General features: G+C 34.9%; 4 protein-coding genes across 4 annotated transcripts; all 4 read right to left on the bottom strand.

Annotated features, from left to right (window-relative positions):
- Positions 1 to 21439: 21439 nt before the first annotated feature.
- LOC141651288 (protein FAR1-RELATED SEQUENCE 6-like) lies at positions 21440 to 24747 on the bottom strand. The gene is made up of 4 exons (XM_074459007.1): positions 24485 to 24747; positions 23973 to 24395; positions 23083 to 23517; positions 21440 to 21995 (listed from the first exon to the last, which is right to left on the bottom strand). The coding sequence occupies exons 1-4, from the start codon at positions 24745 to 24747 to the stop codon at positions 21440 to 21442; spliced, it is 1677 nt and encodes a 558-aa protein (XP_074315108.1).
- A 2309-nt stretch (positions 24748 to 27056) lies between these two features.
- Positions 27057 to 28038, bottom strand: LOC141651287 (uncharacterized). The gene is made up of 3 exons (XM_074459006.1): positions 27802 to 28038; positions 27519 to 27669; positions 27057 to 27472 (listed from the first exon to the last, which is right to left on the bottom strand). The coding sequence occupies exons 1-3, from the start codon at positions 28036 to 28038 to the stop codon at positions 27057 to 27059; spliced, it is 804 nt and encodes a 267-aa protein (XP_074315107.1).
- Positions 28039 to 32621: 4583 nt separating this feature from the next.
- On the bottom strand, positions 32622 to 33567 carry LOC141651286 (uncharacterized). The gene is made up of 3 exons (XM_074459005.1): positions 33320 to 33567; positions 33125 to 33228; positions 32622 to 32962 (listed from the first exon to the last, which is right to left on the bottom strand). The coding sequence occupies exons 1-3, from the start codon at positions 33565 to 33567 to the stop codon at positions 32622 to 32624; spliced, it is 693 nt and encodes a 230-aa protein (XP_074315106.1).
- Positions 33568 to 58500: 24933 nt separating this feature from the next.
- On the bottom strand, positions 58501 to 60813 carry LOC141653337 (bidirectional sugar transporter SWEET12-like). Its single transcript, XM_074461064.1, has 6 exons — positions 60636 to 60813; positions 60197 to 60233; positions 59860 to 60070; positions 59591 to 59755; positions 59232 to 59351; positions 58501 to 59120 (listed from the first exon to the last, which is right to left on the bottom strand). The coding sequence occupies exons 1-6, from the start codon at positions 60691 to 60693 to the stop codon at positions 58800 to 58802; spliced, it is 912 nt and encodes a 303-aa protein (XP_074317165.1). The 5' UTR covers positions 60694 to 60813; the 3' UTR covers positions 58501 to 58799.
- Between the last annotated feature and the right edge of the window lie 11276 nt (positions 60814 to 72089).

Raw genomic sequence — 72089 nt, 5'->3', positions numbered from 1 at the left:
TGATCGTCATCATTAAATTCGTTATAATCCTTCATTTTAAGGGAAGTATACAGATTATTTCCCACAAGATATACCTTGTAGTGAGTTCAAGAGAGCTATGCGCTGAGAGTTGTTACCTGAGCATGTTCGTAGTAAGCTAAGAGAGGAGTTTGATGATTTTAAAATGACTCCGGATATGACAGTGGCTGAGTATTATCACAAGTTCAATGAGAAGTCTAGGTATGCTGAGGATATGGGGTTGAACCAGAAGAACTTAGCGTTGAGGTTCGAGAAAGGCTTGACCTATAAGATTATGGAGAAGTTACCTGTAGGAGTCCTTACCGACGTTAAGGAAGTGTATGAGCCAGCCGGGAGAGCTGAGAGGTTGGTCGAGATGGCCAAGGAGAATAGGGAGAGAGGTCCCGAGAAGAGGAAGGCTGAGAGCGAGGGTGGTGGTCAGTCCGGTTACAAGAGGGGCAACCATAACCAAGCGAGGGCTTACTCATCGGGGTCGGGGTTTAGTGGTGGAGCTTCCTATGGGCGTGGCCGAGGTGGTGGTAGTAGCATTTGGGGAATATATTGCTTTAACTGTGGCGGTATAGGCCACAAGAGACATGAGTGCAACAGTGCGGTGGGCAGGGGTTTTCAGAGGCCATCACAAGGGAGTTTCTCTCAGGGTCCATTTCAGAGTTATGATATTAGCAGGCCGGCTAGGTCATGGAACAATCACGGTGGTCAGAGTAACAACAACGGTGGGGCTAACCGCAATGGCGGTAATTCATATCAGAAACCGTCAACAAACAACAACCAGGGGTCGGCTGCCAAGCCGTCTACTTCTGCTAGTATTGTCCATGGAGGTGGGCAGAAGACCAGTGGCAAGCTATTCATGATGGACAAGAAAGCTGCTGAAGATGATGCTCACGTGATCACAGTTACTTTTCTTGTTAATAGTGTTTTTACCTTTGTTTTGTTTGATTCGGGGGCATCACATTCTTTTGTATCGTCGAGTCATGCCAAGCTTTTGGGTTTGAGAGAGGTTGAGTCTGTAAAAGATGAATTTTTTATACCGTCGGGTGAGTCTGTATCTTGTGGGAGGTTGTATAAGGGTGTGTCTATGATAGTTGGGCGGGTTGACCTTCCAGTGGATTTGTTAGAGTTTTCTATGGATGGTTTTGAGATGATAGTTGGCATGGATTAGTTGGGTAAGTAAAAAGCTAGAATAGACTGTCACCAAAAGAGAGTCTCTTTGAGAGGTCCTAAGGGAGTTAGAGTGTCTTATCGTGGGTTTGTTATCAAACCCAAAGTCAAAGTGATTGCAGCGGTAACATTGAAGTCTTATCTGAGGAAGGGGTGTCCTTTGATTTTATGCCATGTGAAAGACCATAGTAAGGTGAGTTCGTCAATTGATCAGATACCAATGGTGGGAGAGTTTCCAGATGTTTTTTCGGAGGAGATACCAGGTTTACCACCAAAGAGGGAGATAGATTTTAGTGTGGAGCTGAAACCAGGGACGGGACCAATCTATAAGGCCCTGTACCGCATGGGTCATAAGGAGTGAGGAGCTGAAGAAGTAGCTGGATGATTTGATTGATAAGAGATACATTAGACCTAGTGTATCACCGTGGGGAGCACTAGTGATGTTTGTGAAGAAGAAAGATGAAAGTTTGAGGTTGTGCATCGACTACAGAGAGCTGAACAAGTTACAGTGAAGAATAAGTATCCTTTGCCAAGGATAGATGACCTGTTTGACCAGTTGAACGGGGCAACAATCTTTTCCAAGATTGACTTGAGGTCGGGTTACCATCAGGTGAAGATTCGGAATGAGGACATACCAAAGACAACTTTTACATTGAGGTATGGTCACTATGAGTATGTGGTGATGGCGTTTGGGTTATCTAATGCACCTGCAATGTTTATGGATTTGATGAAACGGGTCTTCAGTCAGTTTTTGGATCGGTTTTTGGTGGTGTTCATAGATGATATATTAGTCTATTCCAAGACTAAGGAAGAGCATGAGAAGCACTTGAGGTTAGTGTTACAAACTTTGCGTGACAATCAGCTGTATGGAAAGTTCTCTAAGTGTGAGTTATAGCTCGAGGAAGTTGCCTTTTTGGGGCATGTGATTTCCAAGAAGGGTATAGCTGTGGATCCGGTAAAGATTGAGGCAGTCACTCGGTGGGAAGCACCGAAGAATGTGGCAGAGATCAGGAGTTTCTTGGGTTTGGCAGGGTACTATCGTCGATTTGTGAAAGACTTTTCTAAGATAGCCATACCTATGACAGCGTTGATGAGGAAAGAGAACATGTTTCAATGGGATAAAAGTTGTGAGACAGCGTTCCAAACATTAAAGGAGTGTTTGACCACAACTCCAGTCTTAGCATTACCTAAAGGGTGTGAGAACTTTGAGGTATATACAGATGCTTCAAAGAATGATTTGGGATGTGTGTTGATACAGAATGAGAAAGTAATTGCCTATGCTTCTAGGCAATTGAAGCCTTATGAGGAGAAATATCCGACACATGATCAGGAGTTGGGTGCAGTTGTGTTTACTCTCAAGATTTGGAGGCACTATCTTTATGGGGAGACCTTTAAGATAATTTCAGATCATAAGAGTCTCAAGTACATCTTCACTCAAAAGGAGCTGAATATGAGACATAGGAGATGGATGGAGCTGATAGGGGATTATGACATGGATATTATATACCATGAAGGAAAGGCAAACGTGGTTGCAGATGCGCTGAGTAGGAAGAGTGTATATTCTCTATGCACAGCTATGTCTTTGATGAGATTGAGAGATGATGTGAGGAAGATGGGGATACATGTGATACAAAAAGGAGATGCTAGAAGGGACTTGACAGTGGAGTCAGATCTTTATGATGACATTCACAGGAAATAGGCTTTGGATCCTAAGATTGAGGAGTGGAGAGTTGGAATATAGAAAGGGACGGTGTCTCGGTTCTCTATTCATACATATGGCAGTGTGAGATTTGATGGGAGATGGTGTGTTCCTAATGATGAGGAGTTTAAAAAGATAATCATGACAGAGGCCTATTGCACACCATATTCAGTACATCCAGGTGGTGACAAGTTGTATAAAGATTTGAAAAAGACTTTCTGGTGGCCTGGGATGAAGAAGGAAACAGCTGAGTTTGTGGCTCGATGTTTGACATGTCAGAGGGTTAATGGAGAGCAACGACGACCACAAGGTAAGATTCAGTCTCTTGAGGTACCTGAGTGGAAATGAGAATCTATCTCTATGGATTTTATAGTGGGTTTGCTGAGGAGTCAACAGGGTAACAACATGATATGGGTAATAGTTGACCGTTTGACTAAGTCAGCTCACTTTGTTCCGATGAAAGATACTTGGACCAAGATACAGTTAGCTTTGGCTTATAGGAAGTATGCGGTTCGTTTTCATGGGGTGCCTAAGGATATAGTGTCAGATAGAGATGCGAGATTCATATCACAGTTTTGGAGAGAGTTGCAGGATCTGATGAGAACTACCTTAAAGATGAGTACTTCTTTTCATCCCGCGACAGATGGGCAGATACAGAGAATTATCAAAACCTTGGAGGACATGTTGAGGGCTTGTGTGATGGAGTTTGGTGGTAGCTGGGAGGATAGGTTGGATCTGATTGAGTTTTCTTATAACAACAGCTACCACACGAGTATTGGGATGGCACCGTCCGAGGCTTTGTATAGAAGGAGGTGTAGGAGTCCGATTTGCTGGGATGATAGAGCTGAGGCCGTGGTTTTAGGACCATAGATGGTACAGGAGATGATAGAACAGGTTAAGCTAATCAGGTAAAAGATAAAAGCGGCCCAGGATCGACAAAAGAGTTATGCAGACTTACACCACCGTGACATAGAGTTTCAGGTTGGGGACAAGGTTCTTTTGAAAGTGTCTCCTATGCGTGGGGTTATGAGGTTTGGTAAGAAAGGGAAGCTGAGCCAAACGTTTATCGGACCATATGAGATTTTGGATCGTGTGGGTGAGGTTGCTTACCAGTTAGCGTTACCAGCGGCTTTGGATAGGGTGCATAACGTGTTTCATGTGTCTCAGTTACAGAAGTATGTGAGCGATCCTTCACATGTGCTAGGGATGGAGAACACAGAGTTGGATGAGTCCTTGTCTTATCTTGAGGTCCCAAAACAGATTCTTGATCGCAAGATTCGGAAAACTAGGAACGGGGAAATAGTGTTACTTAAGGTTCTATGGTCTAATTATGAGGTTGAGGAAGCCACTTGGGAGGCGGAGGAGGCCATGAGGGAGCGGTATCCGTCTCTTTTTTATCAGGTATGTGTGGTTACGGGGACGTCACCATGTTTCTTTTAGGGGGGTAGGAGGTGATCGCTTAAGGTTTTGGTATGGTCGTTTATGTTGGTTTTGGTAAAGCTACTAGTTGCTTTGAGTCGGTTTGAGTTTTAGTTGAGAGTTTTGTCTTGAGTTTTTAGTTGCGTTGTTGTGTCATGGTTGAGTTAGTATGTTTTGTTTTTGTGTATGGGTTGAACTTCGGGGACGGAGTTCTTTTTAAGGAGGGAAGACTGTAATACTACGGTTTTCTATGTATATGGGTACTCTATCGAGTGGGGCTTACTCTGTCGAGTAAGTATATTTTTATATGAAACAGTAGTCTGCCTGATGGGTACTCGATCGAGTATGTGTGACACTCGATCGAGTAAGTGGCACTCGATCGAGTAAGTCACTTACTCGATCGAGTAAGTTGGTTTTACGGGTTGTTTTAGCCGGGATTTGTTAATAACGCATGATTAGTATTTAAGGGTTTCGGTCACTTTCTTAATCACTTTTACTTTTCTAAAAACCTTCTAAAGAGTGAAAAGAGTTACGTTGCTTTGTTCTTCGTGTTATTGTCAAATCCCAAAGGCTAAAGGTTGTCGGATCATCGTGTTCTTTACGCCGTTGAGTTCGTCGTGTCAAGGGTAAGATCCTTGTATAGTTTTTATATTGTTTCGTTGAATTTTTTTAAAACCCTAATTGGGTAGATTGGGGGTTTTGGGAGTATAATGTTGATTAAATGGTAATTGTATGGATATGTGTTTATAGGAGGAGGTTTCGTAGAGGAGTATTATTGATTAGCTGTTTATGACGGTCTCATGATTGCTTATTCCAGGTAGGATTTCCTACTCAGTTATTGGTTACATAGATGTTGGTTGATTGATTGATTGTTGGTGGTTGTTGATTAATAACATTTGCCTATATCATATTGGATCTGGTGATTGTTGATTTTGTAGTTGGTTGTGATTGTTTGTCTGTGGTTCTCGAGGTGCGTCCTCGGCTGAGTGGAGTCACTTGCGGTAGTGGCTTCACGCCCTTGATTCGCCTTCTGTGGAACCTGCCGCAGAAGGGATTTGCACATTAAGGAACATGGGTTATCGCTCGGATGAGTTGAGCGGGGTTTAGGTGGGAACGGTTGCGGTCCCTCACTGGCGGCGAGGAATATCTGTTGCGATGGGTATTCTGGTAGGACTACACAATTTAGTGTGTAATCAGGTGTGTGAAGTTGTGATGGAGTTTGGGTTATGTGTATGTGTATCTTGCATATTGTATTTTATGTAATCAGTAACTAACCCCGTTTAAATGTTTTGAAAACTGTGGTGATCCATTCGGGGATGGTGAGCAGTTATTGAGCAGGTATGAGATGGATGCTCATGGGATAGCTAGGTCTGAGTCACCACGAGATGTCTAGAAGTCTTCCGCTATGTCTTAAACATTTATTTACTTTATTTGAGTTAGCATTTTGGAACAATTGTATTTTCATTTAACAGTTTTGGTTTGGACATGTATCGCTTTAAATTTATTTAATAAAGTACGTTTCTTTATTGTCTATTTGATATACATTGTCTCGGATAACCGAGATGGTAGCATTCCCGTGCATTAGGTGGTCCTAGTAAGGCACTTGGTGTATGGTGGTGTTACATCCAAAGACACCCCTATTTAGACTCGTCTAATCATTTTATAAATTACCCATAATTTATATACTAGTGGATCAAGTTGCATGTATAACAAAATAAAAGAGATAAAGAAGAAAACTTGATGTTCTTACATCATATGGATGAATTTAAGGGCACTAGTTTTGGACTCCTTCCAAAACTAGATCTTGAGCTATTATCATTATGGATGATCTTCCAAGAATCTTCACGCATTCATATGTAGAATGCCTCCTTTTAGTTGCACCCAAGACTATCCCAAAACACTAATAACTTATTAACTAGATAATGTATATTAGTAGGCTTGAATTTTAGATCTAATATAAATATTAATACTACAATAGTATTTTTATGATGATATTAGATTATAGAACAAATTCTATACATAAACAATTTTATGGGAGAAAGTGAAAAAAGAGAGTATAAGAGATTCTCTATTAATAGAAAATGAGAACCAATATGCTCAAATGGGGAGGGGGTGCCGGTTTTATAGCATGGGGAAGGCAAGACTACACTTGCTTTTTGTCTTCTCAAAACACTAGGTATGTAAGGGCTACTCCTAGATGCAATTATCATGTTTTTAGCATCTTACTAGGTAGTATCCTGCGCTTCTCGCGACCTGTTTTAAATTTTTATTATTATTATAATTGAAAAATAATATAATTCATATATGACCTTTAATAGTTTTACTTATAAATAAAAATATATTAATTTTTCTCAAATTAATTTTTTTTTGTTTAACTTCAATGTTTTAAAATAGAATACATACAATTTTAATTAAAACTAATAAGTGATAATTAATTATGCGTGGTCACCATTTTATAAATAAATTTGTGACTAATCAAATATTATATTACTTAAGATAAAATTTATGCGAATAATGCAACAATCAACATTAACCGATACGTTTTGTTCCAATTCAGTTAATATTTGTTCAAAATTATGTGAATATAATTTTAAGCAATTTTTAATTTTTTTATGTATAATGTGTGATATTTATGTATCAAACCCATATAAGATCCAAACTTAATTTATTCAATTATTTTGGTTGTGTTTTGCATGTGCTATGTGTCAAAAATAAATCTTTAAGAAATTTGCACCTTTTGGTTTTTTAAACAACTATATATAATGATATTTAAGGGTTTAACTGTAAAAAAAAATAGGTTGAACTTTCTCAAATATTATTTTTTTGAGGTTTAATTAAGTTTAAAGAATTCAAAAGATAACATAAAAAACAATACTAAAAGTAATATCTAATTAGTCATAATCAATGTTTTATACTTGACGTATACGTATTTAATTGAAGATATTAAAGAAAAATTTAATGTGTTTTCTACTTTTTAATGTCGTTTATAATACTATATTACTAAATAATCATTACTTTTGATTTGATTATTCAAATACACTCGTAATCACTGTATATATACATACTCGTTGTCACACTATTTGAACCTCCCAAAATATCATATATATTTAATTTGTCGCAATATAATTTTTTCATTCCCACACTCTAAAAACTTATCTTTTAGTAGTTTTTTTAAAGTGTTGTTTTTAATAAATACAATGACTATTCAAAAATATAATTTTCTTAATTGATTTAATGGTCGGAGTTTTATAACTTTCTCAAAATGTTTTTTTTTACGTAAATGTAAAACATTGTCACTCAATTTAATCATCTTTACATATCAAAATATTTCAATAAATATATTAAATTATACTCAACTGAAAGCATTTTTCGCAATGGACGTAATTATTTACATTTTAGAATTTTTATTAAAATATTTTTTTAATAAGTTTGGAATCAAATCACCATAGTTATTTAATGTAATTTTATAATAAAATTTATTAAAGTTAATTAATATGACACGTCCACATCCACAATGTTTCAATCCGTGCTTCACACGGTCAGTTTTGATATTTTGCTTGTAAAGGGAAATTGTGATAAAAATGTGTTTGTACTCGTGATTAAGACTATTCATAAACGAATTGTGTATTATACCAACATAATTCCACTACTCCCATATTCATAAAAATGTGTTTGTACTCGGCGCTTACTCTCTTGCTCTATCTGATTGTTTGCATTATCTATCTTATGGTTTGTTGGTTGCTCTGCATTATTAAAGGAGGCTAATTTCAATCATTGATTTTCGGATTTGTAAATAAGTTCCTTGCTAAAATTGAGGTAGATGAGTTCGTTTCCTTAATATTTTACTCCGTGACTCCATCTATTTTTTGTACACTATTTCTTTAATATTTTACTCCGTTTATACCTATCACGTTATGCTTATTTCTTGACTTCTTGATAAAGCTAACAAAATTGTTCTCCCTTTTAACCAAGATAAACCTAGTATAAAATGTACAGTAACATGCAAATACCTATGTCACTATGTGATTCTATTCTATCTACATTCATCATGTATCAATCATTCATATGATTCATCCCTTTGATCTTTAGTGATAAAAATAATGGTTTGTTTTGAAAATACTAATAGTTGGTTAATTGGAGAAACAATGGAAGTTGTAGCTGAAACTTTTGTATAATGCATTATTTAACAGATGATAGTATTTTGGCTTCCAATGTTTGGGTAAATAATAGTGAAATTGGCTTGCGCTTAGTTCTTGCTTACATCCCACAATCTGAATACATAAGCTTTCCATCTTTCAGTATTCATAGTTTGTAGAACTTTCTCTTAAAGAGTCACTTTCTTTGTTTGGAAAGGAGACCACACCTGCAAAAGCCATGAAAAGCCATGTTATGAGGACTATAATGCTACCGAAGATGTCTTAGTCTAGTGGTTAAGACGGAGGTATTGTGGGCAATAGGTCCCAGGTTCGAATCTCCCCTCCCCTTTATTGTAATGCGACTATGTGCGCGCTTCGTGAGACCAAAAAAAAAAATGAGGACTGTAATGCTACCATAAATGATAGATATAAAGACAATGCAACAATTGAAAATCTTAATTTTTATCTCATGTTTTAATTGTTTATGAAATAATCTCGAAATTCTTTTCTCATATAGCTTCTTAATGTGTGTCCTTAGGGCACACGTTAGAAAAATCGTATATCTCACAATTTGCAAATGGACTTGTTTAGACAAGAAGCTTGTATTTATATGTAGTGTACATTAAATTTGTACAGATAACATAGTAATGAATTAAGAGAGACTTTGAATATGCACCCAATATGAAGTTTATACATACGTTCAACATAAACTCTTTTACTTTGACTATGTCTCTTGGAAATAGGCAATTATAAACTTCTAGTGCATTCTCATAATCTCATAAAAAGTTCAAAATTAACTTGTAGTTAATGTCTCATATTAAATATTATTAATAATTATTAATAATACACTAATTAGTAATTAGTAATTAATCATGTATTAAATACTCAATATGCCATGTGTCATTCCACAGTTCTCCTAACCCAGTTTTATATATATATATATATATATATATATATATATATATATATATATATATAATGCCAAGATAATGACAAAACCCTTAACCACCCATAATCCGGATCGTCATCCCGCAATTGTGTCCCTTTTCCCTCCCATTTCCTATTGGACCACGTAGCATAAAAGAATCCGGCTCATTGATATTGGCCTTCACAAACTAAAACAATAAAAAGAGGTGAAAGTTACTCGCTACTCTCTTACCCTGTCAAATCACACCTGCACAATTCAATTCACCTCCCTCATTTGATCTTTTCATCAAATTGGTAAGGTACTTCAAGATTAAAGTATATTGTATGTCTATTTTTTTACTCCGTATTCAATCATCAACTTAGAGTACACACAGTACATTGTAATTATTATTTTTCTTTGTATTCACCCATGATATGTATGATGTATCCAAATATTCATACTAATCAGTTGAATTGGCATATGGGAAATTAAAAAAAACAGTGGTATAAATGGAAATATAGAAGCAAAAGTCTAAGAATTATCCCAATTATAAGCAAGTAATTTAAATAAAGTACCATTGTTGATGAGAATGTTTGAGAGTTGTAGATCTTGAACAAAAATTATGTGAACTTTTAAAAGGTCTTGAATTTATGTAGTTGGTATGCAAGGGAGATGAAGAGGAATTAAAAATCTAAATTGTTCCTTGAATTTGGTGTTTAAGAAAAACCCAGCAACTTCGATTCGGTTTTGTTTTTTGTGTGTTGAAGAGCATAGATCCATGGAAAATTGGAGATACATGATTCTTACTCGCATGGTTGACATAAGAGAAATACGAAGTATTGGAGTTGGTGACTGAAGGAAAAGAAAGTTTGGCACATGGAGGCCATGCTACTATTATTTACTTTGCATATTTAGAGTAACGCGTGCACTTTCAATCGCTTTAGGGAGAGTGATATTAATTTAAGAAAGACAAATTTGTTATCAAGATAATTCTCTTTTATGCTACGTGGTCCAATAGGATAAATGGGACAGGAAAAGGGACACAATTGCGGGACAGACGATCCGGACTGCATAATTTCGGCCCCCACTATGCTAATATGGACTTCTATTTTACAATTTGTATTTTGTCAAGAGTAAGTTAATAATTACTCCCTTTTATATACCACTTTTCTAAAAAAACTCCCTTTTGAAAACTTTTTAATAATTTACTCCTCTAAAATGTTCTCTGATAAAAATTGCACCCATTTTGACTTTAGGTGACATATTAAAGTCGGTTTTCAAATTTTTTGTTTTAAGGCTTAAATTTATGACGAAAATGCCCCTCTATACTTTTTTATATCCTCCTGTCTCCTCTCTCTTATTCTCTTCACTTCACTTCTTCATTCATCCCTCTTCTAAGATTTTTTTCCCCAATTTTATTTCTCTTGTTATTTGCAATTTGTATAGTACCACCCTCCTTCCTACAATAAACACACTTGCACACTTGTTGCTGCGTATAGTACCACCCTCCTTCCTAATACAAACTCTAGCACTTGCCCCACAATCAGATTTCGAGTGACTTGGCACAAAGTTGTTGCTAATAGTAGGGCCAACTGCAAAATGCTTCTTCAAATTAAAGGATACAATTTTTCGAGTAATCCAACGTAAGTGCCTTCAAACCCTGCTCCCATTATATAATGTCCCGCTATCAATTTAGAAGCTAAGCATCCATTTCTTAACAATGAAAGCAGGGGTAGGATTATGGGCAAAATAGGGAAAATCACATTCAATGATACTTTGCTTTCTGACCAAAAACAATTGGGAAATGAAAAATTGGGGTTAATTTCCGGGTTAGGAAGAACCCAATTGTTTCAATCAATCTTTTTTTTCTGCTGGGTTCGGAGTTGGGAAATGAAAAATTGATTAAACCCATAAAATTAACTTCCACAATTTTTCTGGGTTAAGATTGAATGTGAAACAATTGATCAAACCCAGAAAATTAGCAAAATTAACCCTCCAAACTTTCTGGGTTAAGAAGAATGTTGATGGTGTGCATAATTGATGATGTCGAGTGGCAAAACAAGAAAGTTGGACATGCATGTGAGCGAAATTAGGTGACGAAAATGGTGGTCCGATGTCGAGGGTGGTGTTGTAGGGGAGAGTAGATGCTCGTGATTTGAGGAGGAAGTAGGTGATGAAAATGGTGGTCCAATGAATAAGAGGAATAGTTGAATGAGAGGATGACAGAACAAAAGAACAAAGAATACACCAGGGGCAAAACGGTCATAAAAAATATTTTTTTACCTGAAAGGATAAATGGGTGCAATTTTTGACCTGAGAACATTTTATGGGAGTTGATTATTAAAAAGTTTTCATAAGGGAGTTATTTTAGAAAAGTGGTTTATAAAAGGGGGTAATTTTTAATTTACTCTTTTGTCAATTGTAATGTGTGACATGTGACAAGTAACATGTCATTAGAAATTTAAATGCAAATTTAACTAATTAAATATCATTTTAAGTAAAATAGTTATAATTAACCAATTAACAAGTAATTCACAATTACATGTATATAAAATGGGTCATATTAAGTCTAGTTAATATAATTTACAACATCTTCTAATTATAACTAACTAATTTCTCTTATCTCAAATGTTTCATAAACATTAATCAATTTTAGTAATATAATAAATTAATTACTAAATTGAATCTTATTTAACCACATTACAATAAGATATATAATTCTCACTTATAAATAAATTTGTTCAATTTAAGGATTTAATTAATCTGTATCAATGTACAATTAATTAACTTTCTTGTTTGAGAATCGTCCTATAGGTGTGACCTTAAGGGATCAACTGATCACCACCGTCAAACGACAGTAATGTTAAACTCAGTTAGCCAATCATTACCGATTAATGTTGATCAGTTGACTATATAATGATCATCCCTTACGTATTCTTATTATGAGATTTAATTATGATGTTTAATCATGTGATCGCACTATTGTTGAGGACACTTACTCCAACAATCTCCCACTTGTCCGAGACAAGTGTGCGTCACCAATTCTCTTGTCCTATTACAATCTCCCACTCAATGCAAGCTGTCTTGCAGGTCGTACTTGCATTTGATCATATCTTGAGTGGCTTCCTCGATCTGGAGAGTAACTGTCTGATCAAATTATCTGACGTAGATACCTTCCGAGCGTGGCCACGCATTTTCAGTTCACTACTCCTCAAGTGGCCCTGAGGTTTTAGATAACCCTGACAAGGGGGTGGACAATTCCTATAGCACTATTCCCTTCGTATAGCCACACTTCATCATGTCCTAAAAGATACCCATTTGAGTTCAGTTACGATAGTCGTAGAGCATAAATCAAAGCCAATCAAAAACTGTGCCAACTTGGGCGAACAGTCTTTAATCAAAGAATCGACTCAAAAGAATACTATAGTAGCTGTCGCCACGACCAGGCTTTATAAAAATTACCAGAACTCTATAAGCGGTCACTGCCCAACAGAGTGTCCCATACAGTCTGCCTATGTGATCGACTAGTCATCTCTTATGACTCTATGACACTTGAACTTGCCATCAATCGCATCACACTCTAGTCATTTCGAGACGTCACCTCATATAAGCAACTAGGGGCCAATACTATGTTAATTCAGTTCACTTTAATAGGGTTCAACGTTGTCCTTACAACCTATTTGGATATAACAAAGTAATAAAAGAGTTTTTAATAAAACTCAAACGATGAATGCATTATCACATATATAAAATTGATACCATATCAATTACTACATAATCTATAATCCATACTTAATATTGTATAGAACTATACATCTCAACTCAATTGAAATGGCATGACTTCTCATGCTCTTAGCCTATGAAAAAGCCTTGGTTAGCAAGTTTTAGCAATACATTGCACTTTCCCTAACCTTACTATATACTATTTCCCATTGTTATGTATAATCTTTATTATAAAAACCTTTTGAGTACATGTCTAGATCCAATCTAGATATAGTCTCTCTTGCCTTTGAATAACTCCCACTGTCCTCACAGTGGGTAGGGATAGGAACTTCGGTTATTGGAACGAACTACCATAGTTCTTCCAATTCATAAAACCGAATCCTAATATCATGCCTTCCTTCTTGCATATGTCATTATTACAAGTGTACTCAATTTCTGTTGTGTATATCTCATTGTTCAACTGCCTAGGATGTTTCTAGCAAATATCCTCCTTAAATAATATAGCCAAGATGGTTCTCTAACCATCCCAATAAATTTAGAATATGGTTTTTGTGTAACTTCTTGCAATAAATCCATCTCAATTCTAAATGCTTACCTTCATATCTTTATTACTTCCTGAGTACTAACTATTGAACTATGTGGCTATATGAAGACTTCTCTCAAAGATTCGATTTGTAACTTTTCGTCATACTCCAAGTATACGAAATTTAAGAATGGTGATACATCTCAGCGTAATGAACTAATCCCGCAGCGGAAGCATGTGGATTCAATTTCTACATGTTCAATACTTTTGAACTTTCTCAAGATTCTTATTAATATAAGAATATTCATTTAGCGCTAATATTCTCTTAGAACTATCTTTATAGGTCTGGATACCTTAGAGATGTATTATTCTTCTCCTAAGTCTCCCATCTCACAATGATCAATATGTCCCTTACATATAAGACTAGTAACACCATATAACTCCCACTAAACTCCATGTATAAACAGAACTACTCGACAATTCGAGAAAAGTTTATCACATGACTCATGGCCAAAACACAAAATTTTACACTTTGACATCTACTTAAGATTTCTTCTTAAGCTTGTATCCTACCTTAGGATAGTTGCGATTTACAAAACTCATGCAAGATGATTTTAAAATCCAACTATATCAAATTATATCCGAATTCAATGAAGCGTTGTTGTTGCGTGCAAAACCCTTTGCCACCAACCAATCAAGCTAAATAAACATTTTCATGTTTATGTTTATTTCGGACTTTTGTGGAGTTAAAACTAGATAAAGCATCTTAATAAGCTACAAGCCAGTTACTTTCAAAAGTAACATGACTCCTGTCCACTTTAGATTTCGAAGAAATAATTACTGATTTTTACCAAGAATGAACATCTTCCTACGTCTTGTTCTCAGTTTGTGGATCTTTAACATTTTCTCCCACTCTGTCTTTAAGAAACACTCCTCATTTATTTAATAGACAATATCACGAGCCACAAACCCTTTGTTCTCGTGATCATGCAGAAAGAGAGAGCACATGTTTACTATCGAAACAAGCTACAATTTAGGTACCATTCCTAACCATATCTAATATGAATTGTACTTGATGACTTTAACTATATTTTGTTGAAATGAATATTAGCATACTTAAATATGCACGTTAATAAATTGCGATAATTTATTGTGTACGATAAAATCGTTTTATACGAGAATTGACGAATCCGGACTTGGGTTTCCTTCTTTGAGCCCATCTTGTATATCAATGCATCAACGCCAAACTCCCGTACAATGGTACAAGAACAGTAGGACACTCCCAGAGTCCAAGTCTACCACAAATTTCAGTTTACCTCATATTCATTTGTTGTACGAGTATTATTCATTTGCTTAGAAAGTAATTCGTATTTGTTTCATACAAAAGTTGTAGTTAAACTACAAATCCACAGTTATACAAATTTAATGTTGTATAAAAAAAATTACAATTACAATACAACATGAGTTACTTTCACCCTAACCACGTTTTACCACAATCCTACGTCAAAAATTTGCAAACCACCATGCAAACCACCAACAAAGATGAACAACTTCGTCTGCTTCGTTTACTCAATGCCCATATTGCTTATTATTCGACTATGGAGGCCATGACGCTAACATGTTTCTTTTTTTTTTGTACAAAATCTTATTCTTTACGTGAAATAATTTCATGAACTAAATGCATGGTATTACTACTCTTTTAAAGTTCTATTATTAGTGTTTAATTTCAGTTAAGTATTTATTGTATTTGTTTGCAAATTACTAAAATTAAATAAATATTTTCTTTTCCATATATTTTATATTTTTCTAAGAAAATATTTTATATGATCTTTAATACTCATTTGTCGATTAATTAGTTTTGTAAAACATCTTCTATATACAACAAAGTTATAGCGAAAAGGCTACGGATACACGTTGTGTATGGGATTTCCATACACAACCAATTATATGATGTCGCGTGTCTAACCTAAGTGTAGTTAGATGAGTTAGTTTAGGGTTAATTCAGTAATTTAACTTATTTGGTTAACTAGTTAACTACATGTAGTTAACTTTAATTTTGGAAGTTTTTTAATTTTGCATTGATTTTCATTAATTTCTATAATTATTTTCATTAATATAATTAAATGAATTAAATTTTTTAAGTTAAACAAAACCCGGTTTTTTGACCCTAATTGAATCAATCAAAATTGATGACTAATGAACCCTAATTAATTCGTGTATTTTTTCCCCCCAAATTTAAATCTACTTTCCTAATCCTTATTCAATTGCATGAATCGAATTAAGTAAAATTGATAATGTATTGGTAATCATGGTTGAACCCTAATTCAAAATCGAAAAATCATCATAAACCCTAATTCGTGCAATTGTCTGAACCCTAATCCAATTAATCAAAATTGTTCAATCATGATAAACCCCAAGTCAAAATCGATCAATCATGGATGAACCCTAATTTGTAATCGTAAATATTACAAAGTAATCAAATTTATAAATCCTAATGAAATTAATAAAAATGAATCAATTAATATGCTTAACCCTAATTCTTCTCGTCAAAATTCAATAACCCCAAATTAAATAGATTGTTTAAAACTTAATTCAATTATATGATTGAAAATGACGATCACTGTGGTTTATTTTGTTGTAATCTGCATATTTTAGTGTAGAATTAGGGGAAAAAGGAAAAAAAGGCAAAAAGAAAAGCAAAAAATGTTGTTAGTAAGGGTCGAACCCGCGAAGCATTAGAGGGGGGGGGGGGGGGGGGGGTTAGTTTTTGAAGCTAATCTAGTAACCAATTGAGCAAGGGGTATCAGCACAAACATTATTCATATTCATTTCATTATATAGCTCACACAAATATAAGTCATTCTTATTAATCAGTCAAAGGTTATTTACGGCCATTATTATTTCTTTAATGGATGAAGATTTTATTTTCATATTTATGTAATTGTGTTTAATTCAAGGAAATATAAAACAACGTTGTTTGTAGAATATTTTGTCATATCTTTAATTTATTTAATTATTCCTAATTTAAAGATTTTTCATATATTGTTGCCGATTTTTTAGGGGTGTAGAGTGGTTGAAAGTCTTATGCGTTTTTGTTTTTGGAGGAAAAAAATGGTGGGAAATTTGTAAAGGGATTGTGTATATAAGTATCCCCTCATTGATCATTTTAGAAAATAACTCACACAATACACAATACATTCATAAGAAAATCAATTTCGAAAAAAAAAAATGGCTAGTTACGATGCAAAAATGGCTGCTCTAAAACTACAATTGGGTGTGATGAAGAGTCGCTTAGAACGTGAGATGAAAGCACGCGAACGGGACCTTCTGGAGACACGAAGGTTCGTGCAAGCGATGATCGAAATCGTTCCAAAGAAGGATTTCGAAAAAGCTCTATATGGTGTACCTTGCCAAAATATAGAGTACATTTATGAAGAGGAGTACAATGCTAAGAATATAGCAATTCTACCTGATGACCATCTTAAATGGCGTCAAGTTGGTGGTTTGGAGTATCTACCAATGCCAAAGGCAGACGATTGCATTGTTCGGGATGAATTTGGAAATAACTTTGATCATCCTACACCTCCTCCTCCTACGCATCCAGAATGGAGGACTAGGGATCGATATCGCTATCGTTTGCCTGCAAGACACCTCCAATTTTAGTTTGATTCTAGTATTTTGTTTTAGCATGTTTAGTCCTTTAGTCCTTTTCCCACGTTTTTTTTTATTTTGGTCACAATTTAAGTTGTAATCGTTTGATTTAATTAAAATAAAGTTCTTATTATTTTCGTCTTAATTGGTTAATTTGTTTCGTTGGATTTTAAAAAGTTAACCTAAGTTTAAGAGTATGAACCCTAATTCAATTTGTGAAAATTGATGAACCTTAACTGAATTGTAGAATCCTAATGATGAACCCTAATTCAAGAATTACGAACCCTAATTCAAGAAGATAAAAAATTGTTGATTAATGATTGAATAATTAGATACCCTAATTCAATTATTGAATCCTGATGACGAAAGGGTACTTAGCAAAAGTAGGGAAAGCATAAAAAAAATGTTGTAAAAGCTGTTGTTAGTGGGGTTCGAACACAGGGTAACTAGAATAGACGAATTATACAAGTAACCAATTAAGCAGGGGTATTAGCACGTTTATGTTTTGATTTCATTTCATTTTATCAGTGGTTCTAATTAGGTTTTAAAATATGACGTAAAATTGAAAATTAGTAGTGTTTTAAAAAAAGGCAAATTGTAATTTGCCTAAATTATTATCAATTTGAAATCGTAATAATGGTAAATACTTATGTGATTATTATTTTGTTTCCTAAAATATTGTATAAAATATTCGGCCTAATTGTTTCCGTAATTGATTGTGAATTTTAAAAAATAACATAATAAGAAAATTGTAACATAAATTTTAAAGAGCATAAACTGAATTGACGCTAATTGGAAGTGCAAGTACCCTAAATTCTAAAGTATATTAACCCTATATCTAATCGATTGTCAATTATGTATATAATTGGGATTTTAAGTGTTAATATTTTTAGGTAAAAATGTATTTAAATAAGAAATAATTATAATTGAATATTTCTATATAAGAAATATATGTAACTAATTCAATAAACTTAAATTGGCTTTGATTTTTTTTTTACCTAATTTGACACCATTGGCGCAAAATTGAATAATTCGAATTTAAACTAAGTTAGAAATTTTGAATTGGCGCAAAACTGAATTTTCTTGTTTGGGTTTAGAATATAGGGTTTAGGGTTTAGGGTTTAGAATATAGGGTTTAGGGTTTAGAATATAGGGTTTGGGGTTTAGAATATAGGGTTTAGGGTTTAGTTTTTGTAAGTTTGATTGTATGTAATTAGGTACTAATTAGTTCCGATTATAGCTTACTATCGACATTTTATGTAATTAGCCACTAACTAGTTACGATTATAGCTTACTATCGACATTTTATGTAATTAGCCACTAACTAGTTACGATTATAGCTTACTATCGACATTTCATGTAATTTGCCACTAACTAGTTACGATCATAGCTTATTTTAACTATTTCATGTTAAAACGTAATTACGTAGCTATAGTGATCATATCTTTGTTTAGGGTTCAGTTTTAGGAGTTAGGGTTTCAAGGAATTTGTTTTAGGGGTTAGGGTTTCTAGGTTTCTGGTTTAGGGGTTAGGGTTTAGGGTTTGGAGTTCCGATCATTATAACTACGTAATGTTAATATTCATACCTTAGTTTAACTATTTCACGTAAAAATGTACTAAGCGATACCGATCATATCTTAGTAATCACATATTTCATAGCTTATTTTAAGTATTTCATGTAAAAACCTACTTAGCGATACCGATCATAGGTAATTATCAATACAATGAAGGTCATATTTCATAGCTAATTTTAACTATTTCATGTAAAAATAAGATTACCTATACCGTATATGCTTTAATATCTTTATTTCATGTAAAAGTGTTTTAGCTTATTTTTTTTATTATTATTTTATTGGTACAATGTATATTATTATTTCTAATTAACCAAAAAGAAAAACAAAAGGTAAAGAATGTAAACGAAAAAGAAAAAAAATGGTTAAAAAGTTTAACGTAAAAGAAAATAAAAAAGATAAAAATGGGTAGAAATCTTCTTATAAATAAATCCACACCCCCCTTCAACTTCCTCCTTTCCCACTCTTCATCTTCATCTCCTCCTTCAACAGTTTCATCTCTAAAAACCCTCTCCTTAACCCTAATTTTTTTTTTCTCAAAAATATCCTTATCTTCATCCATGGCTAACCAAGGGGAACTTAATTGGGCAATTTACTGTCCTGCCCCTTATCGACCTCCTCTACCAAAAGTAATTAAAGATATCCCGTCTTCTGTCTCTATTGGTTCTACCAACGGGAATACGCCTCAATTTCAAGTTGCTGCATGCAAGGATTTGGTTGTGTACGAAATCATGCCCCGTTGTTATTCGTGGGATCGTGGTTCATTAGTAGCGGTTTGCAAGGCATGGGGCCGTGGATGGGCAGACTACCAAGATCTGAAGTTCCGAAAGAAACATGAACTTGCATGAGGCCGTGGATGGGCATACTACAAACGGGTTATGTAAAATAGGTTTTTAATCATATAATGGTATATTAGGTTATGCTTTAGTTACGTTTTAATTATTAGTCCGAAAACTGTAATCGGATTGCATGCAATCGGATTTCATTTTGGTAGCAAATTCGGCCCAATCTGATTGCATGCAATAGGATTTGATTTTGATTGTAATTTCGGCCTATTTTTGTTTGTAAATTCGGCCGATGATTACCCTTGCATGCAAGGGTCGATGTGATGGGGATTTCATTTTGCTTGCAAAATTGGTATTGCATGCAAGGGTAATCATGATTTAGTTGGAGTAGAAAGTTGTACAAACTGCTCTTTTTTTTTTGCATGGCGGGCTAAATGATGTGATAGGGTTGTATAATCTGCCGTCTAGTCTCGTATTAGTTATTGTGTAATCGGATAATCAGATGTATGGTTGTAAATTACTTGTAATTGGCTTAATCTGATGGTTTTCTGTCTTGTAATCAGATTAATCAGATGGTATCATATTTCGCTAATTTGGCTCAATTTCGATTTTACGTTCAATTTCGATTTAATCTGATGGTTGTAAATTGCTTGTAATCGTTCATTTTCGCTTGTAATCGTTCATTTTCGCTAATTTACGTTCAATCTTCCATGGTTGAGTATGGAGATGAACATAATCATTACATGCACAATATTTGATTTAGGTTGAGTATGGAGATGCACATAATCATTGTCTTTTAAAGATAATGATCCATCTTAGTAATTGAGCAGCAAAATCTCACATAATCATTAATCGTCTTTTCAAGTCATTAAAAATCGTCTATCAAAGAAAGATAAAGCGTATAATTTTTATTGAACCATCTCAATTATTTCGTGTATAATTTTTATTGAACCATCCGTGTATAATTTTTATTGAACCAACTCAATTTTTATTTAAGAGGAAAAATGAAAACATAAAGGTTAACAATAGCAGCTAAATCGTAGAAATTGATTATAGTGTAAAATTAGGGGAAAAGGGAATAAAAAGGAAAAAGGGCAAAAAAAAAAGCAAAAACCTATTGTTAGTAAGGGTCGAACCCGCGCAGCATTAGAAGGGGGGTATGTTTTTGCAGCTAGTCTAGTAACCAATTGAGCAAGGGGTATCAGCACGAACATTACACACATTCATTTCATTATATACCTCACACAAATTTAAGAGGAAAAACGAATTAAGACCATAGTTTTATAAATCGAATGACCTGTTTATTGGCTGATGTTTTTACATTATAAATCGAATGACCTTCTAAACGAAAATACTTGAACTAAACAAAATCGACTAAATAATTCAACTAAAAATTAAACAAAGTCTAACTAAAAATTGAAACGAAAATAATTCAATCCCGCATGTAATTGAAACAAAGAATAATTCAACTAAAAATTAAACAAAGTCTAACTAAAAATTGAAACGAAAATAATTCAATCCCGCATGTAATTGAAACAAAGAATAATTCAACTAAAAATTAAACAAAGTCTACTGCGTGTTACGAGTTGTGTTTCTAGTAACTCTCCTCCGTTGCGGCGTAGGCTGTGAAGGACCTGCCTCGTCAACGTTAAGAGCCCTCCTAACCGTCTTCTGTCTTGGCCTAGGAGCTCTCCCCGTGCCCCTTTTATCAACGGGGTCTTCTAGTCTGCCTTCTCTACGTGGAGTCGCATGTCTTACCATGTACCGTTGATTGTTTTCCTTCCGTTGTAGTCTCCTATGACCCCACAGCTGATTAACGTTCGTACCTGCTCCTATGGCATTGAGGGTCTCAAATCTCAATACCAACAGTTGCCTCCAACTCCTTCACTAGCTTCTGTGATTCCCTATTATATAGGACGAAAGCCTCATCGGAGTGTAATGCTAGCCTATACAAGTAACCGTTCCTTAACGTCACCGCAATGGACCGCTTAAGATGTTTCGACTCCGCGGGTGTGTGATACCCAACCTGAATATGCTCATAGCCCCGTACCAAATCCTTTCGAAATCGACTCAAAATATACTTGTCAGGAATCAACTGCACTTTCTTTAGCAACAATGCACGTATAATATGCCTACATAGTATTCCTTTAAATTCAAAACGCTGACAAGTACAAGTAAACTCACCCGAAGCCGTGTCAATGCTCACATCGTACATCTTATCCCGTGGTTTCCAAATTGGATGTTTGACCTTCTCGGTTACAACGAAAAGAGAGAACGTCCCAATATTCATCTTAATCTCCGCGTTGGTGTTTATTAGGCCATACACCTCTTTTTTCACCTTCGCAAACATTGAGTTGCTGTACGCTCTTTGAAAGACTTCCTCAACAATGACATTCTTATCGTATCTACATGGTTTATTGGTGCAAGCAAAGTTCAATTTTTCTTCTTCCTCGACCTTCGCTCGTAGGGCATTTTCGTAATTTGCAAAGAAGGCAAACAAAGTTGTTTGTGGATTCAGGGGCGGCTATGGGCCGGTTCAGGCTGAGCCCAGGAACCGGGCCTCCAAATTTTAGGCCCAAAAATGTGTAACTCGGGAAGTTAAACGTAAAAAAAAAAAAAAAAATATAACGACTTTGTTTCAAACGTTTGAGATAGTCAGGCGTAATCTTCTCCTTCCCAAGATGTGAAGATATCCTATGAGATTACCCAATAATATCATACCCAAATTAAACAAAAGATCTTTTCTTATTATAAATCTCTCTCTCCAATTCACAATAATCATTTATACTGTCTCAATTTTTCTTTCAATCAGATTTCCCCATCTAACAAAAGTTCTAACTATTATTTTTATTTTTTTTGAAACAAATCAATAGAAAGTCATCAATTTCTGGTCAAAAGGGTTACCAAGGAGAAATCTCAGGTAGAATTTCTTTCAATTTTATGAGTTTTTACTTTTTAGCTTTAAATAATTTATTTAACAATCATATTATAATTAGTGGCATCTTAATCATCTAAAGACTATAATTTATGATATGAATATTGATGAAATGTTTGGCAATCAGTGAACTGCGTTCTTAATTTTGACAATTTGACCAAGGACCAAATTAAAGAATCTTGTCAATTTGTTTATACATGATTAATTTTTTTTCAATTATTCTAAATTATGTGTGTTGTATTTTGTTAAGGTTCTGTTGATCAAATTTGGAAGGATGAGAGATACAATTGAAGTGTTTTAATTTGAATGAATGGGTGATGTTGTCAAATTTTATTTTCATGTTTTCATTTCTGAGCAAATGAAAAATCAATTGTATGTAATTTGGCTACATAAAATTTCAAATGTAATTTTTTGGGCCTCATTTTGTTACGGGGCACAGGGCCTCTATTAGTGTTAAGACGCCCCTGTGTGGATTAAAGTAAATCTTGAAGAATCGGTTCGTCTGCTCACTTCTTTGCGTGTATGACATACCTGCACAAAATATGTTCTTCCAATACAAAGGAACCCATGCTTCCCTTTTTGCATATACCTCTTTGACCCAACTATGTTCACGTAAGCCATATTTAACTACAAAAAGTTCCCAAGCATCCTCAAAATCATGGATATCTTTACTTTCATAAACGACATCAGTAAGGTCAGCCTTAATTTCATTGTACCTCGGATTCGCTACCAAATTTTTTGCGCCATTACGCATCATGTGCCAAAGACACAAGCGGTGGGGCGTATTAGGAAATACGTCCTTCACAGCCTTTCCAATCCCCCTGCATTGATCCGTGATTATAACTGACGGAGCTCTTCCCATACAATCTAACCATCTCTTAAACACCCAAGTAAAGCTAATGGCATCCTCGTGCGAAATCAAAGCGGATGCTAGTACAACAGTGCTACCGTGATGATTTACACCAACAAATGGAGTAAACGACATTTTGTACCTGTAAAATTAATCGTAAACTACAATTAATCGTAAACTAAATCAATTATCGGTTTTCTTTACTGGCAATTGAATAAAAACTTACAAAATACAAAGTTGACTAAAATTGAGAATAACATACTAATTGAATTTCCGTAAAACATATGACCATGACCGAGACCGATGAAACAATAAGACTAATCAAATTGAGCATAAGGCCGTGACAAATTAAGTACAACAGAATAGAATGAGCATAAAATTGAGCATAACATAGTAAGCGTTCCAATAAAACGTAAACAAATGACCGTTCAAATTCAAAACATATTTCGAATGATCAGGTTACCTTCTTTCAATGACGAGAACATTTTCTGAAAAAACGCATGGCAGATTAATTTAACCAACAATTAATTTAAAAACCGATTGAAATGTTGAATGAAAATACAAGATTAAAATACGAGTTTAAAATTTAATTGTTACCTGTTACAGAGGAAGGTGGCGTCATAAGAAACCGCATCAGCAAATACCTTGGCCATACCTCTGCAACGTCCATCAGCCCAAAACACATTAAGGAGCTTGCCTTCTTTATCCGTTTGGATGGAACAATAAAAGTCAGGATCGATTTCTCTAAGCTTGATAAATTTTTCTTCCAGAGCATTTGCATCACCGTTAATTCTACTACGACGTCGTTCTTGATTGATCATGTTCCTCAAATCCCGCTCCTTTATGGGTAAATTAGCATGGCCACCAACTTCTCTGACCAAAGTGTTGAAATTTTTAGCAATTGAGATACCGGCTTCATCATTCATTATAGCCCGTCTTCTAAAATATTCATGCCATAACCTGTATCCCACCATATGACGACTATTAGCGGGATCGACATCATCATGATTGTGCTCCAGACTAGTTTTTTTTTTATAACAATAAAATCGTCTTTTAACGATGCGTCTACGAAACACTCGCATTTCTTATATGTGGGATCATTTATATACCCATTCTTTTTGCTCGGATCCGCCCCCCTTGTGCAACATAGTCTGATTCGGTTCATCTTGTAGAAACGAGGTTCGCTATTCCCACTACCATGGCGCTTTACCCCTTTTTCCGTATAGCAATCCAAAATTTTATTAATCCTAATAAAAAATTGAAAGCCACGTTGATAGGCATATAAGTAACAATATGCACCAAACTCATCACCATTAGCAAATGTCATTCCTTCTGTCGGAGGATCAACTTCCTCAACGTCAGTGTTCGCCATGTTTAGCATATTAGCTACTTTTTGCACAAACCCCCCTTCAATAATAGGAGGTTCATGGAGATCATTGTTAACATCCTCATTGACAACAGCCTAATTGTGAACAGTCTCATCGTCACCGATAGCTCCATTACGAACAACATCGTCATTGCAACCATCGTCATATAAGTAATCGTCTAAACTAAAGTTATTAAAGCTAACAATTTCATCTTCCCCTTGTATAATATTACCATCAACATCATCTACCATAATATCTTCAAGACCATCTTCCCTAACGTGCTCCTCGTCTTCCCAAGGTAAATTAAGATCGAAATCCATCTTTTTGGTTTGTTTTTTTTTTTGGTAACCGTTCTTCTGAAAACAAAAAATCTTTTTTTTTTATCCCAACTAAACTCTCAACAAAAAGATAAGATTTTCGAAAATCATATTTCCTAAAACCATGCTTAAAATATTTTAAAATATTATATTTGAAACCTAATTTACAATTTAAAAATTAAATATTATTATCCTACCTTAATTGAAGCTACCAATCTTTTCAACTAAGGAAATGGAATTTCTCAAAAAAGGAAGGATCAAAACTTTATAAAATAGTTTCTCAAAATATCTTATATCCATAAATAATAATAATAATAATAATAATAATAATAATAATAATAATAATAATAATAATAATAATAATAATAATAATAATAATAATACGTAAAATAATTAAAACTCATAATGAAATTAAATTTGACCATATAGGTATGCAATGGGTAATCATTCACGCAATTAGGGTTCATCACTTAACTGAATTAGGGATCATCGATTTTAACTTAGGGTTTATCATGATTGAACATTTTTGATTAATTGGATTATGGTTCATACAATAGCACCAATTAATAATTTAACTACGGATTAATTTTGACTTAGGGCTTAGCATCATTGAAAAAATTCGATTAATTGGATTAGGGGTCAAATAATTGCACGAATTAATAATTCAATTAGGGATTGATTTTGCCTTACGGTTTATCATAATTGAACAATTTCGATTAATTGGATTAGGATTCACACAATTGCATCAATTAGGATTTATGACGATTTAATTAGGGGAAAAAAATTACACGAAATAATTAGGGTTCATTCATCATCGATTTTGATTGATTCATTTAGGCTCAAAAAACCAGGTTAATAGATTTAATTATATTAATGAAAATAATTAATGAAATTAACGAAAATCAGAACAAATTAAAAGAATTCCAAAAATAAACTTAACTACATGTAGTTAACTAGTTAACCTAACATGTTAAATTACATAATTAACCCTAAACTAACTCACCTAGTTTTACTTGGGTTGACACGTGTAACCGTCCTATTGGTTGGTGTATGGAAATTGTCTTTTAATTATACTGTATAGATAATTTATTAAAAGATCTCTTACACAAAATTTTTGTATAAAATTGTCTTACACAATAATTTATAGTATCCTAAATGCTCTAATATATACGCATAGACCTGGCAAAATTGACCCAATCCGACACCCGAACACAAGACCTGAACATGACCCGAATTTTTATTATTCCAAACTGATTATTATCCATAAATAATTTGATACTAGTTGAACTGAAATGACCCGAACCCAATCTAACCCGCCTCAAATTTTTAAAAACTATTCACTTAGTTCAGAGTTATTAGAGACGTTTATTTACTAAAAAGGGGGTACCACGGTTTTTCTACTACCCTACTATTTTTTTAAACTTCACGTGGTACCTCTCAATGTCTAAAACCGTTATTGTACCCTTAAACTTTATAAAATAATCTAAATTTTTTTAAGTTGTCGTCCTTTTGAGTAAACATTTATGCACTTCCGAATTATTTTTTGGCAATAATTTTATGAACCATTAGTACTATAGATATCATTTATTTATCTTAAACATATTTTATTTCTTTACAAAATTTCACTATTTTAGAACTCGACTATTGCAAATTTGTGACCTGGGATTCAGTGATGTTTTTATTTATTTATTTAAAATAAAGGATATCATGTAGAATTCAAAAGAACATGAAGATATTATGAAGAAAAACCCTAATAATGAGGAGTATATCATAAATCATAAACGGTCAATTAATTTTGAAATGAAATCTCGTCAAGTTTATAAAATAAACTATTTTTTTTTCTTGTTGAGGATACTATGTTGATCATAGAGTTGCTGGTGAAGCCGTATTCCAGAAGCATACCTGCAAAGCTCAGTCCATTAGATGAATTAGTGGATTGCATCTTGAAAAGTTCTTTAGCCACAACATACACAAATGCAGGATCAGGTGCAACAACATTAGATATTGTGGTAACATGTGCTGTAGAGGTAGGTGCGGTCATCATCAACATAATCACCAGGAGCTTCCTTAATATTAGCTGCCATCCTTCTGTTTCCCCCACCAGCAGAATTAGGAGCATATTTTCCTCGAGGGGCAGCATGCTTTGGCTTCAAATGCTTGTTTGCTGACCAACAGAATTTATGAGAATGGCCTCCCTTATTGCAATGAGTGCAGTAGTAAGCATCATGATGCTCATTGTTGGGCCTCTTAGAGTCACGTTGCCATACATTTGATCCTCCTGAAAAATTATGAGACCGAGGGTGAACTGTTGTAGCATTGAGAGCAATTTCTGGCTGCACTGAAGAAGATGCCTCCTCTGTAATGCTTTGTTGAACCTTTGCTTGATGCACTTTAGCAAATGCTTGATTAACTTCTTGTTTAGGCCCATAAAAAAATCAATTAGGTTGTGGGCATCTAACCTGTCAACAACTTTCTTAAGAATTGAGCTGGTGCATTAGATTGAGGCAGTGGATCTAAGGCACGCATATCCTCCCAAATTGAGCGAAATTTAGCATAATACTCAGCAACACAAGCATCACCTTGAGCAATATTTATGACATCTTTGCGAAGCTGGTATAAAAATGGAGCATTAGACTAATTGTACCTTTCATTAAGATCATCCCACAGGTGTTTGCTGGAAGTGATATAAGAAAGACCAGCAACAATTGGATCAGAGAGAGAATGTTGAATCCATCGTATTACTGTATAATCAGTGCGGATCCAGTCACTGTAATTAGCATGATTTTTAGCAGGTTTAGGGAAACTTCCATTGATGAACCCTAGTTTGTTCTTTGTGATCAGCGCAATACAAATGTTATGAGAACAGTGTAAGAACGACTTTCCAGCGAAAATCTGCGGAGTAATCTGAAGTAAAGCTTGATCGGCATTAGTTAAGTGCAAAGGATCTTTATACACAAACGTGTATACAGAATCAGACATGATTATCAAATTGTGTAGAAATTGATGAAGAGATTGTAAAATGTTGATCAATTAGCTCGAAAAAGAACGATTAATAAAAAAAATGACAGATTATGAGATTTATTTTATGATTTTGTGAATTCTATGATTTTGATCGGAAAAATGAAAGGAAACAATTAATTTTGACTAAATTTTATTTGCAGCGGAATTGTGCAGATTTCAACGAATCAACTGAGGATTGAAAACTGGCTATCGATAGGCATGATGAATTCTGTGAATTCAATCAAACTCCATTAATGGAAGACTTATGGGTCTCAAGCTTTGTGAACAAATGGAGATAATATCTCTCAACACAACAGGTAAATAAGAAGAATTTTATTGAGTATAAAGTTGTATTACAATCTATGTATTGTGAATAAAAGATAATGTGTGTGTATATATATATATATATATATATATATATATATATATATATATATATATATATATATATATATATATATATATATATATATATATATATATATATATATATATAGAGAGAGAGAGAGAGAGAGAGAGAGAGAACGATCACCAACCATAGGATTATACCAATATAAAAGGCCCAGATTTCTTTAAAACAAACCCAAAACAATCGATTTCCCCTTTTGTTTTCACTCAGCACACCTACCCCATTTGTTATTCCCATCCACCATCACTTATTGCCTGCTGCCGCCGTCGGAGAACCGTCGGAATAAATCCCGTAATTCACCGCGACACCATTCAAAGATCACCAATCTCGACATTTCTGTTTCATGAACCTCGAATCTCGATTCTCCTTCCTTCGATTTCGAGTACCACCTCCTTGACCACCCTATATCCACCATCCTACCCGTCGCCGCCTATTTCGCAGACCACGGAGATGACGACAATGGATGGCTCAGAATAAGGTGGGCTTTGAGCCATTGGTATCTCAATTCGATATATGGGTTGACTTTGTGAGCCTTGTTTGATTAAGAATGGTTGCTCACCGGAGTTGCGCCGTCATCTGGCCTAGTCGTCGACCAATGAGGTTCCACCGGCGCCGTCGTTGGTGATATATTTGCGCTGTATATTTAATCGATATGTGAGTCTCTTTCTTCTCTTCTCTTTATCTTTTTCATCTTCACTTGTCCGACCACCGTGCCCGACATTGACGACGGCTGTACATGTGCTAGCTTCTAGTTAGGGCATTCTCGAATTATTGTTGGTGGTGTGCCCCACGTCGGGTAAGGCAGGGTGATAGAGTTGCCAGAATTGATTCTAATTAATTCCAAAATTAATGCGAAACAAAAATGATGATGGGTCTATGTGAGCTTTGTTAGTGTGTTTATTTAAAACATTAAAAATACTATAGATACATTAATTTTTTTTTGGTGCAAATGAGGGGCAAGCCCCGACAACTAATTAGCTATTACACGGGGAATAGGTACCCCAAGAATGTCCTCGCGCATAATGGTATGAAGAGCAACATTTGGAAACTGAACAAAAGATTTAGTAGTACCCGACTCTACTCCTTGATTAGCAAGCCAATATGCCGCTCTATTTGCTTCTCTATAGCAATGCTCTAGCTCCACTTTCCAGCTATTATCGAAGATTAGGTCCTTGCACTTTTTAACTAGAGAGCGCAAATTATTACTCACTAGTTGCTCTTCATGAATGAGTTTAATGCAGGGGGAATTATCCATATGAATAAGAAGCTTGTCAATATGTAAAATCTGAGCTCTTTCCAATCCCGATTCTAGTGCCAATAACTCAGCTTGCATCGATGTACAATACCCGCTGGAAAAATAGAAAGCATCGATAAAATTACCTGTTTCATCCCGAAATAAGCGCCCACTTCCTGCCGGACCTGGGTTGCCTTTGGAAGCGCCGTCGGTGTTTAGAAGAGTCCATCCATGAGGTGTAGGATGCCACTTAATAAGCACTTCTTGTCTACTTAATCCGGGTTGAGGGATGAATAGAGAATACCGATCGAAGGCTGATTTGGAGGAGTCAAATTGTTGAAATAGAAAAGCTTGAGGATCGATGGGGTTGTCTTCGTCATGGCCAAAAACAACATTATTTCGCCATCTTCAAATCCACCAACAAGTAATAGCGAACTGCATCGACCAATCATTTGACGCATTTGGTATACTAGTACTCGCATTATTAAGCAGCCAATTTATGTAAGACGAGGTATAAAAATAATTGTGGGAGGCCAAATTACTAACTTGGCTCCAAATGTTGCGTGATACTGGGCACAAGCGGAGGAGGTGATCGGACGTTTCCTCTTCACTGTGACACCTTGGGCAGATTGAATCATCTCCCATTCCGCGACGAACGCGATTTAAGTTATGCATTAACCGTCCATGAGTTGCTAGCCATAGAAACATTCGAATATGTTGCTGGACCGGATGACGCCATATAACTCTCCACATAGGTGATTCGGGTTCATTAAATAAGTCCGGGGCTTTAATAATTGCAAGAGCAGATTTAATGGAGAAATGACCTGAAGTTGTACCTTTCCAAAAAACTGTATCTTCGAGGTCCGAGTCCGTACTAAGCGAAAAACCCCCTATTTTTTGTAGCTTGATTTGAGGGAGATAATTTGCAAATAAATCCCATTTCCACCCAGTAGCTTCATTCAACATTTCACTAATTGTTGCACCTAGAATGTCAGTCGGGATTGGGACGATGGCCTTATCGGATAGACACTCATCATCTACCCAAGTATGGTCCCAAAATAGCATATGTCTACCATTACCAATAGCCATGGTCGTTCCCTTAGAAATAACACGAACTTGAGATGTAATTCCGGCCCACACATTGGACATATTACTTTTGGGTTGGAACATGTCTACGTCACAACGACCGCTACAATATTTGAATCGAAGGACACGAGCCCAAAGTTTAGTGTGCTCAGAGAGAACTCGAAACCCAGGCTTTGTTAAGAAGGCTGCATTTGATTGTTTGGCTGAAGTAATACCAAGACCGCCTGATGCTTTTGGGCATTGAATGGTCTCCCAAGAAATTAAATGGACCGGTTTCTTAAGATCATTACCACCCCATAGAAATCATCTCGATTTTCTATCAATTGAATCACAGACCGTTCATGGAATTTTAGCTGATTGCATCGTGTAGTTGGCAAGGGTCGAGATGGTAGATTGCAATAAGGTAGCTCTCCAAGCAAGGGAGAGACGTTTGGTAGACCATCCCGAAAGCCGTTTATTAATTATTTTCTTCAAGATGAGCATATGTGCTTCGGGTAACTCGACCATTAACAGTAGGAACACCAAGATAAATACCCAAGTCTGTTGTTTCCTCAAATACAAGGGCATTACTCACGGAATTTCTGGTAATTAGAGGCGTGTTATTTTAGAAAAAAAAACCCGGGATTTTGACATGCTAACTTTTTCACCTGATGCGCGATAAAAATTGTCGAGTACTCTTTTGATAGTTAAGGCTTGTTCAACCGTCGCTTCTCCAAATAAGACCATGTCATCAGCAAAAAATAAATTATTAATAGCAGGACCATTGCGACATATCGATATAGGACGCCAATTACCCGCTAAACTCCACGTCAATGGCTTGTTGAAGCTTCTCTAAACATATTATAAACAAATAAGACGATAATGGGTCTCCTTGTCTAACTCCACGAGAAGGTTGAAATTGCTCAGTCGGCTCTCCATTCCATAATACTTGCATTCTAGGTGATGTAACACACTCCATAATTGTATCACGAAGTAGAATCGGGATATTCATATCAGCTAGGGTATCATGTATAAATGTCCAACGAAGACGGTCGTATGCTTTTTCGAGGTCGATCTTAATAGCCATGAAAGGTGTCTTGCCTTTTTTCTGTCTCAGAGTATGATTTACTTCTTGGAAAATAACAATATTATCCGTAATTTGTCTACCTGGAACGAATCCACTTTGAGTTTCCGAGATAAGAAAGGGGAGCACCTTCTTTATACGATTGGCCAACACTTTACTTACGATCTTATATGCGACGTTGCAAACACTTATGGGACGAAATTGCGACACTAGTTCAGGTCCTATAACCTTGGGAATGAGTACAATGTGTGTATCATTTAACCCCACTGGAAGACCTTTTCCCTCAAGTGCGTTAATAACAATGGAACATAAAGACGATTCAACAATAAGCCAATGTTTCTGATAAAATAGAGCTTGAAAACCGTCTGGACCCAGAGCCTTTAGAGAGCCCATGATATGAATAACATGTTCAATTTCAGCGATAATTAATGGTTTATTCAACCATAATCCTTGTTGGTATATTCTTGAAATAGGTCGTTTGGAATATCCGCTTCGGTGTCGTAAGGCATGTCTTCGGTGTACAAGGTCTTAAAATAATTAATGACCAAGTTCTTTACTTCAGACGAGTCCCTCGTCCACTCCCCAGAATCATTCCGAAGGGCTGAAATTTTATTTTGCCAACGTCTAGCCAAAGTACTAATATGAAAATAAGAAGTATTCCGATCCCCGTGAGTAATAAATTCAACTCGGGATTTTTGATACAATTAAATTTCTTCTCTTTCAAGAATGTCGTCAAGTTCTTTACGAAGAGTAGATTCAAGGGCAATAAGTCATTTCTCTCTAGTGGTAGCAAGTTTCTTTTGGCAACCTTCAATACGAGCTAATAGAGATTTCTTTTGACAAAAAATATTGCCAAAGACATTTTTATTCCACTCTCGAAGGGACTTCGACAATTCGTCAAGACGAGTGGGGAAGGAGCCTTGATCAGGCCATTTTTCTGCAATAAATGTCGAGAAGAGTTCATGAGTCATCCACGCGGCCTGAAAGCGAAATGATTTTTGGACCGAATTAAGAGGAGCAAACCCATTTGGAGCTATCAAGAGTGGACAATGGTCAGATTGGAATGCAGGTAAATGACGAACACTAGCGTCTTCGTGTATCGTACCCCATTCTGCGTTACACAGAGCTCGGTCCAATCTAGCACTTTGGCGAGTTTTTGGTGAATTACCCCGAGCTCAGGTATGAGCAGGACCCGAAAATTCCAATTCTAGCAACTCTCAATTCTCGATCCAATTGTTGAAATTTTCGCACCTTTTGGCCATGCTAGAACTACCCTTATGACGCTCATCAAGTGATCGTGTTTCGTTAAAATCTTCTGCCATTAACCATGGCTTATTGTTGGTTCGTGCAAAGTTTTCAAGTTCAGTCCATAAAGTTCTACGATTAGTTGGGTCGGAACTAGCGTAAACAGCAAAAAAACAACCAAGGAACACCTCTTGTTCGAGATACCTCCAGAGTAATAAATTACGAGTCTTCGTACACTGGCTCAAATTTTATAAGATTCGTCTTCCAATATACCCAAATTCCGCCACTGAAACCAATGGCATCAACCCGTATATGACCATCATAACCAATAATCTGACGGATGTTTTCGGCATGATTTCCACCCATGTGGGTTTCGACTAAGGCTAGAATAGATGGTTTATAAGTCTTAACTACTTCCTTTAAGGCAGAAATTTTATTTCTGTTTCCCGTTCCTTGAATATTCCACACCATACAGGTAATTGGTGGTACGTTAGGCATAAGATTTGGTATTCAATCTGACATAATAACTGGTAAAAAAAGGTAGAGTTGATAGATAGGCTCGACTTACGAGTGATAGCACATCATTAATGTTCCATGGTATCGACATCTCCACTATGAGAGTCGACGGGTCTTTCGGTGTTGGCTCGAATTTGAAGTCCATGCTCGGTGACTCCCCCACCATTAATCCTAATATTGGGGCCACCATCCCCTTTTCTGGGAAAATTTTGAAGCTTCTCGACGGTGGGATCACTACTATCTGGGGGAGCTCCTGAGAAAGACATGTTACTGGGAGGTATGTTTCTAGGATTTCCGTGAACTGAAACGACATCAGTGATTGTTTCAGGTGGGGTGTTTTCGGTGTTTTGATGCTTAGAAGTTAGAGCCTGGTTGCTTGCGGCATTATTATTTGTGGTAACTGTAATAGATTTTAGGTTAGTAATATTATGAAGAACAGGGTTGACTCGGTGATGGATATTTTTGCTAGAGGTGATTTTTTTAGTAGAGGGTTTTTGGGACTTAAATTGAGTAGAAATCTTAGGATTGGTAGTATTTTTGGAAACAAAAGATTGATTGGTTTGGGAAAGGGAAGGAGTAGTATGGAGTATATTTTGTGGAGAAATATTAGGAAGTGAAGATTGATTTCCCTTTGACTGAATATCTAATTGAATTGCTTTATTGCTAGAATCTTGGGAATTGGAATTAAGGATATCGTATCTTGACCCGGAATTCTTTTTTCCGAAATTGAAAATGTTGGATGCACCGTTTCTAAGATTCGTTACTGCTGGTGTATCGACTTTTTTTGGAGTCCTTCTCCTAGGAGGCTTTTTAACTAACATCCAATCTCCAAAAATTTTCGTAAGCTCCGATCCGGGACAGGGATGATGGATGGAGCCTTATTTGATGGAAGATTCTCCTTTGGACCATTCACGATTTGCTCTGTATTACCGTCATTAGCGATGTTGCCTGAGTCTATCGAGCAATGTTCCGATGCATGGCCAATTTTTCCACACTTGAAACAAATTGATTTTAGACCTTCGGACTGGATACGATAGATTTTCCCGTTTAACCAAAACTTCGAGAGCATACGATAGATTTTCCCGTTTAACCAAAACTTCGAGAGCAGGAGTTTATCGATGTTAACTTCGATACTCATTCTAGTAAACTGGCCTCGTTCTGCAAAAGCTGTATTTTTATCTATCCTTATGACTTTTCCAATTTTCGACCCAACTCGCTTAAGAAAACCTTCATTAAAATATTCAATTGGCAGATTAGAAATACGAACCTAGGCCGTGATAAATTTGATCTCATCATCTATCGGAGGGGACAAAATTTGGAATCAATTTACGAATGGTGATATAATGGTCATCAACCGTCCATGGACCCTATGTTAAAACATGCTCGTAATCTTGAAGAGACGAGAATTTGGCTACATAACATGCATCATTAATATCGATAAGTGTCAATTTACCTCTAATTGACCATTTCGCATTAAGATTTCAAATCAGAGAAAGATAACCAATTTTCTTATCAAAAACTTTTATAATTGACGCATGCCTCCAAGGCTTTCGGAGATTGATTTTTTCCTCTTTAGATAGAAGTATTTTTGGATAAGTTGAGTCGTCCTCACCATTCTCACCAATTTCTTCATCTGAATCGATGTCGATATCATTGTCCTCATTAATCTGGTCAACTAGATCTGAACTTACGGATTGGTAACCTTGTAGTTTGTCGAGGAATGACAAAGTTGAAGAATCTTTATCAGCATTCGGTTGACCCGAAAAGAGTTGGCCAGAAGATGCGGAAACATCTATTGCCATATGGTTAGGAGGATCTGAGTTTTGGAACTCACTGATATGGATGGTTTTCCGCTTAGCATTCTTTGTTAACGGAGGAAAATGTTGAACTTCCGTGGTCATAGTCGTATCCTCAACGGGAATATTGGAATTTTGGTGGTTGTCACTATGGCGTGTCCTGGTTTTGCATAATAAGGAAATCAGAGAGAATTTTAGATACATTAATAATTTATGATATCAGATACATGAATTCTATCTTGTAAAAAGTGTACCTACAATAGAAAAAAAAAATGTATCTACATTTTTAAAAAGTGTATACAGAATTCGGAAAAAAAGTGTACCTACTATAGAAAGAAAAAATGTATCTACATTTTTAAAAAGTGTACATAGAATTGGGTAAAAAACGGTACCTACGATAGTTTAAAGTGTAACTGAAATTTGGTAAAAAAAAAGTGTAGCTATGTTAGATACACTCTTTTTTAACCAAAATTCAGATACACTTTAGATCATCGTAGGTACGTTTTTTTTCCGAAAAATCTAGATACATTTTTTACTATGTAGATACATTTTTTTCATACTCTTACCGCCACTAGATACATTAAAATACATCCCAGTTACACTTTTTCCTCACTTACGATTGATGTATCTAGCAATATTTTTAATGTATCTAAAGACAAATTCACCCCTAATTAGATAACTAATCCCTCTCCGTCCACTACTACTTCCCTCAATAGCGACTAAAACCAACACAGACGACAAAAATGCAAGAACACAATTTCAAAAATGAAAAACAAAATTGAAAACAGACACCTCAAGTCACCTTGTTAATGCTTATGTTCCTTCAATTATCCCTCTCAGACTACTTATTTTTTTAATTGTTCTGCATAATACACTCCTAATTATTCTAATCAAGCTTCAAAAATTATCGTCGCCGGAGCGAAATTGAAGCGCGAATTTACTTCAATTGAAGCTTCATCGCCTCAATATATATATTGCAATTAACCAAGAACAACATGATCAAAACTCAAATCAATCGCAAAACATGCTCTGGTTGTCGTGGAGGCGATTTAATAAGGTGGTCGGCGTTTCTGATGTCGTCATCAACGGTAACAATCGGAGGAGGAGAATCCACATATGAGCTTTGTAGATCGGGAAATTTGGGGGTTGGTGATGGTCATTGGACTCGCCGGAGTTGTGACAGTGGTGGTCTCTCTGACAGCCTCTTGAAAACGGCGGTCTGTGCCAGAGCTCGGTGTCGGCGATAGTAGTGGTTGCCGGATTCTGGTTGTGGCGGTAGATGGAGATGAATGAAATTTTGGTTTTGGCTGTGTGTTTGCTTATAGTAGGGTTGGTGGTATGGCGTGTTGTTATTAAAGTGGGTAATAGTGTTGTTAGTTAATAATAGATTGGTAAGTTCGTTCTCACCGAGTGATCGTTCTCACCGGATCTTAAATACACACACACACACACACACACACACATACACTAGTAAGCTGTTAGAGTTTGTTATTTACAGTCAACTATCCTAATAAACTGTCTTTGAGTTGTAACAGAATCCAGCTGTCACAGAAAGCAAGGAGGGAAGCTTCTGGAAGACGGCTTCATCAACAACTCTATGATCAACATATCACCACTGTCAAGCACTTACTAGACAAAGCATTTACCATCAAAGACCTTGGGCAACTAAGGTATTTTCTAGGCATAGAATTTGCCAAATCTAGTTCAGGAATTCTACTGAACCAAAGGAAATATGTGACTGATATCATCAAAGATGCTAAAATGGAAAACTGTAAACCTGCAAAGTTTCTACTATCCACTGGTTTACGTTTATCTACTAATGAAGGAGAAGTTCTGCAGCATCCTGACTTGTCTTATCTGTGTGCAACAGTTAAGTTAATTCTTAACTGAACCAAGGTTGCCACACCTACAAGGTGCCCTGCACCTCATCAGCTACCTAAAGGGTACTGCTAATTTGGGACTGTTCTATCTATCACAGTCACAGTTACTGCTGCATAATTTCCGTGATGCAGACTGGGGCACATGTGCCTTTTCTGGCAAATCATTAACAAGATACTGTGTATTTTTGGGTGACTCTTTGATTTCATGGAAAATAAAGAAGCAAACAATTGTGAGTAAATCTTCAACTGAAGCTGAGTACAGAAGTATGAGTTAAACATCAAGTAAAATAGCGTGGCTCAATGAATTACTAAAAGTGTTACATGTTCAAGTTCCTAAACCCATAAGGTTGCATTATGACAATAAAGCTGATCAACACATTGCAGCAAATTCAGTCTTTCATGAGCGTACAAAACACTTAAAGATGGATTGTCATTACATAAGAGAAAATATTGAAGAAAGCTTAATATGCACAACACATGTTTCTACTAGTCAGCAGGTTGCAGATGTTTTGACAAAAGCTTTGAGTGAACAGCAGCATAAGTACTTTGTTGTCAAGCTAGGACTTCAATATTCTCCAAGTCCTTCTTAAAGAGGGGGTGTTGAGGATTATGTTGACCATAAAGCTGCTGATGAAGCCGTCTTCTAGAAGCTTCTCTCCTTACTTTCTGTAACAGCTGAATTCTCTTACAAGTCAAAGGCAGTTTGTTAGAATAGTTGACTGTACATAACAAACTCTAACAACTTACTTGTATATATATATATATATATATATATATATATATATATATATATATATATATATATATATGTATATAGAGGCAAGATCCGGTGAGTCCACCTATATTTTTGAGTCCCATGAGTCCACTTATGTATCACACGCTGTACACAAGAATATCACTTGTTAATTTTGGTATCATGTATCACAGTAAAATTAAGAGCACGAATGTTGGTAATATGGAGCCTCTTCCTGCAATTCCAGCGAGATTTCCATGCACAGGCGATGCTACTGATCTGGAGTCTTCCAGAATTAAGAGCACGAATGTCAGAAATAGACAGAGATTTGGAAAGAGCAACTGCATATCCATCATTCATTTAGTCTGATCCATCAAGGCAGAGCTACTATATACTCACTCATATGGTAACTATAATAATCAAAGTACGAAATGTCAATGCTACATGACTCATAACTATCTTACTGTAATTGCATGCAGTAAAAAAATCAGGTCTTGACAATAATGTCCTATATTTACAAATGATCGGGAGTAGAATTACCACAAGAGGAACTCAAGGACGAAGTAGCCGAACAAAATGAAGTAGTTGACCTAACATTTTCATTTTTACAATCACTACTATTAATATCACTTGAAGATTCATCACTACTACTAGAATAACTACTATTTTTAGCATCAATATTAATTTGAGCAAGTAAATCAATAAAAGCATTAATTATGTACCCATGATGTTTTTTACCATTTACGTTTAAGTACCACCCTAACAACTCCTCCAATTCTTCCCAATCATCCCACTTTCAAACTTTCCACCATTTCCTCCATTGATCTCTTGAAATCTTCATATGGGTCTTCACTTTCCATACATATTGCCACACTCTCCTTATATAGGTTAACTGTGAGATTTTTGGTTTCAACTTTCAATTAGCCTAAATTTCAAAAGAGACGATGTCTTAATACGAAGTATATTTTTTAATTTGTGGTGATTTAATTCTTGTCTATTATTCATAATGCCATATTATAACCAGTCATTTTGCATAATTCAATCGTGGAGGAGAAGTAAGAATCGAGAATTGCGTGAATAATTGATGAGATGACTTATTTGTCAGATAATCGACACTAATTACCAGTCATTTTGCATTATTCAATGCTATCAATTCCACAAGAACTAACCAAATTTGCAACTATTCAAGAATGGAGAAGTAGTTTGACATATTTTAGGTTCAGTGGTGTGATATTGTATAGTATAACCCGTGATATTGTTTAGTACGACCAGTGATATTGTTTATTGTAAGGTGTGATACTGTTTTGTATAACTCGTGATATTCTTTTACCGGACTCACAGACTCAGATACAATATCACAGGTTATACTAAACAATATCACAGCTTTTTTTTTACAAAAAAAAAAAAAATTAATTTTTTTTTTTTTTTTTTGTAAAAAAAAAACGTGATATTTTTGTGTAGAGCGTGTGATACATAAGTGGACTCACGGGACTCAAAAAGATAGGATGGACTCATGTGATCCTAATTCTATGTGTATATATATATATATATATATATATATATATATGTATATATATATATATATATATATATATATATACATGATCATTTATCCACAGTACATAGATTGTAACACAACAACTTTACACACAATAAAATTCTTCTTATTTACCCGTTGTGTTGAGAGATATTATCTCCATTTGTTCACGCACAAAGCTTGTGACCTAGAAGTCATCCATTAATGGAGTTTGGTTGAATTCACAGAATTCATCATTTCTCGTTAGTATACCTAGGCCCATTAATTTAATTTCTTTGTCTTAATTATGTCATAGATTTACATTTATATTAGGATCACATACACTCGTGTAGTCTGCAGATACAGTATTATTGTATAGTACTAGCTTAAAACCCGTGCAAAGATGCACGGGTATATTTTTAAGCATTTTAAACGTCATTCAAAATTATTTTAAAATAATTTGTGTATGTACATGAAATATCTTAATATGTTTAAAATATTCATAAGCATATGTGAAGAGTTTAACTTCAAATCATTGATCATATCTTAGAAGCATGAATAAATATATATGTTAATAACTTAACAATTATTACTAAAATTCGAATTAGCACATTTAGGTGATAGGAATTCGACATAATTCAACAAAAAAAAACAAATCGAAATATCTCGATCCAGATCTAGCCCAATAAGTAAATTCTTAGTCACTCTCAATGCCCCATTTGCCATCTGTTAGGGAAAGTTTCGAGTTTTATGAATTGAAAAACGTGAGATAACCAACCAACTTAATCTTTACATAATTCACAGGTCATACATTTTTCAAAGAGTAACCGTACATTCACATACATTGAAAATTCCCTAATTAACCATACTACTAATAGAAATAACTAACGTGCAGGTTTAAAACAATTTTTTCACCCGTTTATGTGCTAACGGTGAGTTACTATTTATTAAAAGAAGTATTTAATATTTATTAAATAAAAAAAATACATAAAGTGTTTCTTGTGGTTCGAATTTAAATTGCGTAGTTACTGTCTGTGAGATTCGTATGATGAAATTGATAAAAATGACCTATTTATAAGAAATAGTGAACATTTTATGTAAAAACGATTGTATTTAAAAAGTGGTCACTTTTAGTGACAAAATAGTGGTAACTTTTTAATATAAAACGCTAAATTTTTACCATAAAATTTTTACATTTATATAGTCGCACCATACAACGGTCTCATAGTATAATTTGTGATTGAGAGATCCGAGTTTGTCTCTAAATAAGTTATTGATATATATAATATATATATATATATATATATATATATATATATTATATATATCAATAACTTATTTAGAGACAAACTCGGATCTCTCAATCACAAATTATATTATATAACACTAATCTATACCCGTTTATGCGCTTTCATGACCTTTATTATAGTTTAATTACGACATAAATTGACTCTTTAGCTTTGTATCTATTGTTATAATAAATGTACTCATTTTATTTTTAACCGTGTTTTCACCTGTTTTGTTGCTCGTGGTACTATTTTGTATTATAAATTATAAAATAATCTCGTAATAAATTTACTGGGAGACCGTGTCTAAAGACATTTACCCAATGCTTCTCAAATCCAATTTGTTATTTGTTAGCAGATTAATCAATTTACACGTATAAGAAAAGGGGAGAGACTATAATAACATGATAAGCTAAGATTGGCAACAAAACATCGTTTAGTTCATAGTAAAAAAAAAAAAATACTCAAACATATTAGTATTGAATTTAAATAGTAATTAAACATATTAGTATTTAAGACGAAAGTATCTGTCTTAAACTTATTGTAAATCTCATGTTAGCAACATAAAAGAAATCTCATGTTTCAAGGGATCCTAAAAACTATGTTTAATGTGAAAGTGAGGTGGGAAAAAACATATTGTGGTTATTGTTTTATTATATTATATATAGAATATAGATTATTGTATGAGATGTTCTCATTGTGTAATAAATACAACTCATTTATATATTATCAATAAATGAAAGTTTTTTAAAAAATGGACGATTGCGGTATGAGACTGTCTTATTCTTAATTCTGTCATGCAAATATTTCTACTCGGGTTTGGAGGACCGTGCGCTCATGCGTGAACTCGTAAGAATATTGAAGCTGCCAAGGGCCAAATTTTGCGAAATTTACAGCGCGAGAAAGAGCAACTGTTGGAACTTTAGTCCTTATTAATTGTTTTGATAATGACAGTAATGATTTGTATGTGGACTTAATATATAAACATATGCGTGTAATTGTGTGCTTAAGTTTTAATTTAGAAAGGAACAATTACAATGACGCGAGCTTGAAGTTTGGACCAAGGAGGTACAACTTCAAATACATTTGATCGATGCATTCAAGCAAGATCAAGATTGGAAATCAACCACGAGACTCAAGATGAGAGACTTGTGAAGAGACGATTCGTTTACTGAAGATCTACTGAAGATTAGATAGTATAGGTCGTCATCCGGTAATGGTTTTACTTTGTTTGATTTAAAGGTTAGTGAAGTTATGACCTAATAGCCATAACTTCATTGCTAGACAAAAATGATGCGTTAATTTTTGGAAAATATATTTTTAATGGTTTATAAAAATAAGAGAGTATTTATTTTGATTGGAATTAATTAATTAGAATTTAAGTTAAATAAACTATTGGTTTGTAACACGATATTTATATCGTCATGCAACCTAGGGCTTTAACTAAATTCTATCTCGATTTGTTGTGGGCTATAGAAGCAAGAAGTGGACCGAAGGAGCCCTAGAGGCCGGCCAAACCCTAGTGGCCGAACCCTAGGTGGGCCGAACCCTAGGGAGGCCGAAACCCTAGGGTGGCCGAAAACCCTAGGAGGCCAAACTCCTCCTTCCTTTTGCTTCTTACTTGTTCATCAAGTTGTTAGGATTTATTCTTCCAGAATATTCCTATGCCCTAATTCCAGAACATTCCAAACCCTAATTCACTCTACTATAAATACTCTCATTCATTCAACATTAATTGTTGACACACACATCTACAAATTTCAAGAGAGAAAAATATTTTTAAGCAAAATCATTTGAGCTTTAATTCTTATTTTCCAAATTTGCTTATACAAAAATTACGCATCAAATTTGTCAATCACTCGAAGAAAAATCGTTATAGGATACTAAATACACAAGGGTATTATACTCACTCGCATAACGTGTTTTCTTATTAACGTAAGAGCAACCTAGAGTATTTAGCGATACTCAATCCGAGTTATAATCATATAGTTGATTATACGAGTGGATTGATAATTTTTGTAATCCGGAGAAAGGTACTAAAAATTATTAATCGAGAATAGTGGACGTAGGTTTCGACTTGTGAAACTGAACCACTTCAAAATCCTGCGTGTCTCTCTTTCTCTCTCTCTTTATTATTGTTATTTCGATTTTGCATTTATTGTTAATAATTTAATTAGTTGATTTTAATCAATAAAATCAAGTAATTAATTTATATCATATATTTCAAAAAAGCGGTCATCGTTTTTAATACTCAATTCACCCCCCCCCTTCTTTCGTATTCGATCAATAGACTCCACAATTGGTATCAGAGCTTCGTGCTCTTGATAGCCTAACAGCTAGAGTTGATCGTTTTTTTGTAGTCTATTTATCGTCTTTTCCGCTGCATTTATTTTTTATCAAATGGATTCTAAACACCTAAAGTGTCCTATATTCAATGGGAAGAACTATGGTTTATGGAAAAATATGATGACCCACTTCATTAAGGGAAACGACTGGGAGTGTTGGTTGATTATCAAGAATGGTCCGAATAAGATCTTACTTGCAACCAAAGAATGGCACTACCGTCAAAAAGAAAGAAGAAGACTATATTGAGGCGGATTATAAAAAAGCTGAGAAGAATTCAAAAGCAATAAGCTTATTGCAAAACGGTATGATTGCCACTGAATTCGATCGTTTCTCAACCAGTTCATCTGCCAAGGAAATATGGGATGGTCTAGAATTAGCCTATGAGGGAACCACTGTTGTCAAAAAGCAACGTATGGCATTACTAATGCGAAAATACGAGCTGTTTGCCATGGAGCAAAACGAGTCAGTTGATAGCATGTCCTCTCACTTTTCTAGCATCATCAATGAGCTAAAGAATTTAGGAAAAACTTTTGACTCCGAGGAAATTGCTAGAAAAATACTCAGAAGTATGTCTCGCAGATGGAGACATAAAGTATCTGTCATAGAGGAATGTAAGGACCTAACTTCATTATCCTATCAGGAGCTACTCGGAACCTTAATGGCTCACGAGATTACTCTGAATCAGGATGAGGATGAAGTTAGCACAAGCAAAAAGATGGCCTTACAAGCTGAGTCTAGCAAAGTTGATGATTCTTCAGATATTGAAGATGAAACTGTATTCTTTGTTAAACGTCTCAGGAAAAAGCCTTTCTTTCAAAATCAAAATAAGACAAATAACAAATCAAAGCAAACCCCTAAGAAAACTTTTGAGTCAAAAGGGTCTTTCTCTAATCGTGGATGCTTCAAATGTGGTGATAATGATCACATGATCAAAGATTGCCCTACATGGAAGAAAATTAAAGACAAAAATCAACGTGACAAAACAAAGAGAGAATTCAAGCAAGTTATGATGGCATATTGTTGGGGAGACTTGGACTCTGAAGATGGGGAATCCGAAGAAACTGCCAACGTTTGTCTAAGTAGCGTCAGTCTTGGCCTATTCTCCGAAAGCGACAATGAAAGCAATGCTTCAAATGCTGAGAAGTGTCTTGTTGGAAATTCAGATTCAGATTCAGAGGATGAAGAGGTAAATTATCTTGAACTTAAAAAGCGTGTTAAGAAACTTTCTAAGGATAATTTAATTAAGTGTTGTGAACATTCCCTTGATCATTGTCATGAACAAAGTCTAGAGTTAAAAGACCTTAAGGAACAGATTTTAGATATTGCTGAGGAGAACCAACTTCTGAAAGCCAAAGCCAAAAAGCTCAAATCTAAAGTTATGGCTACTCCAGCTATAACTTCAGACATGACAAATGCTGAGAAGAACGCTCTTGAATCAAAAGTTAAGGCTAGTGATGCCATAACTTCAGAGCTTAAACTCAACATTAAGCATCTTCAAGCTAAAGTTACAGCTAGTGATGCTATAACTTCTGAGTTGAAGAAAGTCAATGAGATTTTAAAAGATGAGCTTAATGGTAAAGATAGTGTGGTTTCCGAACACAAGAGAGAAATTGTATTTCTCTCTAAGCAATTGGATGAAACTAGTAATAGTATGTCCAAACTTAAGGAACAACATGAAATTGAGAAACGTGTCTTGAATGAACGTTTTGAAAAATTTCGTGAAGACTTTGAGAAAGGAAACTCTTCCAAGGATTCAAGTGTAGATCATTCAAAATGTGAAAAAGAAATTGAATCCTTGAAAGAATTACTTTTACATGCACGAAAAGTTCATGATAAGTGGGAAGGAAGCACAAAGGTTTTAAACTTCCTTACTGAACAATCTGATAATAACATGAAGATGGGACTTGGTCATGAATGCTATAGTCGTAGAGACCATGATAAATGCAAATCTAATCCTTCCAAAATGATTTCAGAAAAAGAAAATACGTTAATCTTCCGAATACTTGATTTGCAATTACTCAGGCTCTCTCGGACATATACAAGTCAATTGTGTCAAACTTGCTTGGGATAAGAAAAAGAATGTTGAAACTGTTAAGACTTGTGATTTCATAGTGGAAGATGATGTCTCTACTATAGATGAACCTAACGATAATAGAGAACGCAATAATGAGTTTAGATGGACTTATGATATGGCTTTTGATTACTCATCTGTTCCTTTAAAATCAAACAAAATAAATGAGAATCGAAAGCATACATTCAAGCCTAAAGTTCATAACCCTAAACCTAAAGCGTCTCATGAAGGTACTAGACCTAAAGCTACTTTCGATAGAACAAAACCTAGAGTACCTTATGTTCCGATTGTTAGACAAAAACCAAGACAACCCAGTGTTAAAGCCAAAAGAATAATAAGACAAGTATGGGTTAGAAAGGATCAAATATATAGAATTACTAACCATAAAGGACCCAACTTAGCTTGGGTACCTAAAAGTTGTATTTGATTTATTTGCAGGTAGAAGTGAAAGAAAATGATCTATGGTATCTCGACAAAGGGATGCTCGAGACACATGACAGAGACAAAATCTTTTCTTTCACTAGAGCCCTTCTTTGGTGGCAAGGTTACCTTTGGAGATAACAAGAAGGGTATGATTATTGGAGTAGGAAAAATTGGAATTTCAACCTCTCATTCAATCGATAAAGTATATCTGGTAAGTGGTCTTAAACATAATTTACTTAGTATTTCTCAATTATGTGACAAAGGAAATAGAGTTGTTTTTCATGCCGATGTTTGTCGTATCATAATTGAAGGTACTAGTAATGTTTTACTTGAGGGTCACCGTATGAGGAATGTGTATATGATTGACTTAAATGTTGTCAATACAAATTCCTTTGCGTGTATGAGAGTAACTTCAGATGAGTCTTGCTTGTGGCACAAGAGGTTTGCACACATTAGTCCAACTATTTTAAAGAAACTTAAGTCCATGGATTTAGTTGAAGGCTTGCCCTCAATTAAATTCGAGCAAGAGACAATGTGTGACTCATATGCCCGCTGCAAACATGTTAGATCCTCTTTTAAACCTAAGAGAATAGTTAGCACTAAACGACCACTTGAGATGGTACACATGGATTTATGTGGACCTATGAGAGTTAGAAGCCGTGGTGGATCAAAGTATGTATTTGTTCTAGTCGATGATTACTCAAGGTATGTCTGGCCAATCTTTCTTTCCTCTAAAGATGAAACTTTCAATGAATTTGTGGTATTAATGAAGCTTGCCCAAAACACTGGTAGAAAAAACCCCTATCACGACGCGGTTATCGTGGCGGTTCTAATAGAAACGACGCGAAAAGGGCAAAAAATTGGCGGGAACGAAATTTTTATGTAGTTAGGAGGTCTATAGTGGCGGTTTAAGTAAGAACCGACGTGATAATGGAAGCTTTTTATGGCGGTTCCAAATAGAAAACGCCACCATAAGTCAATTGTGGCGGTTATATTAACAACCGACGTTAAAAATGACGCTAAAAATTAATAATAAGTGACAAATATTTTGGCTAAAAAACCGCCATAATATGTTTTTGTCTCGGTTTTGTCTAATACACAGTTACTCATTGTCTTCTTGATCATTATAACCTCACTTTCTTTACCCGACCTGCTCTTAATCCTCTCGCTGGCGACACCACCTCGTGACGCCGCCACCACTATCATAGGCGACATCTCTTTCTCCCTCCTTCCCCTTTCCTTTCCCTCCTTCGTCTTCCCTTTCTCCCTCCTTCCGACGCCACCGTTGTTCACAACCACCGTCGCTGTCCTGTGTCCGACGCCACCGTCGTCCGCCACCACTTCCTCTTTCCTGGTAAGTTTACAAATCCAATCAAGTTTTCGAATTTTCATTTTTCCCCAATATCCCAAACCCTAATTCTATTGATTATATTTGTTGTGCTTTTTTGATTGATTTTAGTCCATTTGAGTTTCTGTATGGAGTTACACCAAGTTTATTTCTATAAGTTCCAATCGTTTCTTGATTTTGTGAGTTCTAATCGTTTATTTTTACTCAAACCATTATTTATAGTCCATTTCTCGGATCAAATGCTATAATCGTGATCCCCTTACATAATTTTTCCCCAATCCCTGGCTTAAGGAATAATTTTGAATTTTATTGAAATATCGGGTTATTCCTTGTATAGTAGTTATCTGATCCGATAAATGGACTATAAATGTTGTAATTAACACATTAAGGCGTTAATTAAGTAGTTCTATGTCACCGTATTCTTCCAACACTTTCTACTGATTTGGACATTATAATTGTTGGATGAACTATGAATGAAAAAAATATTAAGGATAGAGTTTTGAATATGTTCTATAAACCAAGTTTGAGGATAGTTGTGATAAAAGTGTAAGTTCTACTTGAATTATGTATGAATAGCTTTGTAATCCCATACTCATTGTTAGGAACCTTGTTTTATCCATCCTGTCATTGTTTGTCTGTGTGTTATAAAGTATAGTCATATACCATAAGAAAAAGGTAGTCGTATAGTCTTAAAATCTAGTGTATATTAGATAGATTAACATTCAACCACCTCTTAAATTTGTTTTTTCTAATTTTAGTTGGCGAGGTTGTGATTACTTGATGATTAGTGGCCTTTAGTTTCTTTTTATACTTCCTCCGTTTCAACAATTTGTTTACCTTTAACAAAAATACCCCTCACAAAGAATAAAAAATTTAAATGATTCAGACAAAGAGATTATCTTTCTAAAGCTAGCTACTTCATTCAAACATGTAAAGTAAATAATTATTTTGTTTACTTATGATATTTCATTTGTTTGTCAAGGCATTTGGTTGGTACTAATGTTTCTATGAATTTATATAAATTGTCATCTAAAGGTGTATAAAATGGGTTCAAGAAACGTTTCCAGCCGGTGGAGATTCATTTGGACTGATACGTATTTATGAACAATGTGTCCGTACATTTTGGCATGATGATCGGTATGAGGAAGATCTCCAATTTGATGAAATGCTCAACCACTCCAAAAGCTAGAAGCGGCTTACAGGTATTTCATTGCTTGCCCAATGACAAGGCCTAAAGTCACCATTGATGTATGAATATTTTGCCATCAGTCTGTTCATTTTCATTATGTTCCCAAATGTTTTGTCTCGATCTTTTTTGTCTTTTTCACTTCTTCAGGAAGATGGAACAAAGACTAGCCAATCAGTTCGGAGCTTTGGCACTGTGTTGTCTAAAGGAGAAAATAGTATGTTTTCCATGTTGCTTCAGGGATGCATATATTCATACCCATCGCATTAATCATTCATGTACTAAAAGTTTCTTTTGGTGGTCCAGGAAGAAACCTAATCGAAGCTTCAGATGTTACCAAGAAGAACACCAAGTGAATTAGGTAAGCTAAGATAATTGTTATGAGCTGATCAGAGGTAAGCAGACGTTATGTCTTACGGAAAAAAGAACTAACTTGATCCCATAACTAAGTGCAGGGGCAAGCACACTGCTTTTTCTGTCTATAAGGATAGAAGGATAACTCGTGTAGTGAGTATAATCTGAATATTCTTAAATGCTCATTGATTTTTTATGTTGTAATGTAGGATAGAAGGATAACTCGTGAAGTGCAGTAAACAAACCATGAGTTGCTGTTATAAGGTAATGCGACATGTTTACTTGTTTTTTACAAACACCATTTTCTTGCTTATTTTGCTTGTGTTACTTGGATATGAAAAATTTGAGATGACTTTTAAAGTTGTCCTTGCTAGTCTTAAAAGAGAGGCAACTGGAAAGAATCAGAAATAGTAGCATTGGTCTATTTTGGGAAACCTCGCTTTCCACCATTTAGAAGCTAGGACCTCCACATTTTTTTTTTTGAAATTCATCACCTAAGTAGTATGTGAAATGTACTTATTGACTACAATTAGAATTGTTGTCCTGCTGTAAATCACAGGAATATGGTCAGATCTCCACTTGTAATGGAAGAGCTATGCTTGAAATGTGGCATGATATTCATCCTGATAGAAAACACTACAACAAATAGCTTAATATCTGGACAAAGCAAGGTTTAGTGAAGTGGATGTATATGGATATAATACACCTGTAAGTAGGCTGAGAATTTGATGACATCTTCTATCTATTGCTTGTTTTTGGTGATTAGGTCTCTAGATGTTGTCCTTGTTCTTGGTGATTGGGTCTCTTTTGTCGGTACATTGCTTAGTTCAGTGTATAGTTAGACACTTTTCTCTTTTTAAACGGCTCATTTTTTCACAAGTTGCATAGACGAACTTTTAGTCATCAGGCCATTTTAGAATAGAGAACTGTTAAAATATTCTCTTTTTATTGAAGTGCCTAGTATTGCTTATCGTTGACAGTAATTGCAAGTTGTAATCTTATGTGGTTTAAAGAGTAATGGCTTGATGTAGCTTGACACTTCCTCATTTCCCATCCCCTCACCGTGCCTTCCTCTTGCTACCCTGCAACCTTCAGAAAGCTATTCATTTAGTTCAGTGGTTGAAAGACTACAGTATTTGTTTTTCGAAATTCTCATTGGGCTTGTGTTAGGCGAGATGCCAAAAATCTTCGAACATAGTGGGCATAAGCCATTCTACGCAGATGTGCAATGATTCATTAAGAGTTTGAGACTGATAAACTTACAATTGAGGTCTGTCTTTGAGCCCACTACAATGTCGTATATTTTCCCACCTTAGTGTCTGATTTGGTTTGTTACCATGCAGATCCATTTCAATTGAGTTAATAGGCCTTTTTTTCAACATCTTTATTTCCAAGTTTAAATTGCCATCACTTTTACTAGTCATGCTATCTGTAGAATAATGTCCATCTGAACAAGGGAATTTTCTTTAATGAAAGTAAAAAAGTTTCAGATTGGTAGAAGATTCATATTATTACCTATTGAATGATTTATCTACATAGCCTTCTGACTGTCAATGTTGTGGTCAGTGTTCATAGGCCTGCCAAATTTGGAGAATATTAGAGTTGTAAGGCTTTTCTTGTGGTTTCAGGAAACCTTCCTGACTCACGTTGCATCAGCAACTACACTTCTCTGTCGCATTAATGGAAGCCCTGGACACTGTTTTCAAAACTATATTACTATATACAGGTGATTACTTCCTTCACTTCTTACTTTGCTTCATAAATTTTAAGCCTACAGTTTTGTTCACGTGTGTCGTGTAATAGAGTATTGTGACCATGGGCATTTGGTCGTTGTTGGTTTTCATGTGTTCACACTATCTCTTTGTTATGTGTGTCAACTCTCAACTCTCACCTTATTATTTTGATATTCTATTTTTGCACTATTATCCAGTCTAACATTAGTGTCTGTCTCTAAAAGTTCTTGGTACTTATCAGCATCACTTGAATGTCATTTTCACTGCAGGTAAATTGAACATAAGAATGGCCAATGAGTACAATTATCTTAATCAGAGCAAGTGCTTGGGGATTAATGGTCTTGATGACGCTCTGAACTTCCTAAGCTATCAAAAATGTTAAAGAGGTGTGGGCTATCAAAAGTTTAGAGAACATGTAATGTTGATTAGTTTATTTACTAAGACGTGTATGTGATTATGTATACACTTGGAAGTATATTTTTTATAACATCAACAATAATAATAATTTGTTAGGTCGGATGATATACAAGTTTGTTGGTTGTCATTCTCTTGTATGTATTGTTTGTAAATTTCGGTAATTGGATTGTCAAATCTCTAGGATATTGCTACCAAAATTTTGGTAGCAAATAATTTTTTTTTTCAAATAACTACTTATGGCGGCGGTTCTTCAACAAACAACCGCCGTTATAATTACTTTTAATGGCGGTTCTGTACGAACAACTGACGTTATAATTACCTTTAGTGGCGGTTCTGTAATACCAACCGTCGTTATAGAGAACATGTAGTGATGTAATGATATTGATAATATACTTATGGTGGTGGTTTTCAAACAATAACCGCCACTATAAGTGAGTTATAATGGCGGTTCTTGTCTAACAACCGTCGTTTTATATAAGCCTATAATGACGGTTTTGTTTAAAAACCGCCACTGTAGGTAAGCTATAGTGGCGGTTGTACAACTGTCGTAAAGTGTAAACAACCCCGTGATATACGGCGCACCCAAAATCTGTAAAAACCGCCACAAAAAGGTCATTTATGACCGTCGCTATAGGGGTTTTTTCTACTAGTGAAATAGATATGATAATAAGCTTATTTCGATTCGGACGGATCACGGCACGGAATTTGATAATCAATTATTTATAGAATATTGTAGGGAAAATGGTGTGGGGCATAACTTCTCCGCACCACGTACCCCACAACAAAATGGTGTCGTGGAACGTATGAATCGAACCCTAGAGGATATGGCTCGTACTATGCTTTTGTGTAGTGGCCTTCTTAGAAGCTTTTGGGCAGAAGCTATTAGTACCGCATGCTATGTGCATAATAGAGCTATGATCCGACCTATTTTGAAAAAGACTCCCTATGAACTTTTAAGAGGGAGAAAACCCAATATATCACATCTCCGTTGCTTCGGGAGCAAATGCTTTGTTTACAATAATGGAAAAGAAAATTTAGGAAAATTTGACCCCCGAAGTGATGAAGCTGTTTTTCTGGGATATTCGGATCATAGTAAAGCTTACAAAGTGTTCAATAAAAGAACCTTGCGCATAGAAGAAAGTGTTCATGTTCGCTTTGACGAAGATAATGTGTTTGATAAAGTTGAACAGGAAGAAGAGGATCCAGATGAGCCCGATTTCTTTCTAGCAAGAAATGAGCCCTTAAATGAAGATGAAGATATTCAAGGTATCAATGATGAACTAGAAAATTCTGCAAATAATCCTAAGAGAAGTGATGAGTCCATAGTTAATGATACTATCGACCCTTCCTTAGATAAAGAAAGAGATCTTGAAGTTATACCTAATGATGTTGTAACTTCCGATCCAAATCATGATACTTCTAATGAAGTTAGTGATGCTTCTGAAGAAAATCCCGAGTCCAACTCAGGGGGAACAAATCATGATTCTTCGTCTGCAGATGATGCTAGTCCATCAAATGATAATGAGCCTAGAGTTCTCAAAAAGTGGAAACATCAAAGCTCCCACCCTTTGGACAAAATCCTAGGGGATCTAGAGCAAGGCATTAAAACTAGAAGGTCTTTGAATAATTTCTGCTCGTTCTTTTCATTTCTATCAACTATTGAACCTACCAATATTAAAGAAGCTCTTGCTGAACCTGATTGGATATCCGCTATGCAAGATGAGCTTCAACAATTCGAACGCAATAAGGTATGGCACTTGGTGCCACGACCTAGTGATCGAACTGTCATTGGTACAAGATGGGTGTTTAGAAACAAATTGGATGATACAGGACTTATTACAAGAAACAAGGCACGACTAGTTGTCCAAGGCTACAATCAACAGGAAGGGATCGATTATGACGAGACCTTTGCACCTGTAGCGAGACTTGAGGCTATACGTCTCATTATTGCCTTTGCTGCTCATAAAGGAATGAAACTGTTCCAAATGGACGTTAAGACAGCATTTCTTAATGGCTAAATGGAGGAAGAAGTCTATGTAGAACAACCTCCCGGATTTTTAGATAACAAGTTTCAAAACCACGTTTTTAAATTAGACAAAGCTTTATATGGTTTGAAACAAGCTCCAAGGGCATGGTATGACAGATTATCCAAGTTTTTGTTACAAAATAATTTTACAAGAGGATCTGTCGATAAAACCCTGTTCCTAAAATCCGAGGGTTCTAATTTACTTGTTGTGCAAATTTATGTAGACGATATTATATTCGGTTCTACTAATGAAAAATTGTGCAGGTATTTTTCTGATCTAATGACTTCTGAGTTTGAAATGAGCATGATGGGAGAACTGAAGTACTTTCTAGGCTTACAAATTCAACAAACAAAGGATGGTATAAAGATACACCAACAGAAATATATCAAGGAACTAATCTGAAAGTTCGGTATGGAAAATGCAAAATCATACGATACACCTATGGTACCTGAAAAGAAGATGACTATAGATGAACATGGTAAGTGTGTCGATGAGACTACATATCGAGGTATGATTGGTTCACTTTTATATTTAACTGCAAGTCGTCCTGATATAATGTTTAGCGTATGTGTCTGTGCTCGATTTCAATCGTGTCCTAAAGAATCACATATGATTGCAGTTAAACGTATCTTGAGATATTTAATTGGTACATCTAATTTATACTTATGGTATCCACTTGAGTGTAATTTCGATCTAGTAGGATATTCAGATGCAGATTATGCAGGATGTTCTTTAGATAGGAAAAGCACTTCTGGGTATGCAACGTTTGTTGGACCTTGTATTATCACATGGGGATCAAAGAAACAAAATTCAGTTGCAATGTCTACTGCTGAAGCCGAGTATGTATCTGCAGGACTGGTATGTTCTCAATTACTTTGGTTAAAGCAACAACTATGTGATTATGGTATAAATGTAGGTCGTATGCCTATTATGTGTGACAATACGAGTGCTATAGTAATTTCTAAGAACCCTGCCCAGCACTCGAGGACCAAACATATAGATATTCGACACCATTTTCTACGGGATCATGTAGAGAAAGGCAACATTTCACTTGAATTTTGTAGTACCGAAAGGCAATGGGCTGATATCTTGACTAAGGCATTAGCTAGAAAACGCTTTGAGTTATTGAGACTTGAGATTGGTTTAATTAGTGATAATTAAATCCGTCATAATTATGTCTGGGAACCTGAATGACTGGCTAGGAAGATAAGATTGTACGATTGTGTCCGTATATTTTTGTTGCAAGTTTAATTATGTTAAATAATGTTTATTTTACGTGTTATATCTTGCTTATGTGTATGGTAATATTTTATATTTTGCATAATCACATTCCTTACAAAAATTCGACAAAATCTACAATAAACTGCCTAAATATAATAAAGATAATTCTATCTTATTATATTCCTATACAAATCCTGCCTAAACTCCATCTCAAGATTTTCTTTCCTAATCTTACATTTAATAGGAGATAATACCGAAAAAAAAAGGAAGGTGCGAAAAAAAAAGAAAAAAAAAAGCGCACGAAAAAAAAAAAAGTGCTGTAAAAAAAAGGGCACGAGAAAAAAAAAAAAAAAAAAAAGGGAAAGATGCCGAAAAAAAGGCATTAAAGAAATAAGGAAATTGTTATTATTCTCTTTCTTTTAAGGAATCCTATTCTTACCTAAACTCAAATTCCTTATGCTATATATACCCCTTTAATCTCACCATAATTCTCATCAATTCTAATCATCTAAACCCTAATTACCTTTTACTACTATTTTCAATTTTAATAATGACTAATCAACCTACAACCCGTTTTCAATCAAAGAAACATGTTGTTATTAGAAAGAAGGTAAGCCAATCACCGCCAAGAACCCGCTCCACCTCACTGGCCGACACCCCTCGCTCCCCACGGTCCTCCGTCGACCAACCCGCCAACCTCACAAAGCGACGGAAATTGGTTAAGGGTAAGGGAAAGTTGGTTTCCGAAATTGAGGTAAGTTCAAAGATTGAAAATTATATACTTCAAGATGGTTCTTCACGAGTTCTTTACGCACAACATATGGATGATTACACCAACAATGGACTGAATAATCTTCGTTTAACTCAAGTAGAACGAAGCAATATCAATCAAGTTGCTCGATATCGCATTCACGCAGGACGCGTTTATTCGTTTGATTGGTTAAAGAAATATAAAGCACTTGGTTTTTTCAAGAATTTTCTCAAAGATCAAGGATGGGAAAATATTGTTGCTGTAAGTGGTCATGTCTTTCCTATTGAGGTATATCAATTTTATGCTTCTGTTCATCTTAAGGAAAGAAATTTGTTTGCTGTGGTGAATGAGACTTCTATACGAGTCTCTCCTGGTGATTTTTGCGACTTGGCTCGAGTTCCTGGAGGAGGAATCGAAATTAATCCAAGCGTAGAATGGGGAAGTCTGACACCCGAAAAGAGGTTGATTGTGAAACGGTATTTCAAGCAAGATGCAACTTCGTCTGAGACTATCTTAACTGCGAAGTTGTCGCCAATCTTGAGGTTCTTTTTGAACTTTCTTTGGACTACCATTGTTCCTCGAAAAGAAGGTAGAGATAAATTCGGGGCACATGAGATGATTATGATGAAGGCTTGGCTTGAAGGAGAAAAGGTTAGTCTACCCTTGCTTGTGTTTCATAAAATTATACAAGCTAGTGTAACGGCTAAGATGGATGATTTAGCTTCTACTTTGAGTTTGCCTTATGGGAATTGGATCTCACGAAATTTAGAGAAGAAAGGAGTAATTGGGAAGCATAGTTATGGAGTTATCACTAATGACGAGATGAGCGATCTTTATCTATCTTATATGAAGCTCGTTATTAATGGCAACGAATTAGGTTTTGAGACAAAAGGAGAAAAAGGAGGAAAAAGCAATGTGAGCTTTGAGATGTTGGATTCTAAGATGGAATCGAATTTCTCTTCTATTCTTGGAAGGATTAATGAGCAAGACAAGAAATTAGGAGAGTTGTTTAATCTAATTAAAAAGGAAAGGAGAGTTGATACTAGTGGACCAAGTGAAGTGAGCCCGGCTCGTATAAACACCGTGTTGTCACGGTTTGATACACGACTCGACAGTGTTTTTAAGGCCGCCGTACGAACTCACCCCGAGTCTACTCAAATAAAGGAAGGTATGGCTAGTTTGGTTAAGTTTGGTGATGAGCTTTTGCAATCTGGGAAGGAGATGAGGTCTGAAATGCAAACTATATATGAAGCAGTTAAAGCTATGACTTTGAGGATTGGTAACTTCGATACTCGATTGACTGCCCAAGCTGCACTCCTAGACCATTGTCATGCGCGACTCGAGGACTTGGAATACCGAACCCGTCTTAGGTCCAACCCGCCAAGCCCACGCTACCCTTGACCATCTTGCCCTAATCCATTCAACCTAGCCTTATCTTTTTAATTCCTTTGCTCAAAATAAAAATCTATTCTTATGGATATTAGCTTTTTCAATTCCGCATTATTCCTTTTGTGATTGCAAGTTTATAATATTATTATGCTAATTAAGAACTAGATTGCGTTTAATATAATATGTTTTTCATGATTAATTCTTGTCTCATAATATATTATTCTGGTCGTTTTATGTTTGTTCTTATCTTTTCAATGATGCCAAGAGGGGGAATTGTTTTTATGATTTGCGACCGTCTCAAAGTTAATTCTCTCATGGCGTTCTATAGTTATAACTTTGAAGAGATCATTAGTTTCTATGCTCAACTGTTCTATAATTTGGGAAGTATTATGTTGAGGGGGAACTAGACTTAGACACAAATCATAGGAGACTTGTCATCATCAAAAAGGGGGAATTTGTTGGACCTTTAGTCCTTATTAATTGTTTTGATAATGACAAAGAATGATTTGTATGTGGACTTAATATATAAACATATGCGTGTAATTGTGTGCTTAAGTTTTAATTTAGAAAGGAACAATTACAATGACGCAAGCTTGAAGTTTGGACCAAGGAGGTACAACTTCAAATACATTTGATCGATGCATTCAAGCAAGATCAAGATTGGAAATCAACCACGAGACTCAAGATGAGAGACTTGTGAAGAGACGATTCGTTTGCGAAGATCTACCAAGATTAGATAGTATAGGTCGTCATCCTAAATGGTTTTACTTTGTTTGATTTAAAGGTTAGTGAAGTTATGACCTAATAGCCATAACTTCATTGCTAGACAAAAATGATGCGTTAATTTTTGGAAAATATATTTTTAATGGTTTATAAAAATAAGAGAGTATTTATTTTGATTGGAATTAATTAATTAGAATTTAAGTTAAATAAACTATTGGTTTGTAACACGATATTTATATCGTCATGCAACCTAGGGCTTTAACTAAATTCTATCTCGATTTGTTGTGGGCTATAGAAGCAAGAAGTGGACCGAAGGAGCCCTAGAGGCCGGCCAAACCCTAGTGGCCGAACCCTAGGTGGGCCGAACCCTAGGGAGGCCGAAACCCTAGGGTGGCCGAAAACCCTAGGAGGCCAAACTCCTCCTTCCTTTTGCTTCTTACTTGTTCATCAAGTTGTTAGGATTTATTCTTCCAGAATATTCCTATGCCCTAATTCCAGAACATTCCAAACCCTAATTCACTCTACTATAAATACTCTCATTCATTCAACATTAATTGTTGACACACACATCTACAAATTTCAAGAGAGAAAAATATTTTTAAGCAAAATCATTTGAGCTTTAATTCTTATTTTCCAAATTTGCTTATACAAAAATTACGCATCAAATTTGTCAATCACTCGAAGAAAAATCGTTATAGGATACTAAATACACAAGGGTATTATACTCACTCGCATAACGTGAGATTAGTATTTATCGTTGTATTTTTCTTATTAACGTAAGAGCAACCTAGAGTATTTAGCGATACTCAATCTGAGTTATAATCATATAGTTGATTATACGAGTGGATTGATAATTTTTGTAATCCGGAGAAAGGTACTAAAAATTATTAATCGAGAATAGTGGACGTAGGTTTCGACTTGTGAAACTGAACCACTTCAAAATCATGTGTGTCTCTCTTTCTCTCTCTCTTTATTATTGTTATTTCGATTTTGCATTTATTGTTAATAATTTAATTAGTTGATTTTAATCAATAAAATCAAGTAATTAATTTATATCATATATTTCGAAAAAGCGGTCATCGTTTTTAATACTCAATTCACCCCCCCTCTTTCGTATTCGATCAATAGACTCCACAGCAACATTTGTGGCTTCCACCCTGATTTGTTTTCTGTAGAACACTAAAGATAGACTAGGTAGCATATATACTAGTAATGTGGAAGACGATCCATCCAAGACAATAATCAATAATAAAGCTTTAACTTTGGGTTACTTTTGATCAATTATTTGTTGTACTAATCATCATCGCTACCACATAATGAGACACTGCCCTTTTTATTTTCTTTGGCTAACTTATCGTTACTTGTCATCTTTAAAGTATGTGTCATCACTTACAATTGATCATTTCAAGTTGCACAACTTCCACATTATTAAAATAGATCACTATATATTATTGATATCTGTCCTTGTCAATTAGATTGCCATGCAAGCTTAATATTGTACGTGTAAAATGCCCTTTTTTTTGTTTTGATGTAATATAAACACAAAACATAATATAATCGTCAAATTAAGGTGTGAGCCTATAAGATCTGTAAATCGAGTCAAATAAAATTACGGTATAAGCTTAGAGGTATAGGAGTAACTACTTTTTCTTAATTATTCAATTTGTACGTATTAAATTAAAACAATGTGCTCCGGAAATGAAATTGCATTATATTTCGAGTAATTAGGTTAAGAAATATACGAAGTACAAAATACAGATCTTATTGATCAAAAGCTTGAAATCTAATTATATATGATTGCAACAAAATTACAAATATTTAATCATCTAGCCCAAATTAATTAGTAAAAAGAAAAAGTTTAGAGGGATGGGACCTTAGGATATGGAGATATACCCTAAAGTAATGGAAATAAAGAGAGTACATAGTTGTTTACTCAACCCTCCATGATATGCATGAAAGCAACACATACTCCATGCAAAATTCATCCTTAGACAACAACTGCTATAGCTGGTGTAGTATGACTCAATCCAATTTTCTTCCTCATCTTTTCATCCATTGGCTCATCTTCTTCATCGTTATTAACATGATTAGGGACAGTAATCATGCTAAAATTCGGGATTTCAATCGCAAAAACACCATCATCAGTAGGACCGGTTTTAGGCTGAGTTTTCACTGGTTCGAGGATGATTTCGTCGTTTGAGAAGTCCTTTTTCCCTATGGGAAGCTCCTCAATTGGCTTTGCGTTCCGGTAGATGGCATACAGGATCATTTGTAGAATTCCGAAGCTGAATCCTAGAATGTTTGGTATCTACAAGAAATGGAATAAAATAAAATGTTAGCTAGGTTTTGGTTGAAGTTGAATTTGTGTGTGATTATTATTTGCTTGAGAAATGTAGTACGAGTAATAATTTATCCTTACCGCGACATAGGCGTCACGCTTGCAAAGGCCATAGAAGAACCATACAACCGCACTTATAGTCAGGAAGAATGAGAGGAAGAAAGGCATGTACTTGACACTCCTGGTTCGAATCACTTTCCTCTGTAAAATAAAATTCATATAAAGAATGAAATATCGTAATTATACATATATGAGTTTGTATCATCGAGTGATACGAGATTTATGTTGTTATGATGTTCATAGTTATTTTTTAAAGTGAGATTTAGACAATTAATTTGTTAATAGACGTGACTATGGTGGACCGTTTGCCAGGTCTATATATATATATATAACGCACTTGGTTAATTATGAATAGCTTAAATGTGAAGTTACGTTCTTACCATAACACCAAGGGGAGCCACGAAGACGCTTAAAGAGAAAACAAGACATATCCATCCAAGTATGGTGAGACGAGCAGCAGTCGTCTTAGCAATCACCATTGTGAAGAAGACTATCACACCAAACCCAAACACATTGAATAGGAACAGCATCTTCATTGTGTTGATCTATAATAATCGGTTCAAAAATCATATAAACTCGAATTAGCATATGATAATTATCTGACCTGATAAGAACAAAAACACAAATACTTGTATAAGACGATACATACCCTAGTTTGCTTGTGGGCATAGGTAAGAAATAAGGTAAGGTAGATAGTCTCAATAAAGACGCCAAATGAGTTGATTGTAACAAGGAAGATCACATCAGTTTTGATGTATGCATAAAACAACCAAAGCATTGCACTGAAGAATGCCACCACATATGGGATACTTTGAAACTCTTCAGTTGTTTTCTTTTTGTATATTCTATAAAATGTTGGGCTGAAAAACAAAATAATCACAAAAAAAATCACGTTAATTCGGCTAATAAATAATAATTTAATAATTAGAAATCATATAATACGTATAAATTAGGTTTCAAGCCTGGGCGTAAAGGTGAATACTTACATTGGAGAAAGGAAGACCGCAAAGGAAATCGCGTTACCTATGTGTAGACAAACATGAAAAAGAAGATAATTAATAATTAGTTAAGAGTAAATGGATTTTATGATTAATACCATTATTAATTTGAATAATCTTTATATTCCATGAGTGCATTTTTATGTTGTTATCAGGTTAATCAATGATTGCAACAAAAAGTGTTAATAAATAACTACTAGTGCATACTTGTAGGACTCTTTTTTTACTCACTCAATTATATTGGTATAATCATTAGCAAAGCTATCCTATAATAATTGAACCGTGTGCCCTAATATTCGAAAGAGTAGTTAATTAAATTCATGCATATATTAATTAAGAAAAGTATGTAATCATTTGAGATGGAAATCATGATATAAGCAAATTAATAAAAATTGAGCAACCTAATGATTCAAAAATTAAGTGTTACCTAGAAACCCAAAGATATTAACCCATGGAAGGTTTTGAAAGAAGTGAGCAAAAGTCATGTTTAATTTCTTGTGATTTTGAATAAAATATTTGTATAAGGGAATTAGTGTAAGTTAGCTTAGATATGTTTTTTTTTTATTCTTCTCTAGATGTTTGAGAAATGATTTTTTGACGAGTTAGATAGAGGTGGCTTGAGCTCTACTATATATAGTGGAGAAAAAGTGATAATATAAAAACATAACTTTTGCATGCAATAATACTATTAAAGTGAAATAAGAGAAGGAAAAACCAATGAAATAACCACCTACACATTTTTGTGGTGCCAAATTTTTCTTATGGAAGAAAATAATAATACGACACTCGATAATTTATTATACTTATAGATATTATTACGTTTTTTATGTGAATATGTTGATACTGAGTTTATAATTATAGTCCGTATATACTATTACGTTCTCATATACTATAAAAATGACATTTTATTAATATAATTTTTAAAAATTTATGAATATGTTGATACTGAGTTTAATTACATAATATTTATTTACAAGTTATCGAATGAGATTTATTATACACTAATATATATAGAGTATGATCACGTTTTAGCATCATCCGTCATTTGACTTTCATAATATCTACTCATAATTTGGTATTAAAAATAATACAGTAAGAAATACAATAATATTTTTTTATGTACAAATATTAAATACTTCGCGTGATTACTTTGTTTATAACTTTAACTTGGTAGATACATTATAAATTGAGATAATAAAACTCATTACTATACTCGATCATACTATTCTATTTATTTTTATTTGAGGCAAAAAAAAAAAAAAAAATTATTTAGCTATATGTGCTTTGTTTTCTTTTCAAGTTGCTCCACTCAATGAAACTTTTTTACGTAATCCCTTCCCTGGCATGCACCAACACCTTAATAAATCAGACAATTTTAGGGTTTTCTTTTATTTCTAACCTTTTTATATTTGTGCTCATATAACCATTTGTGGTTAAATGACACTTTATATTGACATTTTAGTATCTTTTCTAGTAGGAAAATAAAAGGGCGTCACCGGGTGACAACTAATTTGGGCGCCACTCTATATTCACATTTTAGTATCTTTTAAGACGGCACTATTCGTTTTCAGTTTAAACCAGGTTATATATCACCTGAGTTATAAAAATGCACATATAGAAAAAAATAATATATTTATCTTATATACACAAGTATTATGATACACGATCAGTCATAAAAACTTGAGATATTGTCGTGTTAAACGAGAATATGTGATTTTTGCTAGTTGTTATTTACTGCCCACAGCTGGTTAGGGTTACACCGACTTGGATCAACTGGACCCACTTTTTTCCTTTCCATGTGTCCCACCAAGTCAATAAAGCCTTTACACCTCATCGTTTCTTCTCTTGTGTATGTGTCAACTTTTTTTTTTACTTTTAACTAACTACCCTTAAATGCAAAATATTCATTCCCAAATCACAATAGTTGACTAAATAACTAAATACTGTAAGGTTTTACTTAGCTTGTATACTACTAATGCGAATGAAGCATTGCATTTACTTAGATTTTGGATGTTGGACAAAATTAAAGCAAAAGCATTACGGGTAGCAACACGATATTAAATCTCGATTTCAGGTTACAACTTACAAGTATGAGTCACATTATTTTGTTATCGTGTCATAAATATGGTTGACAACTTAACATAGTCCAAAATATTACGCGATAACTTTCAAAATATTTATAACTTGATTGTGATGTTGCGTCGAGATTTAATAATACAATTAAGTAGAAGTTAGTTTGTTAATTTCTTTGACGGGAATTTATATAATCATCATAATTTGTCATCTTCTATGATTTCTTCATCAGAAGTGATTAGATAGTCAAGTACATTTATTACCGTACGTGTTCGAGATAATTACTTTTTTAAGATAATATAACCATATATGGTTATAGGTCTCTCTTGGACACGGCAAAGTGAGTATAAGTAACTTGGTTGGTTTTATATGATGATTGGAAAGGATTAGAAGAAAAGGGTAATTAAGGTAAGGTGAAAGTAACTAATTAAGAAAGAATAATTAAAAGTCGTGTTTCTTTGGCTTTGGGATCATTTTAACAAAAAAGAAAAAAAAATGGTGTTTCTTTGGGATCATTTTAACAAAAAAAAAAAGGTGGTGTTAGTTAACTTACTTAACTAAAGTGAAATTGAAGATACACTCGTTTTGGTTAGTGAGGATCCTCTGTTCAATATGGTGTTTCATCTTCTGTCTCATGCAAATTTTATCGTGATACATCAACCTACGAAATAAATAAATATATCATATATGTGTTTTTATATCTATGTATCAAAAGAAGAGATTATAGGACATAAAATGGAGCATAAAAATGGGACAAATCACGTTTATTTATTTGCTTGGTTAAACCCAAAGTCACTTTGTTCATTTAGAGTGAACATATGGTGACATATTTGTTGGTGCAGGAGGAACAAGGTCATTAAGAAATAAATAAAGAGTATTCAAATTTATTATGATCTATTATTCACAAAAAAACCATTTCAATTATTATATGAAAACCTTTTAACATACATAAATTTAAATGACACAAACGTTATGAAATATATTCTTTTGACTTAATTATTCTCCATCATGTTTAGTTCCTTGTAGTATAAAGTAACAATTAAAAATAGAATTGGAGGGATTTTTTTTGTATCAAAAACTCTTATTAATAACTTAGATCTTTTGCATTCGGAAAACAATGAGATGAATAATAAATTCCAGTTCATATTAAATGGAATAATTTATCTAATTATCGTTGTTAAATGGGAATTGCTCCACCATTCTGATAGTAATATAATTATCGATAATAAAGAATGTAATTATTATTGTTTACTGTCATTGAGTTCATTCAACTGTGAACCTTTAAATCCGACAATCATTGATCTGACTGGAAATCCAACACATAAGGACATGAAATTAACATTTTTTTATTAGGTCTGAGGTCTTTTGATACAGATTTGACACCTCATATGCACTTATTTAAATGGATCATAATATAGTTGGGTTAGATTGATTCGGTAATCTACCTAATTTGTTTTGAAAATACGACATACTCATACTATTCTCCATTTTGGAGTCAATGGGTCATAAAAGTTGGTTGGGTTATGAGTTATATAGGTTAAGTGAAAGGTTGAAAATGAGCGCTACTTATTAATAAAGACGTTAAATAAATTGGCTTAAAGCTGTAGAAAAATTAAATAGAGTATATATTTAAGTTTGAGTAATTGAGCCAATTAAGTTCAAATGAGAAATAATGACCTAGTTGACTTAATATGTTTGTTAGTCTACTTACCTCAAGAATTGTCCAAATAGCAAGTTAGTGACCGTTAGTCCGAGGAATCCAATGCGCGCCAAAATAACGGAGTATTCAAGTTGAGCGGCTTTTTAAGGTCAAGTTGAGGAAGTGTATTTCTTAGTTGGCAAACCTAGATAGCAAAAATGAGGTAATTTTATTATAGTCTTTTGTTCCTCACCAGGGCCGGTCCTGGGCATTGTGAGGCCCTAGGCGAAATGTTAAAATAGGGCCCCGACTATAAAAATACAAGTACTAATACAATTTAATAATCGACACAATTTTTTGAAGGACACTAAAAAAAATTCCAATTTTTGAACTTTAAAAATTTAGAGAGAAAAATGATTTTAAATTTGAAGAATTGGAGAGAAGTACTTATAATTCAACCCTTTACTATAAAAAAGATCGAAATTCTTTCAAAAAGTAGCTATGGGGAATCGAACACAAGACCTCTTAAAAATTGGTAAGATGCATAACCACTAGACTACTTACCTTATTTTGGTTTTTATTTGTAATAAAGCATATTTGATAAAGGCCTCGACTTATAGCCTAAATAGCGGACTTTTAATTCCGCCCTCATGGGCCCTTTCTAGACTTGGGCCCTTGTCACTTAACCCATCAAACACCCCTATGGGCCGGCCCTGTTCCTCACTCTCGGATATTCTCCCTTTTAACCCAACTAGTTTCATCAAGATTACACCATATATGCATTTTGCGATTACACGTCGTCATTGATTCCCTCCGTGCAATTTTGATAACTGTGAAATCAAAGCAAGACTATTATAGACAATATGACTAACATGATTAAAGTAACTTAGCTCTATATTTGGAAATACGCATGGCCTGGCTAGCATCACAAGAGACAAATAGAGAGTAGTGCATGTATACTATGCAGCGGCGCTTCTAGGATCTTAGGAATGTTGGTTCAACAAAAATTAAAAATAAGAAAAGTAGAAGAAATTTTGATGAAAAACAAGCAAAAATGAATAATGGACTTAAAAAGCGATAGCATGTTGGTTTGAACCTCCTAACTACAAGTTCAACAATTACCTTCACTATCATTATATTACCATTGAACCAAGGTCAATGACTAAAAAATGCTTCACTATATATTAGAAGTTTCTGATCAATAGGGGTTCAATTGAACCCATGAACTGGGGGTTCAATTGAACCCATGAACCCTCATTGATACCATGTACAATTAATTTCACACAAACTTATAAATATTAATACGCCTCGCGAGCGATTCGTGAAATATAGTTAAAGCGTGTGTTAAAGTATTATAAATAAAATTATTGATTTGACCTTAACCATCACCTTAATATTTTTATTGAGATGGTTTTTCACATGGTTTCAGAGTGGACAATAGATCACGGTTTCAAACAGGGGCGGATGCAGCATTTCACTAAAGGGGGGGGGGGGGGGGCACCCAACAAAAAAAAATTGCGGACAACATTTATACATTAGAATTTTAACATCGTCAATACATAGTAATATAATCGTAAAGAAAAAAATATACCAACAAGCCCTAAACCAAATATAAACAAGCCCAAGTGCATTATTTTAGAGGGAATATCCATTTTCGGCGATAGAATGTACCCAGGGCCGTCCCTGACATTTTTGGGGCCCTGTGGAAAAAAAATTATGGAGACCCCTTCAATTTCATATATTATCGTCATGAGGGTAGTAAAAAATTAATCAAAGAGTATCACAATCTTCATTTATAAAACAGTGGGAAATTTTACATGGAATTATTTCTAAAAGTGTATAATTGTATAGATATAAAAATATATATGTTTAACAAACAATATTAATATGCAATTGGTGTGTTGGACAATCATTGAATATACTAACCTAACGTCCCAGGTTCAATCACTTGTAAGATCATTTTGTTGAAATTCAATTAATTAAATCTAACTTTAAACATACAAAAAAAAAAAAAAATAGGCCAATCCTAACTACAACAAGATTCGAACCTATGATCATCGGGTATGTTTATAAGCCTCTTACCAACAGACCAAGAGCATCATCATGCTTAGAAAAGGGCGCTCTAATTATCTAAACATAGATTTTCAATTTTTTTTTCTTTTTTTTCCCCCTTCACGTGAGGGCATGTGCCCTCACTATCCCCCCGCAAATCCGCCCCTGGGTTCAAATCTCACAACACTGAATTTGAGGGGTTTAGTTATCCAGAAGGTGTGTATTGTTATGACATTTACTAGGTCTATTAAGATATCATACGAGTAATTACCTTTAACAAACTATTTTTCCCTTCAAATCTTTCCTATGTTAGGAGGGAAAATATTTGACTTGGACGACATCTAAATCTCTTCACTCCCTATTAGAAACTTATATTCGGGAAATATTTCATCTATTATTCAGTAGTAAGTTGTGTCCAATACAATGCATATACTAAGCTATATATACATGATGTGAGACTTCGTATTTACGGAAAAAAATTCTTTTGCAACAGCTATATGATAGGTCCATTTTATATACATTTTAACCCCCTATTTTACCTCTATTTTACATGTCATTTGCACTAATGTTAGTGTTTGTGAGCTAATTCCGTGTTCTAGTTGTACTTGCTTGTTTTCTATTGTGTTTTGTAGGAAATTAAGCTTTTAGTAGCTTTTTCCCGTCAAAGTAGAAAGTACAAGAGTTCACGAGGCTAATGAGAGCAAGTCTTGATCATGCAAAGGAGTTTCGGGAAGCATAGGGGCATTTTGGGAAGAAATTGGAAAACCCGAGCAAGAGAAAACCAATCTTAGTTGGTGGATATGTAAAGAAATGAAATCCAAATGAAAGCCCATGATAAGAGTTTGCATTGGATGCCATAGGATGCTTAAGATACCTTAGACGGACGCATTAAGACATAAGCATCGGATTCCGCATCAACATTAAGTGCAAAGTTAAGACGGAATTAAGAGAAATTTGAGAAATACCACGACCCCGATCGGGGTTGGGTGGCCCGATCGGGGTTAGCCCCCTGTAGCTTATTTCCGTTACTCCCTTCACTCCTATAAATAGAAGCTTTGGTCGACACTTCTTGGACACCTCTTACACATATTTTTCTTCCTAAATTCTCTCTAAATATTAGTAGGTAGTTTAGTTTAGTTTAGTTTTAGTTTATATTAGTTTGTTACAACATTTCTATTATCAAGTTCAAGTTATATTCAAGCTTCATTTCAAGTTATTTCCATTTGCATTTGTTCTTCATTTCCATTTCCTACTTCAAGGTAATTATATTTCTTATTTGCACTATGTTATATATCATTCTAATTAACATTAGTTTAGTTTACAACTCCAACATGTTAGAGTAATTTCCTTTGTCTAGGGAATAAAGGAAGCCATGCATGATTAAGTAATATGTAAATGTCAAAATAAGGATAAGTTAATATTGTATAGTTGTTTCTAACACATGTTTGCACCATAATGTTTAATCTACGTTTAAAGGCCTTATTCATAGATTAAGTTTGTTCATTCATTCTATAAGTCGAGAGGCACGGAATTGAATTAGACTAAGCATGTGTAGTAGGACGACCTAGTCATGGACGAGAGTTTCTCTAGGACCTGTTCTATGGTTGGGACACTAATGCCGAGAGGTGGGTGTCTAATGACCTAAACAATTAGTTAACGTTACCTAATCCGAGTTTAACATGATACATTTATAAATTTGCATGTGTGACCCGATTTCCCTAGACAATCTTTTAATCATATTGTTTTTGCATATTTTCATATATTGTTTTATTCACAGTTTTTACATCATTATTTATAAATCAACTCAATCCCACCAACCATTTTCTATTAAGATAAAACTCATTTCATAACAACTAAATAATAACCACCGAGCTCTCTGTGGAATTCGACACCTTAAATACTACATTCATTTGTTGTACCAAAGGGTATTTTTGCATAGGTGTGCGATAGCCTATCACTATATCTATATACAAGGTAAGGATCAATCAAGGATGATTTTCATCCCCTGATTGTGTATGTACAACAGCTTTTATTTGAACAAGGGACCGTTGGTCTATTACCCCCCCACCCCTCAAGTTGGCGCGTGGAGGTTCGAAATGCCCAACTTGGGTAGTAATTCTTCGAACGGAGCACGACCCAAGGCTTTAGTGAAGATATCTGCGAGTTGATGCTTAGTATGAATGTAGCTTGGAGAGAGCACCCCCTTTTGTATTTCGTCACGAACGAAGTGACAATCAATTTCAATGTGTTTAGTTGGTTCGTGGAAGACGGGATTGCGGGCGATGTGTAAAGCGGACCGGTGTTGGAGCTGGTGTCCTTTACAGTTAGTGCAAGGACTTATAAATCTCTAAAAGGATCAAAAGGTATACTTTTGTATCATAATCAGTTGGTCCACGTTTATCAATAACGGTTGGCTTGCTAGATAAGTTTGACGTTATTGTCATACAGATGGCGGTGATCAACTGGTCCCTAAAAGTCACACCTATAGGATACGTTTGAGAGATGTGACGGTATGAAAATACAGTCATGTAGATGCCAAATTTGACTAACCAGTTAGTCTGAGTTATTTGACTAATAATTAGTCAAAATGTGATGTTGAGATATTTTATTTAATACGGATTAAATAATAATGGCTAAGGCGAATTAAGCAGTTAATTCGTAAATTGAATATAAGCGTTTTATATTTAATTAAATGTATATTGAATATAATTATACAATATCGTCTTTGTCGGACATGTATTAATGTTTCAACTAATCCGTATTATTAGTTGATGCTTTAATAACCGATAACCGATGACGATTTATAACAAAACCGCGTCATATACATTTTAGCGATTTGCGAACCAGACCATGAGCTAAAACTAAAAGGAAGTGGAAGCCCACTTCCCTAGGTAGCCCATGGTCGGCAATGGTATAGACAAAAGAGAGCTCTCTCTCTTTTGCAACCTAATTATAATCATTTGCAAAATAATTAGGGTTTTGAGAAAATTGCCTCTCAAAATTCGGATCTCACATCCAACGAAAACTCACAAAACAATCCTCTCAATATTGCAAGGCAATTAGAGGATTCTTTCTAGCACAAGGGCATTTCTCAGACGATCTTGGGTGCAACAATTAGGAGGAGATCTACTTTGATCTCTCATTGCCGAATTGCACTAGGACCGGAGGTTATTACTTAATCTTTATCGTTTCATTGTGTTTTTCGTTTTATGACTATTAATCACGTATAAAATTTGCGTTATAATCCTTCAATTTATGGGTTTTATACGGATATTACCCTTCAAGTGGTATCAGAGCGAGGCCACGTAAATTTTTCTATGTGATTTTCATCAAACGGATTTTGAATCGGTAAATTTTTGATTAAAATCCTTGCGGCACAAATTTTTTTTCTCGGCAATTTTTTTTAATTGCTGCGTTTTGTTTTGTTTTGTGCCTTGGGATCCGTGTCTTGTATACACGGTGATGGTTATCTTTTGTTTTGTTTTCATTTTGATCTTTGCATATTGTTTTGTAATCGATATTCATCGCAATATGTTAAAGACCTATCAAAATGATTGCATAAAATTTCGTGTGGCAATTTTTTTTGTCTCGGCCAGTTTTTTTGGAAAACCGTGTGGCCTTTCATGTATCTCGGCCTGTTTTTCTTGTTTTTGCATTGATTTGCGTGCCACACAATTTTGTTAGATCGTTCGATCTCTTGTTTTCAATCGTTCTTCACATGTTGTAATTTTAACCGATAATTATTGCAATATGTTGAAGATGTAACAATTGTAGTTTGATTTCTATACGGATTAGATTAAAATTGCAATTGTGTTTTATCAAACCGTTTTGTTTTGATCTCTTATTGCTCTCGTTTTAAGCCGATTGTTTTTTTTTTGGCTTTTTGAGGCTCTCGGCATTTCAGCCTTATAAAAAAAAAAAAAAAAAAATTTCTTTCTGGTACTGTTCACGTACAGCAGTGCAGAAGAAAAAAAAAAAAAAAAATTTTTTGTTTTTTTTTCTCGGCCTTTTATTGCATAAAACGGTTTTATGCTCTCGCTTGATAGTGAAACGGTTCACCCACGTAAAATTAAGTTACTTTAAAACGATTTATAGTAACGTATTATCTCGGATTAAAATTAACTTGACTAAAGCGGTTTTGTCATATAATTTTAATTATCTTTGGTGGTTTGGATAAATTTAACATAATTACGGAATTATGTCACGAATAAATTTAAATTTTAGTTGATGCATTTTATTTATCGTTATTTTGAATGTTTTGAATGCTTTTATTTACGTATTTATTTATTTTGCAAACGGTTGTAACTTAGTGTGGCCTTAGTAGAACGTGTTACCGTAATGATGGAACACGGTCTTGGTTGTATTTTGAGATCTCGTATCTCCTTTTATTTCTTTTAATTACAATTTTTATTTAGAATGTAAATAGGTTTATATTTTGTAAATTTTAATTGTAATTTTGAGAAGACTAAAGAAGGAGACCGGATGCTCACTCCCGCTACATGGACAAAGATGGAACATCAAGACAAGCTTTTCGGGTCCAACGGTGGATTCCAAAGTTGTATTATGTTCTTTTTACTAGGATAGGCCACACTAGGAATTTTTTATTTACGTATTGCATTCATTTATTTATTTATTTTATCGTAACGATAGTATGCATCATATTCCGCCTAAAAAACCAAACCACCTAATTATTGCATGAAAAACCGACTCATGTAGAGGTCACGAGTTAGTTTTCTTTGACATTCTCATGTCACACGATTTAAGCCATCATCTAAATTAATTCATTCACGCAGTTGCTAGTTATTCGTTCACTTAAAATGAATTGAAACTTAGTTGATGGGATCTTCCTCGTATAAACAAAAATTGAGAACGGTCTTTATAGGTCAAACTCCAATGAGTCCCTTCTTCGTCGGTAGGCATAATATGACCCCTTCTACGTCGGGTAAGTTGGAACCGATTGACTTATTTTATCTCAACACTATGGTCACTCGTGCGATCCTGTGATTATGGTGGACTATAGATAGGATTTACAAATCTATCGACCAAGAGTTTTTACTAAGAACTAGCTAAATAGTTGGCTTATCAATTTACGGAAATTGAGTCTTGGGATCACTTGTATTATTCTTGAGGGAGATCAATTATACAAGTGCAATGAGTCTACACGATTAAAATGAATTTTAATAGACTTAAATCACCTCGATGAGTTGCTTATTTCGTTTTGGTTTTTCTTTCTTTTTGAGTGTAGATCACGTTCACATAAACTGCTAATAACAATATGGCTGGTCACTTGAACGACCCAATGCCAAGTGCCACATTGGACCGTGAGTCCTGGCTTCGGATCTTCATGAATCGGATGAATCGACCAACTCGATCAAGAATGATGGATCAAACTTCGCGGATCGGGAGGCGGATTACGGAATCTTGCCGCCGCCGCCGACGGAAGCTCAAATTCCTGCTTGAGCCCATGCCGTCAAACCCAGGCCCCACGGCTGGAGCTAACGAGATCGCTACATATAACGATTTCGTCATGGAAGCGGGTGCGATTAAAAACGTGCTCATTTTTGCAATGGAATCAATTTGCGTAAACGCTTCATAGCCCAAGGTGCAAACAAGATTTTCACCACGCTCACCAAGGAATTCTCGAAAGCACCGAGAATCGTGACCTATGAGCATACCACTCGCTTCTTTGATGCGAGACTCCGAAAGACCAACCGGTTAGCCCACACATTCTCCGCATGATTGAGAATGTCGAGAAGCTGGAGACGCTTGATTGTAAGATCAGCGAGAACATTTTTATTGACCGCATGCTTCACTCACTCCACGATGGTTTTTCGCAATTTAGAGCGAATTACTATATGAATGATTTGAAGAAAAGTCCCCATGAATCGCACTCCCTTCTCGTACATGACGAGAAGGACATGAAGTTCAGTGGGAGCTATAAACAGGATGTTCTCGTTGTGACAAACAAGGGAAAGGGTAAGGGCAAAGCTCAGGCAAACCTAGCAGTAGGTAAACCGAAGTTCAAGAAGTCGGGTCCAGGTAAGAGTGGGCCTGGTGAGTCGAGCACCTCATCAGGCGCGACAAAGAGCAAGAATGAAAACATGGAATGCCATCATT

The sequence above is a fragment of the Silene latifolia genome, chromosome 4 (genome assembly GCF_048544455.1).
Source record: "Silene latifolia isolate original U9 population chromosome 4, ASM4854445v1, whole genome shotgun sequence".
Lineage (NCBI taxonomy): Eukaryota > Viridiplantae > Streptophyta > Magnoliopsida > Caryophyllales > Caryophyllaceae > Silene > Silene latifolia.
This window is presented reverse-complemented; position numbering and strand designations above follow the sequence as displayed.

What these genes read in the sequence shown, in the direction of transcription:
- LOC141651288 (XM_074459007.1), bottom strand. Translation starts at nt 24,747, where the DNA reads ATGGCGAACACTGACGTTGAGGAAGTTGATCCTCCGACAGAAGGAATG. An exon ending in GATCCGAGCAAAAAGAATGG is followed by an intron (nt 24,396 to 24,484) that starts GTATATAAATGA and finishes AAAAAAAACTAG; the next exon opens with TCTGGAGCACAATCATGATG. An exon ending in AGGGAAGCATGGGTTCCTTT is followed by an intron (nt 21,996 to 23,082) that starts GTATTGGAAGAA and finishes TAAACCATGTAG; the next exon opens with ATACGATAAGAATGTCATTG.
- LOC141651287 (XM_074459006.1), bottom strand. Translation starts at nt 28,038, where the DNA reads ATGTCTGATTCTGTATACACGTTTGTGTATAAAGATCCTTTGCACTTA. An exon ending in GGATCCGCACTGATTATACA is followed by an intron (nt 27,670 to 27,801) that starts GTAATACGATGG and finishes TTTTTATACCAG; the next exon opens with CTTCGCAAAGATGTCATAAA. An exon ending in CTTAAGAAAGTTGTTGACAG is followed by an intron (nt 27,473 to 27,518) that starts GTTAGATGCCCA and finishes GGCCTAAACAAG; the next exon opens with AAGTTAATCAAGCATTTGCT.
- LOC141651286 (XM_074459005.1), bottom strand. Translation starts at nt 33,567, where the DNA reads ATGGTGTGGAATATTCAAGGAACGGGAAACAGAAATAAAATTTCTGCC. An exon ending in GAGCCAGTGTACGAAGACTC is followed by an intron (nt 33,229 to 33,319) that starts GTAATTTATTAC and finishes AACTAATCGTAG; the next exon opens with AACTTTATGGACTGAACTTG. An exon ending in ACTTGATGAGCGTCATAAGG is followed by an intron (nt 32,963 to 33,124) that starts GTAGTTCTAGCA and finishes TGTGTAACGCAG; the next exon opens with AATGGGGTACGATACACGAA.
- LOC141653337 (XM_074461064.1), bottom strand. Translation starts at nt 60,693, where the DNA reads ATGACTTTTGCTCACTTCTTTCAAAACCTTCCATGGGTTAATATCTTT. An exon ending in ATGCCCACAAGCAAACTAGG is followed by an intron (nt 59,756 to 59,859) that starts GTATGTATCGTC and finishes CGATTATTATAG; the next exon opens with ATCAACACAATGAAGATGCT. An exon ending in AGCGTGACGCCTATGTCGCG is followed by an intron (nt 59,121 to 59,231) that starts GTAAGGATAAAT and finishes CATTTCTTGTAG; the next exon opens with ATACCAAACATTCTAGGATT.